This window comes from Manis javanica, chromosome X (assembly GCF_040802235.1).
Source record: "Manis javanica isolate MJ-LG chromosome X, MJ_LKY, whole genome shotgun sequence".
Lineage (NCBI taxonomy): Eukaryota > Metazoa > Chordata > Mammalia > Pholidota > Manidae > Manis > Manis javanica.
This window is the reverse complement of record NC_133174.1, coordinates 52,215,083-52,287,171: the sequence shown is the minus strand read 5'-3', so window position 1 is coordinate 52,287,171 and position 72,089 is coordinate 52,215,083. Positions and strand designations below refer to the sequence as shown.

The 72,089-nt window shown below is 40.6% G+C and overlaps 1 protein-coding gene across 2 annotated transcripts; it reads left to right on the top strand.

The window, feature by feature from the left end:
• Positions 1 to 26,216: 26,216 nt before the first annotated feature.
• Positions 26,217 to 61,037, top strand: ZC4H2 (zinc finger C4H2-type containing). Of its 2 annotated transcripts, XM_017655179.3 has the most exons (5): positions 26,217 to 26,373; positions 55,661 to 55,832; positions 57,353 to 57,525; positions 58,311 to 58,473; positions 59,608 to 61,037. In XM_017655179.3, the coding sequence occupies exons 1-5, from the start codon at positions 26,321 to 26,323 to the stop codon at positions 59,719 to 59,721; spliced, it is 675 nt and encodes a 224-aa protein (XP_017510668.1). In that variant the 5' UTR covers positions 26,217 to 26,320; the 3' UTR covers positions 59,722 to 61,037. The 2 variants fall into 2 exon arrangements, with proteins under 2 accessions (XP_017510668.1, XP_017510669.1); XM_017655180.3 differs by lacking the exon at positions 58,311 to 58,473.
• Positions 61,038 to 72,089: the final 11,052 nt, after the last annotated feature.

The following is a 72,089-nucleotide window of genomic DNA, read 5'->3' as shown; positions in this document are numbered from 1 at the left end:
ACTACCATCATTGCTTATAAGATACTGTTTGTCTCTGGCTACCTCCTTAATTTTCTACTGCTCCCCTCAATCAGCCATAACTTTGCCTGCATTCTTTCATGGACTAAACATATTCCTGCCTCAACCATTGCATTGGCTATTTATTCCTTCTACCTGGAATACCCTTTATCCAGATCATTGCATGGTTGACTACTTCTCAGGTCTCTATTCCAATGTCATCTCTGAAGAGAATCCTTCCCTGGCCATCCTACCTAAAACATTCTCCCTTCTATTACCACTCTATTCCATTATCTCTTTTAGTTTGTTTATTGGATTTATTCCAACTTAAAATTATCATATTTATTTGTTTTTATTTTACATGATTATTGTCTGGCTTCCCCCACTGGAATATAAACTTCATGAAGATGGGAATCTTAGGGAAGCAATAGAGCATAGTAGTTAAGAGCATGGCTTCCAGAACTAGACTGTCTAAATTCAAATTCCAGTTCTGCCACTTATTAGCTGAGTAATGCTGGGAAAGTTACTTAACTTCCCTATACCTCAGCTTCCTCTTTTGTGAAATGGGGCAATAATGGTAATACTTCATAGAATCATTGTAAGGATTAAACTGACTTAATACATGACTTAATACAAGCAAAACACTATATCCCTAGCACCTGTAAGAATGTCTTGCATGTGGCAGGTGCCCAAGAAATATTTTATGACCAGTTGCATGAATGAATCCTTGATGCTCCCTGCTCCTTTCTTTCTTCTCTGCCTCGTTTCCCCTTAAGAATGCTCCATCAGAAAGCTTTTATCCTGGCCGTTCTCTTGTCAATATTCCAGGACTAATTTGGTAGTCCCTGTTATGCATGCTCACAGAGCCCAGGCTTCGGCTGGATATGGTTATATATTTGTGTATGTGATCTTTGAAATATCTGGTCTCTTCAACTTAACTGCAAGCTTGGTGAAGGCAGGGTCCATACCTATCTTATCTACTATGGGACCTCTGCTGCTTGGCATAGAGCTTTATGTAATAGGTACACAATGAATATTTCTTGGCTAAATGACCCAAATACTTTGGCTCATTTTTCTCTTAAAAATGTTGGTTAATGGGGTGGAGCCAAGATGGCGGCATGAGTAGAGCAGTGGAAATCTCCTCCCAAAACCACATATATTTTTGAAAATACAACAAAGAAAACTCTTCTTAAAAGAGAGACCAGAAGACACAGGACAACAGCCAGACCACATCCACACCTGCAAGAATACAGCGCCTCACAAAGGGGGTAAAATACAAGCCCCGGCCCAGCGGGACCCAAGTGCCCCACACCCCAACCCCCAGTGGGAGGAGAGGAATTGGAGCGGGGAGGGAGAGGGAGCCCAGGACTGCTAAATATCCAACCCAAGCCATCCGCACCAGAGCGCAGACAGTGCATGCGTGATGTGCTGGAAACCAGGGAAAAAGGACAGAAAGACCTGTGAGCAGGTCCCCGCAGATGTTGCACCCAGGAAAAAGAAAAGCGAGTGCTTTTTGGAAGTCTTAAAGGGACAGGGACCCACCACTAGATGGAAGCTACCTGGGACACTTAGTCCAGCAGCAGGGAATCTGGGGATCTCTGGGCACTCTAACCCCCTGGGCAGCAGGGAGCATGGAGGCCCCTCACGGAGATAAATAGCCACCCTCCAACGTGGCACCACCATATCGGAGGAGCCACCTAAGGCACGCCACAACCACAGCAACAGTGGAGATAAACTCCATAGCAGCCAGACAGGAATTAGAAGCCCTTTCTGCACGCAGCTGCCCAGCACAAGCCACTAGAGGTCGCTGTTCACCCAGGAAAGAAAGGCCACAAACCAACAAGAAGGGAAATTCTTCCAGCTGTCACTCGTGCCAGCTCTGCAAACCATCTCTATCACCATAAAAAGACAAAATTACAGGCAGACCAAGATCAGAAAGTCAACACCAAAGAAGGAGACTGACCTAACCAGTCTTCCTGAAAAAGAATTCAAAATAAAAATTATAAACATGCTGACGGAGATGCAGAGAAATATACAAGAGCTAAGGGATGAAGACCGGAGGGAGATTACAGATGCCAGGAAGGCGATTACAGAAGTGAAACAAACTCTGGAAGGATTTATAAGCAGAATGGATAAGATGCAAGAGGCCATTGATGGAATAGAAACCAGAGAACAGGAACGCATAGAAGTTGACACAGAGAGAGACAAAAGGATCTCCAGGAATGTAACAATATTAAGAAAACTGTGTGACCAATCCAAAAGGAACAGTATCCGAATTACAGGGGTACCAGAAGAAGAAGAGAGAGAAAAAGGGATTGAAAGTGTCTTTGAAGAAATAATTGATGAACACTTCCCCGAAATGGGGGAGGAAATAATCGAACAGACCATGGAAATACACAGAACTCCCAAGAGAAAGGACCCAAGGAGGACAACACCAAGACACATAATAATTAAAATGGCAAAGATCAAGGACAAGGACAGAGTATTAAAGGCAGTTACAGAGAAAAAGGTCACCTATAATGGAAAACCCATCAGGCTATCATCAGACTTCTCAACAGAAATCTTACAGGCCAGAAGAGAATGGTATGATATATTTAATGCAATGAAACAGAAGGGTCTTGAACAAGGATACTGTATACAGCACAATTATCATTTAAATATGAAGGTGGGATTAAACAATTCCCAGACAAGCAAAAGTTGAGGGAATTTGCTTCCCACAAGCCACCTCTACAGGGTATTTTAGAGGGACTGTTATAGATGGGACCACTCCTAAGATTAAACAGCTGTCACCAGAGAAAATAAAATCACAGAAAAGAAAGCAGAGCAACCAAATACTAACTAAAGGCAAAAAATAAAATCAACTAACCACTAAAAGCAGTTAAAGGAAACACAAAAGAGCACAGAATAAAACAACCAACATATAAAGAATGGAGGATGAGGAATAAGCAGGGAGAGAAGAAAAGAATCTCCAGACAGTGTATATAACAGCTCAATAAAGAAGCTAAGTTAGGCAGTAAGATACCAAAGAAGCCACACTTGAACCTTTGGTCACCACGAATCAAAAGCCTGCGATGGCAATAAGTATATATCTTTCAATAGTCACCCTAAATGTAAATGGACTGAATGCACCAATCAAAAGACACAGAGAAACAGAATGGATAAAAAAGCAACACCTATGTATATGCTGTTTACAAGAAACTAATCTCAAACCCACAGACAGGCACAGACTAAAAGTCAAGGGATGGAAAAACATATTTCAGGCAAACAACAGAGTGAAGAAAGCATGGGTTGCAGTACTAATATCAGAAAAAATAGACTTCAGAACAAAGAAAGTAACAAGAGATAAAGAAGGACATTACATAATGATAAAGGGCTCAGTCCAACAAGAGGATATAACCATTCTCAATATATATGCACCCAGCATAGGAGCAACAGCATATGTGAAACAAATACTAACAGAACTAAAAGAGGAAATAGAATGCAATGCATTCATTTTAGGAGACTTCAACATGGCACTCACCCCAAAGGATAGATCCACTGGGCAAAAAATAAGTAAGGACATGGAGGGACTGAACAACACACTAGAACAGATGGACCTAATAGACATCTATAGAACTCTACATTCAAAAGCAACAGGATACACATTCTTCTCAAGTGCACATGGAACATTCTCCAGAATAGACCACATACTAGCCCACAAAAAGAGCCTCAGTAAATTCTAAAAGATTGAAATTCTACCAACCAACTTTTCAGACCACAAAGGTATAAAACTAGAAATAAATTCTACAAAGAAAACAAAAAGGCTCACAAACACATGGAGGCTTAACAACATGCTCCTAAATAATCAATGTATCAATGAACAAATGAAAATAGAGATCAAGGAATATATGGAAACAAATGACAACAACAACACAAAGCACCAACTTCTGTGGGACGCAGCGAAAGCAGTCTTAAGAGGAAAGTATATAGTGATCCAGGAACACTTAAAGAAGGAAGAACAATCCCAAATGAAGAGTCTAACATCACAATTATCTAAACTGGAAAAAGAAGAACAAATGAGGCCTAAAGTCAGCAGAAGGAGGGACATAATAAAGATCAGAGAAGAAATAAACAAAATTGAGAATAAAACAACAGAAAAACTCAATGAAACCAAGAGGTGATTCTTTGATAAAATAAACAAAATAGATAAGCCTCTAGCCAAACTTATTAAGAGAAAAAGAGAATCAACACACATCAACAGAATCAGAAATGAGAATGGAAAAATCACGACACACTCTACAGAAATACAAAGAATTATTAAAGACTACTATGAAAACCTGTATGCTAACAAGCTGAAAAACCTAGAAGAAATGAACAACTTCCTAGAAAAATACAACCTTCCAAGACTGACCAAGGAAGAAACACAAAAGTTAACAAACCAATTACGAGCAAAGAAATTGAAATGGTAATCAAAAAACTACCCAAGAACAAAACCCCTGGGCCAGACGGATTTACCTCGGAATTTTATCAGAGATACAGAAAAGACATAATACCTATTCTCCTTAAAGTTTTCCAAAAAACAGAAGAGGAGGGAATACTCCCAAACCCCCTCTATGAAGCCAACATGACCCTACTACCAAAACCAGGCAAAGACCCCACCAAAAAAGAAAACTACAGACCAATATCGCTGATGAATGTAGATGCTAAAATACTCAATAAAATATTAGCAAACTGAATTCAAAAATATATCAAAAGGATCATACACCATGACCAAGTGGGATTCATACCAGGGATGCAAGGATATTTCAACAATCGAAAATCCATCAACATCATCCACCACATCAACAAAAAGAAGGATGAAAATCACATGATCATCTCCATAGATGCTGAAAACACATTTGACAAAATTCAACATCCATTCATAAAACTCTCAGCAACATGGGTATAGAGAGCACGTACCTTAACATAATAAGGGCTATATACAATAAACCCACAGCCAACATCACACTGAACGGTGAGAAGATGAAAGCTTTTCCTCTGAGATGAGGAACAAGACAGGGATACCCACCCTCCCCACTATTATTTAACATAGTACTTGAGGTCCTAGCCATGGCAATCAGACAAAATAAAGAAATACAAGGAATCCAGATCGGTAAAGAAGAAGTTAAAGTGTCACTATTTGCAGATGTCATGATATTGTACAAAAAATACCCTAAAGACTTCACTCCAAAACTACTAGAACTGATATCAGAATACAGCAAAGTTGCAGGATACAAAATTAACACACATGAATCTGTGGCTTTCCTATACACTAACAATGAACCAATAGAAAGAGAAATCAGGAAAACAACTTCATACAAAATTGCATCAAAAAGAATAAAATACCTAGGAATAAACCTAACCAAAGAAGTGAAAGACTTATACCCTGAAAACTACAAGTCACTCTTAAGAGAAAATAAAGGGGACAGTCACAAATTGAAATTCATCCCATGCTTCTGGCTAGGAAGAATTAGTATCATCAAAATGGCCATCCTGCCCAAAGCAATATACAGATTTGATGCAATCCCTATCAAATTACCAGCAACATTCTTCAATGAACTGGAACAAATAGTTCAAAAATTCATATGGAAACACCAAAGACACTGAATAGCGAAAGCAATCCTGAGAAGGAAGAATAAAGTGGGGGGGATCTCACTCCCCAACTTCAAGCTCTACTACAAAGACACAGTAATCAAGAAAATTTGGTACTGGCACAAGAACAGAGCCACAGACCAGTGGAACAGAGTAGAGACTTCAGATATTAACCCAAACATATATGGTCAATTAATACTTGATAAAGGAGCCATGGACATACAATGGGGGAATGACAGTCTATTCAACAGATGCTGTTACAAAACTGGACAGCTCATGTAAGAGAAAGAAGTTGGCTCACTGTCGAAACCCATACACAAATGTAAATTCGAAATGGATCAAAGACCTGAATATAAGTCACGAAACCATAAAACTCTTAGAAAAAAACATAGGCAAAAATCTCTTAGACATAAACATGAGTGACCTTTTCTTGAGTATATCTCCCTGGGCAAGGAAAACAAAATCAAAAATGAACAAGTGGGACTATATTAAGCTGAAAAGCTTCTGTACAGCAAAAGACATGATCAATAAAACAAAAAAGTGCCCTACAGTATGGGAGAATATATTTGTAAATGACAGATCTGATAATGGCTTGACATCCAAAATATATAAAGAGCTCATGCACCTCAACAAACAAAAACCAAATAATCTAATTAAAAAATGGGCAAAGGAACTGAACAGACAGTTCTCCAAAAAAGAAATTCAGATGGCCAACAGGCGCATGAAAAGATGCTCCACATCGCTAATTATCGGAGAAATGCAAATTAAAACCACAATGAGGTATCACCTTACCCAAGCAACAATGGCTACCATGCAAAAGACAAACAACAACAAATTTTGGCGAGGTTATGGAGAAACAGGAACCCTCCTATACTGCTGGTGGGAATGTAAATTAGTTCAACCATTGTGGAAAGCAGTATGGAGGTCCCTCAAAATGCTCAAAAGAGACTTACCATTTGACCCAGGAATTCCACTCCTAGCAATTTAAACTAAGTATGCAGCACTCCAGTTGAAAAAGACATATGCACCCCTATGTTTATTGCAACACTATTTATAATAGCCAAGAATTGGAAGCAACCTAAGTGTCCATCAGTAGAAGAATGGCTAAAAAATATGTGGTATATATACACAATGGAACATTACTCAGCCATAAGAAGAAAACAAATCCTACCATTTGTAACAACATGGATGGAGCTAAAGGGTATTATGCTCAGTGAATAAACCAAGCAGAGAAAGAGAAATACCAAATGATTTCAATCATCTGTGGAGTATAAGAACAAAGGAAAAAATGAAGGAACAAAACAGCAGCAGAATCACAGAACCCAAGAATGGACTAACAAGTACCAAAGGGAAAGGGACTGGGGAGGATGGGTGGGTAGGGAGGGATAAGGGGGGAAGAAGAATGGGGATATTATGATTAGCATGCAGAATGTGGGGAGTGGGAGAAAGGGGAGGGTTGGGCAACACAGAGAAGACAAGTAGTGATTCTACAACATTTTGCTATGCTGATTGACAGTGACTGTAATGGGGTTTCTGGGGGGGGACTTGGTATAGGGGAGAGCCTAGTAAACATAATATTCTTCATGTAATTATAAATTAATGATAACAAAAAATAAATAAAAGAGAAAGGAAAGGGGATTACACCCTGATAGGATAAAGCTAACTGTAAATCAATGATTAATGCATGCTTTACATATCCTTAATTTTGATCTTTCAAGGGGTGTCAGATGATCAGCTATGGAAGTACATTTTTCTGATAAGATTTCTTTCTCTTAAAAAAAAGCAGTTCCTGTGTGGTGATCTCCAATAAGTTCTTCACAATGGTATAAATGTCATATCAAAGTATGGGCAAAGGGTTTGTTTGTGTTTATACAGAGGATGAAAGCCTAATTTGGCTACACAGAAAATGAATTAAGATACGATATGAAAAAGAACTTCCAACATCAACATCCTCTGGAAGAGTCATTCCAGAAGATGAACATCAAAAAACTTCAACAAAGATCCTGGCGCTGCTGCAGTTGTAGCTGCAGTCACCCCACCGGTCCTGGACTTGCCATTGATATGAAGAAGGAGATATCTAAGCTGACCTGTGCATACAGTAAAGCAACAAATTTGGCTGGATCTCTACTGTCAGAACTCAACCAAGAATTAGGAGAAGTGCAAGTTGCTGTGCTCCAAAATCGTGCGACTATAGACTGTCTACTGTTAAAAGAACACATGGGATGTGAACAGTTCCCAGGAATGTGTTGTTTCAATTTGTCTGATTTTTCTCAAACTATTCAAATTCAGTTAGACAATATCCATCATATCATTGATAAGTTTTCACAAATGCCTAGGGTGCCTAACTGGTTTTCTTGGTTTCACTGGAAATGACTGGTAATTGTAGGTCTGCTTTTGTTATGTAGCTGTATTCCTATTATGATAGTGTATATGTGTAATTTAATTAGTAGTTTAAAACCTATACATGCTTATGTTACTCTACAAGAAGATATGTCAAAGAAATAATCAATCTTCCCATGTTTTCTTCCATCTGCTAATTCTACAGCTTTTCTTCTTCCTTCCTAATTACAACACTTTAGTAGAATTCGTGCCTCATATCGAAAATTACCGAGTATCGTAATTCTTCCAAATGGTAAAGATACCTCAAGACAAATGCTGGGCATAGAAGCCACAGGGCATAAATCTGCAAAGAAGTAAAAAGCTAACCTTTTCAAAGAATATTTCTTCTCTCTCACTTACCAACTTTACATTTCCCTGTATGGCCCTGCAAGATGACTGGTTAGCCAGAGACGGGTAAGATTCCTCAAGGGAGGAACAACCTAAGACAGGCACAGTCGCAGGGGGGCCATCAGGAGAGAAATTGGGGACCAACAGAGGGGAGGCTTAGAACCTTATCCCCCCTGTTTTGAGAGAAATCTTCTCCATCCATGGACGTTTTGTTGCCCTTGTCTAGCTTGGATTAATACTTAGTCTATAGACACAGACCTGATTATCTACATTTGCCCTCTTACAGCACTAAATTATTGTATATTGTATACAGCACAATATTGTATATTAACTACCACTTCAGCATTTTATTTAAAAATAATAATAATAACAATAAGGGAGAAATGTGGGATTCACATATAAATCATGTATAAAAATCAAATGCATAATCATATCTGACTTGATTTTTTATAGTTCATGATGTGTGATCAAAACCGAAAGTTTCTGTGATATGACTGTCCTTGCACTGTTCACCATGTAAGAGCTTATTCACTATGTAAGACCTTGTTCACCATGTAAGAACTTGTTTGTTATGCTTCAGAAGATTGTAGACTATTGAGATATAGGCTTGGGGTTTATTAATGACTGTGCATTGAGTCCCCTATACAGAAATTTATTGTTGTTAACAACAATTTGATCTATAAATATGAGAGATGCCCTCTCAGAAAAAATGTTGGTTAAGAAATATGACTTGATAAATTTAGTAAGAATTTTGCAGCACTGGTTTGAAAGGCAATTCATATTGAAAGCTGTTGTAGCCTCCTCTCTTCTTTCAGTTTATTATTAGAGCATACAGAAAGGTATATGAATCCAAACATTCTGGCTTCCCCTTTTTATATCTTGATCTACTACCTGAAAGTATCATGTTAACAAGAGACATTGAGAAGTGACTGGTGGTTACCATGAGGAGTGTGAGAAGGATAAGAGTTACAAAAATCTCAATCATAACTTAAGTTCGTCACAGGGATGAAATTGCAGCATGGAGAATATAGTCAATGGTTCTGCAATATTTTTCTAAGTTGACAGATAGTAACTGTGTTGGTTGGGGTGAGGATTTAATAATGAGTATAAATGTTGAACCACTGTGTTGTATACTTGAAGCCAATATTGTATATTAACTATACTTCAATAAAAAAGAAACTAGCAGCTTTCCCCTTTGCTAATTCCTTACATTTTAATGGTATTTACTCCAATATACCCTGCCCTCCTTACCTGTTTCTTAGTAAAACTGACAATGTTGTTACAGATAGGACTAAGATATTTATTCCCACCACTTCAAGTCAATCCATTTTTTCTCATAAAATAATGCTTTAGAATTCACTGCTAGTACAAGTCCTAAATATTCTCCATTCATTACAGACTTCTAAAATATTGAGAGTTATTGAACATTTACCTAGGCTCCCAGCTTGGCTTCAAAGATATTATTTTAAGTACTGATTCAGGAGAAGGGACAGAAGGCTATGGTTTATTTCTGTGCCTCTCCGTCTGTAACATTTTCCTACCTGTAATTGCTAGCCTGGTTTCTTACAACTCAGCAAGGAACAAGTGATACCCTTTTTATTACAGAGGTCAAAAAGCGAAGACAAACATACGAAAGGGAAGAGGCTTATGAAACATTTCTTTAATTGGACACCTTAATTGTTACAAATAGCACAAACCTTTCTCTAAACTCCAGGTGCTCCTAAGGCCCATTCACCATCTCCATCAATGTCCGTGCATTGGGATCATGAGACGTACTTGACCCTCTGCAGACTCCTTGGAGTATACCATCTGGCTGAAGTAACATAGGCTTTTATATTCCACGGGGGCAGCAGCTGCTTGATACAGGCTATGTGCAACTATGGGAAGAGCACACAGGCTGGGTAACCTTGGATAAGTCCTTCGCCTCTCTTAACCTATTTCCTCATCTGTGAAATAGAGTTTTGGTGAGGCTTGAAAGACAAGTTATTTGCCAAATTACTTTGAAAATCAAGCATGAAGCTATTAAAACAAATTTAAACAGATACAAAGCCACAAAGTGAGAGGTAAATATTATAAGAGGAAGTAGATGGAAGGAGAGACATTAGAGTTCAAACCTCAAAGGCTAAATTGCTTCCCACACATCCCCATACATACCCTCCATTTCTCCTCAAACCAGTTACTAATATTGTAAAGTAACTTAAGTTTGACATAAATTTATACATCTAATACCCCATTTTGCTTTTGGTCTCCATGTTTTTCATACATATTTCTTTCCTTAATCTGCAAGTACCTTTGCCCAACCAGAGCCCAAGTTCTCACATTGTAACTTACTGTGTGGCCTTAGCCAAGCTGCTTTCCCTATCTGAGTCAGTTTTTTAAAAAGAGATGAATCTATTTACTCCCTTCACAGTGGTTGTGAGGGTGAAATGAAGGAATGCGCATGCAGCTCTCAGCACAGTAGTTGATACATGCCAGTCACTTACACAGACTTGTCCCCACCCCCTCCTTCATCACACAAAGGACAGGTCTGAGGTCAGTTCTTATCTCTGGACTCTATGGTAGCGTAACTCAGACTCACAGTCTTTGTGACCAACCAACCTAATACTCTTCAAATTGCTGGTGGCACTATAAGATAGGGATTTTTAAGACCATCAGGAAATTGTTAGGTGTGGGGGCCCGGCCTACGGCCGAGGCTGAGCCCCACTCTAGCTGGACAATGCCCTAAAGATGGCGCCTGCTTCCTAGACACCACCCTTCCTGGCCCTACAGCTCAGCGCATAAGGAAGTCTCCATGATTGGCTTGTCCCCATTTCGTGCTCGTGCTCATAGCATGCTTTTCACATGTTTCCAATAAGACTGAACCTGGCGCATGATCAGTCAGCTGATTGGTTGGGATATGCTATATAAGCTGCTGCCCTGGAGGAAGTGGTGTGGTTGTTGTTTTTTGCTTTTGCCTTTTGCTAGATGGATGCTCGGACGCCCATAATAAAGATTCCTACCGAACCAGGCCTTCGGTGATCATTCTCCTGCCATCGCCCTAGGTGGCGGACACGATAGCTGGTGCCGAAACCCGGGACGAAAACCTGGCATCTGAGGACGGAGTGGAACTTCTCACTCTGCGGTGATCTGAGTGGACACCCTTTGGAAGAGTTACACAAGTGACTGACATTTTGGAGAGTGGTGAGTATGGTCAGGGACAAAGTGAAAGCAACATCAGGTCGTGCGAATGCAAGCAATTGTGGTGTGTGTGTTTAGCCTTTGTGTTCCTTGTCTTGTTCTGTCTTAGTCTATATATGTTTCTGCGTTTTCTCACGAAAGAATAAGAGCGCTGTGGAAAGTTCACAGGTAAAGCGACGTAGACTAAAGTTCACGGGAAGTGACGAAAACCAGTTACTGAGGACTCTCAGGCTGTAAGGAGACTCAATTCAGGGGTACGAGCATGGGCGCACGTAACCTCAACTTAGAATAGAGTCAACCTCCTTTCCTCCGCACTATGGGTTCAGAGGTGTCTAGGATGAGGGCGGAGGAACCACTCCGGGCACTCCTAAGGGCTAATGGAACTCCATTAAAGGCTAAAACTGCGAGGGCTTTCTTACATACTGTTGAGAAGCATGCGCAGTGGTTTTTGGATGAGGGAAGGATCACTGCCCCCTTGTGAGAAAGACTAGGGAACGATCTGTGCAAAGCAGATCAAGCAGAACCGCTCCCGGTAGGGATGATTCCTATATGGAGTCTAGTCAGGGGGTGCCTTAAGGAGGATAAGCCAAGCTGCAGAGAGGCTATAAGAGAGGGGGAGGAAGTCCTGGAAGATGTCCAGGAGGAAAGATCCTCTCTAGGACCTCAGAGAGGGGGTCCGAGCGAGGAGAATCTACAGATGAGGAAGGGGAGCTATCGGGGGAGGAATGAGAAAAGCATATAAGGAGACTTAGAATCGCCTAGAGGAAGGAATGCCCTATCCCCCGCAGTTATCTCTCCCTAACGCAGCTGAGGCAACAGAAAGAGGAAGAGGAGTCGGAGGACACCCCCCTCTCAACAACCCTGAAACCGTCCTTGAAAATGGTGCCGTCAGCCCCCACTCTTCCTCCGGCTTCATTTGCAGAACCGCCCCCATATCATGTACAGCCCTGTCATCGTACGTGTGATTGCAATCAAGGACTAGAAAGAGGTGGGTCTAGGGAGTGGCTGAGAGAACAAGGAAGTGCCACTTTCCCTGTATTTGAAGACCCTAATACACAACAGAGGTATCATCAAGCCCTAGATTTCAAGGTCATTAAAGTCTGAAGGAAGCATCCACAGCGTATGGCCCCCAGGCAGCTTTCACTGTTTCTTTAGTGGAGTCAGTAGCTTCTTTTAACCTGACGCCGGATGATTGGGCCAATGTAAGAAGAGCAGCCCTCTCTGGAGGTCAGTACCTGACATTTAAGACAGCCTGGCAAGAATTTTCACAGGACACGGCTCAGCGTAATGCCGCAGCAGGTAATCATCAATGGAACTTAGACATGTTGATGGGCATGGGTCCATATTTGGGTCAACAGAATCAGGTAGGATTCCCCCCAGAGGTATATATGCAAATAGCCATGGCAGCAGTGAGGGCCTGGAAGACGCTGCAAGGCACAGGTGACCTACAGGGTCAGCTGTCAAAGGTGTTGCAAGGATCTAATGAGCCATATGCAGACTTTCTAGCCAGACTGATGCAAACAGCCGGTCGCATATTTGGTGATGTTGATACTGCTATGCCCCCTGTGAAGCAGCTGGCCTATGAGCAGACCAACAAATGGTGTAGGGAGGCCATAAGACCCTGGAAGAACAGAGATCTGAGTACTTATATTAAGGTTTGTAGGGACATTAATGACAGCGTGGTGCAAGGACAGGTTATGGCCGCAGCCATAACTAGGGATTGAGAGATGCTCATGGCAGGTCAACCCCACCTGGGGCCTGTTTCTACTGCAAACAAATGGGTCATTTGAAAAGAGATTGTCCCAAGTTGAAGGAAGCCAACGAACCTGCTAGCAGGCCCAAACCAAGATTATGCCCGAGATGTAGAAAAGGAAATCACTGGGCCAGTGAGTGTAGGTCACTGGTGGATGTGGAAGGCCGACCGCTGCCCCCTCAAGTGCCAAAAAACAGGAGGAGGGGCCCTCCACCTCAGGGCCCACAAATGTATGGGGTGGTTCAACAGATACCCAGAACTCACCACCCTTTGACAGATCAGGGAGTTCACCCAGCACCGAAGGATCACAGAGAGCAACAGCAGGAAGCGCAGGAGAGGACATCTGTGCTGCCACCAGACTCGTATTGACCCCCGAGATGGGAGTTCAAGTTGTAGAGTCAGATTTTAAGTGACCTTTGGCAAAAGGAGTAGTGGGTCTCTTATTGGGCTGGAGCTCCACTACTAAAGCAGGGTTAATAGTACACCCAGAAGTTATAGATCCAGACTATGAAGGAATAGTTAAAATTATGGTCTCCTCCCCACGAGGAATCATGGCTATTAGCCCAGGAGATCGCATTGCTCAAATTCTTATGCTTCCTAGCAAACATGATTTGTATGCTCATAAAAATGCTGTTCGAGGACAGCAAGGGTTTGGGTCTTCTGGGGCTCCGCTGGCTTGTCTTACATTGGATTTGGGAACCAGGCCCATGCACACCTTAGAGATCAGAGGTAGGCATTTCTCAGGATTGCTGGACACAGGAGCAGACTGTAGTATCATAAAGGAAGATGAATGGCCGAAGGAATGTCCTTTAAATCGAGCTGCACAAATCTTAAGAGGACTCGGGATAGCCCAAGCGCCCCTATGTAGTGCTGCTTCACTGTCTTGGATGGACCAAGAAGGGCACGAGGGGATAATTCAACCCTTCATGCTAAACATACCCGTGTCCCTCTGGGGAAGAGATGTACTAACCCAAATGAATCTCAAATTGACCACGGAAACTTTCTACAGCGAACAGTCTAACTGCATTATGAAAAGACAGGGCTACCCCAGGACAGGTGGACTTGGGAAGAACTTGTCGGGTTGAGAAAAGCCCATTCCTTTGTCTATCATTATGCCCAGTCGATTTGGAGGGCCCGGGCTGGGTTTTTCCTCGGGGCCACTGAAGGAGAACAGCAAATAAAGATTCAGTGGTGATCTGAGAATCCCGTGTGGGTTCCTCAGTGGCCCTTTACTAAAGAGAAGAAGGAAGCAGCCCACACTTTAGTACAGGAGCAGCTTGCTGCCAAGCATATTCAGGCCTCTACCTCCCCCTGGAACACACCTTTTTGTGATAAGAAAGAAAACAGGGAAGTGGAGGCTTTTACATGACCTTAGAGTTGTAAATAAGCAGATGGTGCTTATGGGCTCAATACAACTGGGTTTGCCACTGCCCATGGCCCTGCCTAAGGATTGGGAAATGATAGTTGTGGATATCAAAGACTGTTTCTTTTCTATCCCCCTTCACCCTGAAGATTGTGCCAAATTTGCCTTTACCATACCTGCCATTAACCATGACCGCCCAGATGAGCGCTATGAATGGAGAGTATTACCGCAGGGAATGGCCAATAGCCCCACTATGTGTCAACTATATGTGAGTAAGGCTTTGTGAGTTGTCAGAGGAAAGTTTCCTAACATGATCATCTATCATTATATGGATGACATCCTTTTGTGTCATGAGAGCAGCAGGGAGCTAGAGCAAGGTCTCTGTTTCTTGCAGTCGCACTTCCAAAAATGGGGCCTGGCTATAGCCCCAGAAAAAATCCAGAAGACTAGCGCCAAGAGTTATTTAAGAATGATATTAGAAAGCACCCTGGCCAGACCCTTGAAAATAGTTATAAGGACAGATCACCTAAAAAATCTTAATGATTTCCAGAAACTGCTTGGTGATATAAATTGGGTGCGACCCTACCTAAAGCTTACTGATGAAGAGCTCCGACCTCTCTATGCTATACTGAGAGGTGACGCAGATCTAACATCACCCCACTCACTCACTGATCAGGCAAGAAGGGCATTGGAACTCGTCCAATCCCGTTTAGAACTTGCTCAAGTGGATAGAATAAATTATCAGAAACCTCTTTCCTTTATTACGCTTCCCAGCAATTATAGCCCCACAGGCGTGCTCTGGCAAGAGGGACCCCTTCTGTGGGTGTATTTAGCTCATTCACCAGGAAAGACATTGATTTGGTACCCACAGTCTATAGCGGACTTAATCCTCAAGGGAATCAAGGTGGCAATCAAAACCTTTGGAATAGCGCCCTCTATTATCATAACTCCATACTCAGTGACACAGTTAGAGTGCCTTGCCTCTTGTTGTGACACATGGGCCATTGTACACACCGTCTCTCAAGCCTCCTTTGACAATCATTACCCAAAGCATCCGTGGCTACAATTTTGCTTGTCTAACCCAGTTGTTTTCCCGAGAAACACCAGACATAAACCCATACCTAAAGTAAGAGTACTGTTCACTGATGGTTCTAAAACTGACATTGGGGTCATAGTCACTGATGATGGCTCGTGGACCTTCAAGTTTGCGACTACCTCAGCCCAACAGACAGAACTATTGGCAGTGATGCGAGCATTTGAGCTCTTTCCAAAGGAACCCTTTAACCTTCTATCAGACAGCCAGTATGTAGTGAATGCCGTCTCTGCAATAGAGTGCGCAGGTCACATTAACCCCTCCTCATCTGTCTTAAATATTCTTAGATGCCTGCAGCAGATAATTTGGGACTGTTCAGACCCCTTTTTCATTGGACATATAAGAGCTCATACCTCCCTTCCGGGGCCCCTCGCCGAGGGAAACCATCGCGCAGATTCCCTGACTAGGGAACCTACTATGTTTGTGGTAACAGACCCTGCAGAACAGGCCAATCTATTTCACAAGAAATTTCATGCTAATGCCAACACCCTCCACCTGAAGTTCCAGATCACTAGAGAACAGGCGAGAGCCATAGTGGTCAGCTGCAAGTGGTGTGTATCGCTTCTTCCCCCTACCCCCACAGGGGTTAACCCAAAAGGATTGCTTCCCAACCACATTTGGCAAATGGATGTCACTCACATCCCCGAATTTGGCAGGATAAAATATGTTCATGTGTCTGTGGACACCTGCTCAGGTGTTATCTTTGCATCCTGCCACACGGGGGAGAAATCTCGGGATGTCATTTCCCATTGTTTGCAAGCATTTTCGGCCTGGGGAAAGCCCAAGCATCCGAAAACGGACAATGGGCTAGCATATTCATCCAAACCATTCCTTACCTTTGTCAAAACTCTAGACATCAAACATACTACCGGCATTCCCTACAACCCTCAGGGTCAGAGTATGGTGGAACGCACCCACCTCACCCTCAAGAATGCCTTATATAAACAAAAAGGGGGAATAGGAGAAGACTTTAGATCCCCCAGAGACAAATTAAACATCATATTATTCATTTTAAACTTTTTAACACTGGACAAAAATGGCCGCAGTGCAGCAGAGCGGCACGGCCAACAATCCAATCCAAAACACATGCCTAAAGTTTTGTGGAAGGATGTGTTGGAAGGAACATGGAAAGGCCTGGACCCAGTGATAATCTGGACCCGAGGCTCGGTTTGTGTTTTTCCACAGGACCAGCAGAACCCCGTTTGGGTGCCTGAACATCTGATACGCAGAGTGGAAAACCCCGGAGTGGAGGTACAAGATGATCGCACTGCTTCTGCTCCTGCTGTGGATCCTACAGCAGGCGACGGCAGAGCCGAGAATGCTGTGGGGAGTGGTGAAGGCGTGGCCTCTGCCACTCCCGGTACAAGAGAGACTTCGGCATCTCTGCAGCCATTGCCTTGGCCGTTGCCACCTCAGTGGCCGCTGCAGCTGCAGCCACCGCCGCGCTATCACCATTCCTATGGCAGAGACGCTGAATGGTCTGTCCCAGGCCACTGCCTCGGCAATGACAACGCAGAAGATCATTAACGGCCATTTTAAGAATGGGATGGCCTTGGTCAACCAACACATGAACCTTCTTCAAGAACAATTGGACCTCTTGGGGGAGGTTTTGTCTGTGGGCTGCGTCCATTCTTATATGGGGGTGTATTACTGGTATTCCTTTTCATAATTATTCTAAAGCTGCCAACTTGTCCAGACAGTTAGGCAAGATGTTAACCACAAATTGGTCTAGTGAGCTTGACGAGCTCACCACTCAGCTACGGTTAGAAATTTTGAATGTTAGCTCCAAGAAGGTAGAGATGCTCTCCGTAGCTTAAATAGCTGAAGCTGTGTTAAATGCCACCAAAGCCTGGTCAGGTGTAGGTGTCATAGGAATATTGCTAATTGTGGGCCTCCTCCTGCTTGGGAGGAAAGTCTGTTCCATACAAAAACAGCAATGGGGAGAACGGAAGGTCATGTTGCAGGCCATGGCAGCACTAGAGGAAGGCATCTCCCCTAGAGTATGGCTTAATATGCTGGATCAGTAGTCAAGGACGGGTAAGATCGGGAGCTGCACATATCAACCTAAGACAGGGTGCAGACCTAAGTTGTCTGTTGCCTGAGGATGGGTAAGAATGCTGCAGACTCCAGACGACCTAAGACAGGCATGATCCCGACAGCCCTTTGGTTATAAAACAATAAAGGGGGAGATGTGGGGGCCCGGCCTACGGCCGAGGCTGAGCCCCACTCTAGCTGGACAATGCCCTAAAGATGGCACCTACTTCCTAGACACCACCCTTCCTGGCCCTACAGCTCAGCGCATAAGGAAGTCTCCATGATTGGCTTGTCCCCATTTCTGTGCTCGTGCTCATAGCATGCTTTTCACATGTTTCCAATAAGACTGAACCTGGCGCATGATCAGTCAGCTGATTGGTTGGGATATGCTATATAAGCTGCTGCCCTGGAGGAAGTGGTGTGGTTGTTGTTTTTTGCTTTTGCCTTTTGCTAGATGGATGCTTGGATGCCCATAATAAAGATTCCTAACGAACCAGGCCTTCGGTGATCGTTCTCCTGCCGTCGCCCTAGGTGTAGGGACGCGATAGTTAGGCTAGACATCAAGGTGAATTTCCTTCTTGTGAAAGTTACTGTGTCTTGGATCCAAGGAAGAGAATGGCTTTAATTCCTTCCTTACTGAGCTCTTAAAATCATACAAAATATCCTGAGATTCATGTTCCACTAAGTTTTCTCCAGCTCCTAAAAAATATCAAGGCCTGTATTCAGCACCATCTGGGGATGATTTCACTGAGTGTTCACAACAAACCTTGAGGTGGGGCTAAGTAGGTTCATTTTACAGATGAGGAAACTGAGGCCCACAAAAAGAAAAGACAGGTTCAGTCAGAGAGAGCTCAAATTCACCTTTCAGCAGAAATGAGGCAGTCCTTCTTTTCCAAAGCTCAGCTCTCTGAGCCTGTTGGTGCTCTCTGATCAACTACCTCTTACTTGCTCTTTTATCCTCTAAATCATTCTCCACTTTGCCTCTATAATCACCTCCGAAAGACATATCTCCAACCTTTATCACTCCTTTATCACTGTGCTTTTCATGCTGGGGTTCTTGTTTGTGGAGCCAAAGACTGAGCTTCACACTCAAGGTAGGAGAGCAAGGTACAGGCTTTTATTTAGAAATAAAGTGAGAGGAAAGAGCTTCTGGCTCACCCCAGGAGGGGACAAGAGAGCCCAGCGTGGTGTGTTGTCTAGGGGATTTATAGGCAGTAGAAGATTTGGGGGAATTGAGGGCTCAGGGTGTGGACTTGTACCATCTGCCCTGCCCTTAAGGTGGGCTGAGTTGTATTCTGTTTGCTAGAGCTGCTTACAGTGAAGTCATGGGTTACACTGTGATACCCTTGCAGAACTCTCAAACATTCCAGGCTAAGTTGCTCCTGGCCTTTTGACCTTTAACTGATCTCACTGAAGATGTCTATATTCCTAGTCTAATATCTTTACCCTAGAGAATTAGTGTGACCTAATGCTGAACACAGAGTTTCAATAGGAACTTTACATTCTTTCATTGCTTTGACTGTAAATATCCTGCCTTGCTTTTTTCTGGAGGCCCTCACCCTACTCTGACTATACCCACAGTCCCTGTCTCACTTTGAAACTGTTAAAAAGAAAGACACAGGCCCAACATGGTGTCACTTCTGCTAAGCCAAGTTCAACAAACCAGGGCTTAATATGTAACCTGATTGTAGTTTCAACCTTTGCTACAAGTGTAGTTAGGAATTTTCTGGCCAGCTTTGATAAGATAATATCACATATGCCCTTTCCCCAAAGGAAGATGAGGTAATCTACCTAATGACACCCTCATCCTTGTAAGAATATACTAATTTATCCTCCATTTGTCCCATGGTCCCAAGCACATAAACGGGTGAGAAATATGCCTGGGCTTGCCTGGGGCTTGACTGGGCCTACCCCGCCTTATCTCTAAACATCCCAACCCTCCCCCAAGGCAACAGGCCTAGCAGATCTGCCACAATAAAATGCACCACGCTGCTCCCCTCTCTCTTTGTCTCTGTCTCTCTGTCCTCCTGCTCTCCCTGCTCTCTCTCTCTCCCTCTCTCTCTCTCCCAAACCCCCTCTGGGGTAGTCCCTCTCTCCTTCAGATAATAAAATCTCTTGCGTGGGCCTGTGTCTCCTGAGTCATTCTGGGTAAGGAGGGTCGCGGCGAGATACCCTTTCATTGGTGCTGTGACTTCGGATGAGGCTCTCCCATTGCCTTTGCTCTTCCTCCAGGAACCTGAGCTGCTTTGGGAACCCTCACTGCCCTATCCTCCTCCACGGGCTCACCGTCCATTTACCCAGTCGCTCATCTTCTCGCCCAACACCAGCCTTCGATTTGGTGAGTCTCCCCTTCATGGTCGACTTAAATGTCCCTTTGGAACCTGGGAAGTGACTGCTGAGTGTCCGGTACCCCCAAGGGCTCCTCTGGGACAGGGGCACCCCCAAACACGACTTTCAGAGTCACAGTTGATCCCCATAGTTGACCCTTCTCTGCCTCCCCATGGTGAGAATCCTCATCCACTGAGTCCCGGTCTCCATTTATCTACATATCTACTCTACTCGTAAACTCCTGGTATCAGGTACCGAGCCTCCTCAGCGTTTTCACCTCAACCCCGCAATTAGAGGGTTAGAGGTGGTGACGACCCCCTAACTGTGCCTGGTGTTCTCTGTGACCTTCTCAATTGCTCAGGGATGCCTCAGCGACTTCTGAACAGTCTCATTCTCACCATGGGATCTGACCCTTCCATTCCAGCAGATTCACGGCTAGGGTGCTTACTCAATAATCTAAAGCCCCTCCACCTCACTCCAGACCTCAAACCTTTTCTGCTTGCTTGTTACTGTAATGAGATCTGGCCACAATATCCCTTGGACAAGCAGGCTAAATAACCCCCCAATGGCTCTTTAGATACTAAAATTCTCTGCGACTTATACAACTTCTGTGAGCATATGGGCAAATGGAAAGAGATCCCATATATCCAGGCTTTCTCTTACCTCCAAACCAAGCTCTCTCTCTGTCTCCCCTGCAATCCTAAACACCTACTTGCCTTAAAGTTCACACCCCTAAGCTTTTTCACATTCCCAAATATCCTCAACTGCCTATAAAACCCCTAGACAATGCACCACCACGGGCTCTCTTGTCCCCTCCTGGCTCATGCCAGGAGCTCTGTCCTCTCCCTGTATCATTACATCTCAAATCTGTAGGTTTCTGTCTAAGTGTGTAAATGAAAAATATTTTTCTATCTCAGGATGGTATTAATAAAAATTGATTTAAAGACAAGCGCTTGTAAAAATTGGGCATTCTAAAACTTCCAGAAAATTCTAATAGAAGATATTAAGCATTAATGTTAATTTAAGTTGAACTGAATAGACATGTCCTTATGGTTATCAGCTAAGCTTACCTAAAGTAATTTAAGTTGATAGTATCTGTTAAATCCTTCAAAGAAAAATGCTTAAAGTGAAGTGTAGCTTTGTCTAATGTGAGTAACTATTTAAGCAAGTGCCTTAAAACTTTTAACAACTTCCCAAAATTAAATGCAAAAAGGTGCTTTTACCTCTAGTTCACTTTGATATTTTCCAGAGGGCCCCTGGAACATGTCAGAGGAATTTTTTCTCATTGGAGAAAGTATTTGGCTAATTTGGCTTATTTATCTGATATATAATTACCTGCTTAATTACCTGGAAGGCACTATCACAGAGAATGATGCTAAACTTTGTTACTGAATGTTTTGTTACAAAAATATCCAAATTTCCTTAAGACAACTGTCTTACAGTAAGCTCTCATCAGATCTTTAACCATTGTCATTTGTAAGTCTTTTGTCATCTATACTCACTGTTTTATTACTCCTAAACTAGTAAAAAACTAGATTTCAGCAGAACAGGTATTAGTTAAATAGGATTAAGTAAACTAAGGAAGATGATTTTGTGGCTTTTTGTTTCAAATGTGGTTGATGAAGTGTTTTAAGCTTTTTCTCTTAAGTTGACAACAGTTCAGTAAATGACTGCCTTTATAAGCAGAATTGAAACTTTATCTTTCTTTCTACCTGATCCCTCCAGAATTTAAAAACTTTCAGTGACTATTTTTATATTTCATGGCAGTATGTTTATTTGCACAAGTTCAATAAGAATCTGCTTTCCTTGTATTAAAAACACTGGTTATATTACCAAGGCTTTGACTGGAACGTCATACCTGAGAGACACGTGTGTAAACTCAGATATGAACAGACAGCTTTAAGGAACTAAGATTGACTTTATAACACCAACAAAGCCCCTTAGAAGAAGTGGCCTAGTACCTTGCTTACAGAGTTCCCAGCAGCCTTACCAGGTGAGTAAGGAAGGTCACTTCCAGGCAAGTGCAGGAACCTCAGGAATGTCTTGGGAACCTCAAGAAGAGAGGAATTCACCCAAATCTACAGGTACTGTAGGCACAACCTGATGGCAAGTCTGGCTTAGCTTTCTGGCCTCAAGAAGCCCTTAAAAGTTCAATCTGAAATTCCTTACAAAAAGTTCCAGCAAAGCACATTTAAAAGATCCCATGTAATCAGTTACTCTTCTTGCTGCACTTATGCAAATAATCAAGCCAACTGTTAATTATTTTCTTAATCTGGCTACTTCTAATAAAAATGAGGGTGATTTTAGAGAAAAGTGTTGTTTCAATAATGCAGTCTTATCTATACTAAATCCTAATACTAGTCATTGAGATGTAAGCTCGATCCAGAATTCTAGTTTCCCCATGATACCTGGCTATGATTCTCAATTAGACTCTTCACATTTCTAGTTCTCATATTCAGCCATGCATTCTTAATCTCATCAAGTTTGTCCTTCCAGAATGGAAAATCCAACTCCAGATGTTGCTACTTAACCTAATAACACAATTTGTTCTATCTTGCCTAGAAGCCACAAAACTGCAAATAGTAATAGAAATGAAACCCAGAATAGAAGTGTCAACCTTCTGAGGCCCTCTCAACTGACCAGTGTTGGAGACCTAGGTGCACCCTTTACTGTGCCCCCTCTCAGCATGAAGCAGCCAGAGCGGTTGTCGCCCCTTTTCCCTAGCAGGAGCTAGAGTCTCTATCTGTAGAGGGGAGAATGAGACAGGGACCATAGGCTTAGACAGAATAAGGTGAGAGCCTCTGGAGAAAGCAAGGCAGGATATTTGCAGTCAGAGCAATGTTAAAACAACATGTTAGGAAACTCCCCCCTACTAAAACTATGTTGAACATTAATCTCTAGAATCATTCTTCAGTGAGATCAGTTAATGTTCACCAGATAAAGAAGAGTAGCACATGTTTTATTATGCTAATCATTTGTAATCATGTATAAGATTCACTTTAGCATACTGAAAGGCCCCAGGCCTATGTGCTGTCTTTCCTCCTTCAGATCTGATGAGGTAATTTTGTAAACTTAGCAACTAACTGCAGAGCCAGCTGTAGACAGCATAGTAAAAGACAAGATTCTTTAGCAAATAGATAATACCTCAGCCCACCCTGGGAGCTGAGCAGGCAGCCTTTTGATATACTCCCAGACCAAAACGCCAGTATCCCAGAGAAAAATCGAGGCAGGTGATTCCTTATGTTAAGTTAATTTTTAATATTCAGAGAACACTTAATAAATCCTTCCCCAAGGCTTTAGAGATAGTCTCCACCTTTTTGGACAGTCTCTAGCACTAGACCCCAAATCCCTTACTCTCTCGAGCTCCACCTTCCTTCAATATGTAGATGATCTCCTGTGTAGTCCCTCCCTACAAATCTCTCAACAGGATACTGTTCTCCTTTTAAACTTTCTCTCACACAGCTATCGGGTTTCGTCCTCCAAAGTTCAGCTGTCTGCCACTCAGGTCACGTACCTGGGAGTTCAGCTCTCCCCGTGCTACAAGGCCATTACCATAGACAGGAAAAAACTTATTCAAACCATGCCCATTCCAAACACCAAGCAATACCATCCCTAACTCCCAAATGGCAAAGACCATACACAGTAATCCTTTCCATGCCAACTGCAGTTAAACTCCAGAGTCTTCCCCATTAGATACACAACTCCCACCTTAAGCCATTTATCTATCTCAGCTTATTCCCCTCCTACCAAATCTCCCACAGGTTCCTACTACTCCACCCTGACGGGGGACCTCTTACTCTCCGCATTTCGCGCTGCTCATCTCCGCTTCCACTCAGCACTGAAGTTTCTGCCAGCACGAAGTCCTAAGACCTCCCTTACAACAGCCATGCATCATGCTTCAGGATTATTAACCCTGGTCTCAACTCTTACTCTCTCACCAGACCTGTCTTCCCAATGCCAGCCCTTTCTTCTCTTTCAGACTGTCCAAAAGATTGCACCATCAAGGATTCCCTTTGCCCTACAGGTTGCTTTTCTGCCTACACATAGGTCCCCATCAATGCTATAATTCAGCCACCCTATGTAAACATAGCAATCAGCCCAAATGCAAAAAATTTCTAACCAAATCTTTAACCAGCTTATATTACAGGATTACCAACCCCTCTCCAAAGATGATGATCCTTATTGACCCTGGAACACGCCATAGCCACTGCAGACCAAGGGCTCATCTAGGACCGCCCCCCATCAATAGAAAAATGAACTTCATTGCCCCTAATCAGCAGGAAGCAGTTACTGAAGACTAACCTTCAGCCCTTCCCAAATCCTCTACCACTTATAAAACAGAAAAGGGAGGAATGTGAGAATATAGTAATTTATCCTCCATTTGCCCCATGGTTCCAAGCACAGAAGCCGGTGAGAATTATGCCTGGGGTTGACTGAGCTTACCCCGCCTTATCTCTAAACATCCCGACCCTCCCCCAAGGCAACAGGCCTAGCGGATCCACCACAATAAAAGGTACCACGCTGCTGCCCTCTCTCTCTTTTTGTCTCTGTCTGTCCCCCTACTCTCTCTCCCTCCCTCCCTCTCTCTCTCTCTCTCTCTCTCTTCTCTGTCCCGCTGCTCTCTCTGCTGCTCCCTCTCTCTCTCTGCTGCTCTCCCCCCCCCTCTCCTCTCACTGTCCTGCTGCTGTCTCTGCTGCTCCCTCTCTCTCTCTCTCCCTCCCCCCACCCTTCCTCTGGGGCAGCCACTCTCTATTTCAGATAATAAAGTGTTTTGCGTGGGCCCGTGTCTCCTGAGTCGTTCTGGGTAAGGAGGGTAGCGGTGAGATACCCTTTCAATCCTTGCCTCCTCCCACACACATAGATAGCATCAGAATGTCTATAGCATGATCTCTTAGGAAACATAACTAGATGAAGCCACACCACAATCCTTGATAAAGTGATAAATATATTGATAATGCAAATTCCTTTCTACATGTATCCCCTGCCACAGAGAAAGTATTTAAGATGTCTCCAAAGGAACGGGTTTTAGAGCAGTTTATCAGAACACACTGATGGGCTGCTCTGGGGCCATGGTCCTCAGTGAGACTATGAATAAATTTTTTCTTAAATGTATTTTAGTCAACAAAGCATAAAATAACTTGGAATTCTTCGGCACACATTAAGCACTTAGTAAATGTGTATTGGATGAATGTGTGCCTATACAAGTCCAAATTCTTTAGTGTGACAACCAAAGTCTTTCTTAATCTGGCTCCAATTTACTTTTATAGATACATTTTCCACTTCACGTTCCCAGTTTCACACCCCATACATGAACCTTATGTTCCAGACACCTTGGCCCACTTGTCCTTTCCTTTGTGTATGTGTTGTGCCCTCTCCTGGAAAGTCTATCCTTCCCAGTGGTCTGGCAAATTCTCAGTCACCTTTTGAAATCTGTTTGCATCTTCTCTGCTCAGGTTACACCTTATCCATTCTACATTATGGCAACACACTGCCTTGTGATTAATGGATTACCTTTCAGTCTCTCTTGCTTTTACCTTTGCCTCACCCAGTGTCCCCTTCATTGACTGGCAAAGTCTGAGCTCAGTAACTATTTGTAGAATGGATGGAGGGCTGGGAGGAATGAAGCCACCCCTCATCCCCCAGCTTTAGCAGTTGCTCCGTCCTTTCTCCCATCTCTTCTCCCCAGCCCCCATTTCCATCTGAATGACAAAGCCACTAGTTCCCAAGCAGCAGCCAGAACATTCAACGTAGCAAAAAAGAATTCCCCTGCAGATTTCTCTCTAGCCTTAAAGTGTCTGCCAACTAGCGACTCCAAATAACCTTTTTGGGGGTGAGTAGTCGTGAAAGCCCCCGGAAGGGTGCTGATGAATATGTCTCTCATCTCCCTTTTGCCCTCTGGGGTAATTTATCCCATTTTTCCGCGCATGGGCCAGACGAATATTACAGTTCTCTTGTACTCCTTATAACCTTTGACATAATCTATGATAAATTGACAAAGTGCGTCTGCGGGAAGAAACAGCTATGTCTCGCTTGGCCTTCTGGGAGTTGTAGTTCCACACGTATGTGGGCTGCCTGGATGGCCTTAGAGCTGAGGACTACAGCTCCCAGGCCTTCTCCGAGTCTTTACTGCACAGGCTCAGAACCCCATGCCCCCAGGAGGTGGTTACTTTGTGTCTATTGTATCCCTGGGCTGGTGTGTTTGTATATTTCTTGGGACCTGATACTGAGAGTGAAAAGAATGGCAGATGAGCAAGAAATCATGTGCAAATTGGAAAGCATTAAAGAGATTAGGTAAGTGTAACGTTGCAGCGCCCCTAAGATCCCCTTGAAGCCCCTAAAATCTCTCGCTGCGGGAGAGGGCTGAGGTACCTACCTAAGGAAAGTGTCTATTGTTGGGCTACTTTCGGAGGGGGAGGGGAAAGGAGCCCATTTCACCTAGATATTCCAGGATGGGAGGGAGGCTGAAGAATGTCAGAACTGAGATTAGTGGAGAGAGAAAAATAGAGACTAAGGAGACACACAGCTGTAGAAGCAGGGGGATTGTTGGTCCTAAGACAGTTTTATTCTTCTTGGAGAAGGAGTTGGGGGACAGCATTATTGGACCCATTATGTCCTTAGCTCCAGGGTGTATTTGGATCGTACTCTTTTTATGAGTGGAGGTTTTCTTTCAGTCTCGCGTTAAACTTCAAGACTTGAAGCTCGGGTGATCCTTTTTTAAAAGCCGAGTCTATCCTGTCTGGGCTGGTGGCAGCTGCCAAGAACTCTGGTGCCTGGGGTGAGGAGGAATCCCGGCAGGCGGGCGCTATGCTTGTGTATGTTTTCCTTTCACTAACCTCTTTTTTGCTCTCCTACCCGGTGCTCGGTAAAGGGGATGGGAGCAATGGAGCCTGGGGGAGCGGTCGCGGCTCCGGATTGTGGGATCACAACAGCTGTTCTTGGGGCCTCAGAGGTGAAGGGCGGGTCGGCAAAGTGGGAATTGCTTGTGTCCTCAACCCCCTTAACTCCTTGAGTGGCTTGGCGATGCTGTTGTCATTGCTCCGAACACTATATTGCCAGGCAAGTGGGCTTCTGGGTCCTGCACCAGATCTTACTTCAACTGCCCTCCACTGCCAGACCCCCATCTCCAAGCCCCTGCCCTCCTTCTACCCTCGTTCTGAGGGTAGTCTGGGTCGGTCTCTTTCCCTTTAGTGTTCTCCAGGAACCTGGAGAAAACGCGGGAAAATCCCCCTTTTCAAGTGCATCCCTTTAAGAAATTAACTTTTTTTGAAGTGTTCCTTTAAGAAATAAGATTTTGACAACTTGAGTGAATACCTTGGGTGACACTCACATATGGTAATGGTGGGGAAGCACCTTAGCACTTTTGTCCTTTAGAGGACTTGCATTTCTCCTTCTGCAAGGGAGTAAAAAGGACACTTCTATTTATTGAATGCATGGTATAAGTGCTTTGACCAATCACCCATTTCAGCAAGAGTCTTGAGAGCTTCCTACACTTCCTTTACAACTGAGAAAATGAAGGCTCAGAAATTTAAGTAACTGTTCCAGAGCCAAAACAGCTTGAAAATGCCACATTTTGACAGAAACCCAGTCAATCTGTGTACAGATGCTATAGTTTTCCCGTTCTATCTCATCCACGGTCTGGGAAAGGGTGGAAGAGAGTGGGTATGTTGCAGATTTTTATCTCCAAAAGTATCAAGAGATAGGGAGTGAGATACATCAATTCAGCAAACGGCCAGCTGTCATAATGACAGTGCAGCTAATAAGATGCTTAGGATTTCAGGTGGAGAGCCTAGACATTTCTCTTACCAGACATTAAGGGAACCACTGCCAATCCCAAGACAAGGAACAGTTAGGAGCAAGGAAAAGTGACCTTTCCCAGTGGAGAACACATGGGAGCCATGACTTTTAACCTTACTAGTTATAAAGCAGTCTACCAGTCCTAGCTGGGGTGGGATCATGAGAGGATTACAGACAGGACCAAACTCCCAGCCACAACCAGCAGTAACAACGAGCCCCTCCCCAACTTGGATGTCAACCAGAGACCAGTGAAGAACCTGGACTTCTGCTGCCCCCTTCCTTGCAAAAGGAGCATCTCAGATCTGCAAAAAAAAAAAAAAGATTTAAAAGAGATCCAGAATGTCTAAAATTGATTTTAAAAAACCCACTACCCATACCAAGATTGTCCTTAAATGACCAGAAAAAGTAAACAGATGCCAACATTCAGATGACACAGATATCAGAATTATCTGACAAGGAGTTTAAAGTAGCCAACATAAAAATATTTAAATGAGCAAGGCAAAACACTTGAAACAATGATAAAATAGAAAATCTCAGAATATATATAGGCAGTTTCACAAAGAAATATAAAACATAATGAAGAACCAAATGGAAATTAAGATGTGAAAAAAAATACAATAGCCAAAAAACTAAAAATTCAATGGAGGTGTTCAACAGTAAGTTGGAGAATACAGAGGAAAGAATCAGGCAACTTAAACACAAAACAATAGAAAACACGCAGTCTGAATAACAGGGAAATTAGATTTAAAAAAAAGAAAAAAGGAATAATTGAATAGAACCTCCTGACCTGTGGGGCTATAACAAAAGACCTAACATTCGTGTCAACAGAGTCCCAGAAAGAGAGAAGAAAGAGGGCAGGACCAGAAATATATTTGAAAAAATAGTGGCTAAAAAACTTACTGAATTGAGCAAAGAATATAAACCTCTAGATTCAAGAATCTAAGCAAGCACCATTAGGGTAAACCCAAAGAAATTCACACCAAGACACACATAGTCAACCTTCTGAAAACAAAAGACAAATATTTAGAAAGCAGCCAAAGAGAAACAACACTTTACTTATACTTGCAGGGGAAAAAAATGTAGAATGACAGCAGGTTTCTCATCAGAAATTGACAAGGCCCTAGCATGAGGTGACACAACATTTTCCAAGTGCTGAAGGAAAGGAATTATCAACCTTTCTTTGACCTGTGATAATACCCTTCAGTAATAAAGGGATAATCAAAACATTCTTAGATGAAAGGAAATAGAATTTATCAATAGGAAGTCTACCTTATAAGAATGGCCGAAATAGTTCTCAAAACAGAAAAGAAACCATAAAAGAAGGAACTTTAAAAGAACACAGTAACCAAAAGCATGGGTAAATACAATTGAATTTCTTTTCCTTTTGAGTTGTCTGAATTACGTTTGATGATTAGACCAAAATTTACCACATTGTCTCATTTGATTCTCAGTGTATGCAGAGGAAGTATTTAAAACATTTGTATTATAAACAGAGGAGTATGAAGGGATGTAAAATGAAGCTAAGGTTTCTTCATTTCACTTGAACTGTTAAAATGATGACATCAGAAGACTGATAAATTATGTATATAAGATACAATACTGAGAGCAAACACTAAAAAGCCATACCAAGAGATGCACTTGAAAACAGATAAATCAAAATGGAATTTGAAAAAATGTACAAATCACCCATAGAAAGACAGGGTAAAGAAACACTAAAAACAGAGAGAACAAACAAGTGACAAAAATAAACGAGCAGACTTGGCCTTAACATATCAATAATTTTGTAAATATAAATGGTCTAAATACACTAAAAGACAAAATGGATTTAAAAAGCATGACTCAAGTATATGATGTCTACACTTCACAAATATAATGATGTAGGTAGGTTGAGAGTAAAAGGATGGAAAAAGATACCATACCAAACATTAAACAAAAGAAAGTAGGGCTGTAGGCCTGAACATCCCTGCACATTCTTACTTGGTGTGCCAAGAATGGAAGGATCTGACCACTCCTTCCCAGGCCTGTCCCAGGGTTGTGCTTGCAGGAAGGAACTTTGCAGAGTAAGTAGTGTCTCCCTCTTCCAGGATTAAGAAAAGACCTTTTTAGTGCTTTTCTATAAAAACAGTGTACTCCCCAAGCTCAGTGTTCTTAAGCTGTAATGCAAATGAACTACATTCAACTATATGGAACATATGACATTGCTCCCTTTGAAATGGGGCATAGGACAACCAAAGTGATTGTGCTGATGCTCATGTTACATTCTGTGCCATGAGTTATTAAATCCCTTATCTTTCTGGAAAAAAAGACAAAGCAGGAACAGCTATATTAATATCAGATAAAGCGGATATCAGAGCAAAGAAAATTCCCAGGGACAGAGCATGACATTACATAGTAAAACATGGTCGATCTACCAAGAAGACATAATGATTCTAAGATGTGTATGCACCAAAAGTGATTTAAATTAGTCTGCTTTTGACAGTTTTACAGTAGTACGTAAAGGTTACATAACCTTGTTTAAGAATTTAAAATGGGGAATTAACTATAATAACACACTTGATTTTCATATTGGACAAGTAAACATGTATAGGAGGTGGAGAGAAGGAAAGAGAAAAGGACAAATAGAAGGAAGTGGAGAAAGGAACTAACATTTGTTCCACACCTACTAATTTCAAAGCTCTTGGCTCATTTAATATTTAATTCCTAATGGAAATCTGTGATAGGAGTTATTATCCCCATTTTACAGGTAAGGATACTGAGGTTCAGAGAGATTATGTAACCTATCTATGGTCATGCAGCTAGGAAAGGACGGGAGAATACATCCTCCTATTCACATGGCAAATGCATTTCAACAAATGCTGATAATTTGATTAATTATTATTTACAGTTCTTCAGCTGTTCTAATCCTCAATCCCTTAAAGGTATAAGCATAGAGCCTCTTTTATTTTTTTAAGCTACTTCTGGGCTGAAGTAGCAGTGATGATGGCAGTATCACCTAAAGACCCAATTAAGTCAAGCTGAGATCCAGACACACCCACGGGCACAGGCCCAGAAACAAATAAACACTTTCATACCCAGTGCTCATGAACACCAATGGCATAATTTGAAGTGGGAAATGTCTCAGGAATGGATTCTTCTGCCACAAACCATTATCCACTCCTGGCTCTGATGACATGCCCAGCCCTGTCTTTCCTCCCAATCCCAACCACATTCCATCACTATGCTCCAGACCTCAACCCCTAAATTTCACACTAGTTTATTTTGCCCATTCATCCCTTGGGTTTTCAAGTGGTGATGAAGGGGTGTGTGAATATGCCAAAAGGGAAAGAGAAGAATAGAACCAAAGAAGAGATGGAAAACAGGGAAGGAAAGGAGAAGAAGCCATGAGGCAGAGAAAATGAGTGAAGCCACAACTATGTGTACCAGAGCTCTTCACCAGCTCCCTAAACACACACTAATTGTCCTTAATATGCACATGTCATCCCCCCCCACACATTATGGACACCCATGCCCCCAAGCATACATATCCATACACAACAATATTTCCTCATTTAAGAAAGAAAAAACTCATTTTGGAAGTAAATACTGTGGTGTTACATAGATCCTCTTAAGTGTGAGTTTCTGCCCTGTGTCCTCTCTTTTTCTTTCTCTCCTCCCAGGTAACCTCTAGTACTCCCATGGCTTCAAATATTATCCCCAAATCCCCAATCTCTATCTACAACCTTCCTTTTAAGCTTCAGCCAAATACATCCCACAGCCTACTAGGCTTGTCCACCTGGTTGTTCCACAGACACAGCTCAAGTTGTTCAACTCCTAAGACTTTGTTTCTCCCTGCCCCAATCCAGCTCATCCCCTAAACCTCTGATTTAATGCCATCATTCTCTGCAGTTAGCTCAGATTGAAACCTGAATGTCAATGTTGATTATTCCTTTTTTTTTTATAACTCACCTGTGATTACTTAGCAAGTCCTCCTGTTTCTACCCTTGACATCTAGTTCAAATTCCTGCCCCACTCTTCCCCTCCACACTCACTGCCTCATATTAGATTTTCATCATTACCGGTCTGCATATTTTTGATGTTGCATCTATTTCCACCTATAGAATTACATTCCTGTCTTCATACTTCCTCCTATCTTCAATTACTTTCACACTGCTATGAGAACTACCTCCCTAAAGTACTGGTGTTATGCTATTCCTCAAACACATTCACTATTTTCCCATTACCTATAGCACTGTTTTTCAAAACATATGTCATGAACCATTAGTAGATTATGAAACAAATTGTCAATTGCCAGTAGCATTTGTAAAAAAAAATTAAGAGGAAAGTTAGAAAATATTAGCATACATTTCATAAGAAATGATAGGTATTCTTTGCAGAAACTTGTTTCAGTTTTATTTTTGTGTATGTGTGTAGAGTGTCATGTGAAATCCATTCCTCACTGTAGGTCATTTCTTACTGTATGTCTATTGAACAGACATTTGCCTATAGTTGCTGCTATTGCATTCATTCCCCTGTCCCCCACAAGTCTGGCCCAGACCTGCTTTTCCAATCTTACCTGCTACTGCCCCTTTTCATTCACCCTATCTTTTATCCACACCAAAGTTCGTCACTATTTTCCATTCCTCTAGGCATTTGTCAATGCTGATCCTTCATTCTAGAGAGCCCTTTCCTCATTCTACCCCTGTAAATCCCACTCATTCTTCAAGGAAGACCCATAACAAATAGTACCCCTTGTCCAAAACCTCAAATTTCCCAGTTCAAATGAATCACTACACCTTTAGATTCCCACAGGGAGATTTATTATAGTACTCAAGTTACTCTGTCTTAATAAAGTTTTGAATTGACATGTGTCTCCCTTCTGTCCTTTATTCCTTCCTTCTTTCCTTCCTTCCATCCATCCATCCATCCATCAGTCATTGTTGTGGCAGCTTCAGCAGGCTCCTCTGTCATCTGGATTGATAATTTACACAGTCCTAGTGCTCACTCAACTGCAAGTCACAGGACAGCTGGGACCCCTGGGACTTACGATGGGCAAGTTGAGCCAAGAAATGCTGATCAGAGAAGAGAGAATAGAAAGGAGCTGACATTTGATAGTGAGCTATAAAAAAGTCTTCAAGGTGAACTGTTCTAAGAAAACTGCTTTTCTGATAGTAGTTATTTTCCCAGATGAGTAAATAAATATTAATGGAAGAATACTCAGTATTTTAGGCAATGCTCTTACCAGACTAGAGTAGGTGGGAAAAGCTGGTTTCTTTTTCTTCATTCAGTGACATTTACCAAATACCTGTTCTGGGTCATATGCAGGGCTAGGATATTATGTGGATACCACTAAGATGAATTAGACCTGTTCTCAAGGTTCTTAGAATCAAGGCAAAAATCTCCGATCTCTCCCCTCAGTTCCAGGCTCACATGTTCAACTTCCCACTTAACTGACCCAACTAGATGTTTCACTGACATCTCAAACAGGTCCCAAGAGAACTCTCAATTCTATGCCCTCCAACATTCTCCTTTCCTGGTCTTCCCCATCAATAGTAAATGATCTCCCATCCCCATGTCCAGAATCATATTTCATTCCTCCCTCTCTCTGTATATGTAGAGGACCCAGAGAACCATAGCTGATTGCTCTTGGGTTAATTCTTTACCTCTTTAGGAATTTGTGTCTTCATTTCTGAAATGAAGAAGATGGATGTAATTGGTGACTTTGAAATAATGTTCTCAGGAGCCCTAGGAGTTCTAGTGAGGTGTATCAAGGGCCACTCTTATAGAGTCAGATGGGGTTGGATTTGAAGAGGTGGGACTCTGGGCATCTCACTTCCCCTTCAACCACAACAGTTAAGATTTGATCTATTTTCTATATTGGGCCACAATCAGTTATTTAATTTGAAGGAAGGGGTCTTCTTATTAATCACCCACAGGATCCAGCATGTTATTGCATAAATGGTACTTAATAACATTTTTTGTCTGTTTGACTGATGGAAAATATGAAGAGAAGGAAGCGTGTGTGTGTGTGTACCTTTAGGCAATGGCTGGTACGATGCCCACTCTAGAGATTTGAGAAAGGAAGAACCTTTTACATAAATGTAATCTTAATCCAAACTCCAAACTGCCCAGTTATTGAACAGAACACAGAAGGCTGGGCATTAGACATTAAACCTGAAGAGCATAGTAGAGGCAATCAACCACAAGGGTAGCATGTCCTCGTTTTGTTTTGTTTTTTTCATCATTAACCTCCTTCCCATTTCTCCTTGGTACCTCATTCAACCAGCTTCATTAAAATTTTATTTCCTCTACAGAAACTTTGACAATTTATTAGTTTTCCTGGGAAAACAGGAGCAGAGGAATAGAAACAGTTTAGAATATGGGTTCAGATGGTGTTGTGGGTGCAGTAAGAAGACTTAATTCTGGGTGCAGTAAGAAGCCATTGGAGGACATATTTTTAACAGCTTTATTGTTATAATTTACATACAGTAGAAACCCTCCACTTTAATACAATTCAATGACTTCTAGCAAATTTACAGAATTGTGCATATATCAACCACAATATATATCTTAGAACATTTCCATCATCCCAAAAAGAGCCCTTATGCCCTTTTTAGTCAAACTCTGTTCCCACCCACAATCCCAGGCAACCAATAATACACTTTCTATCTCTATAGTTTGCCTTTTCAGGACATCATATAACTTAGATATTGTTTTTGAAATTCACACATGTTGTGGCATATATCAGCATTGCATTCCTTTTTATTGACAAATAGTCCTCCATTGCATAGGTATACAATATTTTGTTTATTCACTCACCAGCCGATGAATATTTAGTTTGTTTCCACCTTTCAGCTCTTACGAGTAATGATGCCCTGAATATTTGCAAAGAAGTCTTTGTGTGGAAATATGTTTTCATTTCTCCTGGTTAGATTTCTAGGAGTGAAATTTCTGGGTCATATAATTAGAAGGCATATAACTTTTTAAGATACTGCAAAATTGTTTTTTCAAAGTGGTAGTGTCGATTTCCATTCCCAAAAGCAGTATATGAAGGTTCCAGTTTCTCTACATCCTCAACACTTGTTATTGTGTCTAAAAAAGGACATTATAGCCATCCTAGTAGTGTGAAGTGGTAGTTCTTTGTAGTTCACTTTAATTTTAACTTGCATTTCCCTAATGATTAAGCATTTTGAGCATTTTCTTCATGGGTCTATTTTCCACCTATCTTCTTTGGTGAAGTGTCTAATTCAAACCTTTTGCCCTTTTTTCAGGTGGGTTATTTGTTTACTTACTGTGAATTTTGAGTGTTCTTTATGTACTCAGGATACAATTCCTTCATCAGATATATGCTTTGCAAAGATCTTGTCCCAGTCTGTGACTTGTGTTTTCATTCTCTTAACAGTGTGTTTTGAACTGCAGAAGTTTTTCATGTGGATGAAGTCCCAATTCATCAGTGTTTTCTTTTATGGATTGTGATTTTTGTATCAAAAAAATAAATATTGGCCTCAACTTAAGTCACAAAGATGTTCTCCTATATTTTCTTCCAGATATTTTACTTTTAGGTTTTAGGTTTTATTTTTTCACATCCCATTTTCACTTAATATTTGTATATGATGCAAAATATAGGTTTAAGTTTATTGTGTTCATGTGGATATACAGTTGTTTCAAGACCATTTGGTGAAAAGGTGATCCTTTCTCTACAGCACTTCCTTTGCACCTTTGTCAAAAATCAGCTGTCTATATATTTGTAGGTTTACTTTTGGACTCTGTTCTGTTCCATAGGTTTATCTGTGTATCTGTACTTTACTGTTTTGATTACTGCAGCTTTATACTAATTCTTGAAATCAGGCAGTATAAGTTCTCTGACTTTGTTCTTTTGCAGAGTTGTTTTGGCTACTCTAGGCTCTTTGCATTTCTATGTGAATTTTAGATTCTGCTTATCAATTTCTACACAAAAGCCTGCTGAGATTTTGATAGCATTACATTGGTCATATAGATTAATTTGTTGGATTTCACCAGTGTTTCAAATAATGTCCTTTCTCTGTTTTAAGATATAATCCAAGATGAATAGAGTTAGCATGGTGTATCTTCCATCTTTTTACTTGTTTCTCTGTCTTTAAAGTGGGATTTATACAGGCAGCCCATAATTTGGTCTTATTTTTTTTGTTTTGCTTTTAAAAAAATCCACTCTCACAATCTGTTATTTAACTGGGCATGTTTAGAGCATATATATTTAATGTGTTTGTTGATATGGTTAGGTTTAAATCTGCCACCTTGTTGTTTTCCAATTATCCCATTTGTTTTCTGTTCCTTTCCCCTCCCTTCCTGCTTTTTTTTTGGATTAAGTATATTTTGTGGTCTCATTTGATCTTTTCCTGTTTTGTTCTGTTAGTGGTTGCTTTAGGGTCTATAAGATACATCTTTAACTTGTCACAGTTTATCTTCAATTGATTTTATACTACTGCAGATACAGGGTAAGAAATTTAGAGTACTTTCATCTCTCTCTTTCTGGCCTTAGTGGTATTATATTGATGTACTTTTTGGTTTAAAGTATTGGTTATCTTTTTAAGGAATTTAAATAGTGAATAAAAGAGCCATATTCTCCATGTTCAGTGCTCTATATTCCTCTACAATCATTTTCCTTCTGCTTGGAGGTCATCCTTTAAAATTTATTGTAGAGAAGGTTTGCTGGTGATGTGATACTCAAGCTTTTCTATGTCTGAAAAAGTCTTTATTTTGCATTTGTTTTTGAAAGTTATTTTCACTTTGTAAAGAATTCTATTATTGAAGGGTTTCTTTTTTACCTTCAGTACTTCAAAAATGATGTGCCACTCTCATCTTCCTTCCATTGCCCTTTGTTCCTCTGTAGGTAATGTGCCTTTTTTCCCCTCTGGCTGCTGTTAAGATATTCTCTTTATTACTGGTTTTGAGCAACTTGTGATGTAACTTGGTGCAGTTTTCTTCATGCTTTCTGTGCTTGAGGTTTGTTGAACTTTTTGGATTGGTCCATGTGTAGTTTTCATAAAATTTGAAACATTTTTGGCTATATATTCTTTGGCTATTTTCCTTTCTATCACCTTCTTGATCTCCAGTTACCTGTATTTTTAGCCACTTGAAGCTGTCCCACAGTTTGCTGATGCTGTTTTTTTTTTTTTTACTCTTTTTACTCTAATATTCATTTGGGAAAATATCTGTGGTTATGTCTTCATGCTCATTCATTGATCTTTCCTCCTTTATTGTATAAACTGACTAATGTAGTTTTCATCTTAGATGCTGTGGTTTTTATCTTTAGATATTTTATTTGGGTCTTTTTCATCTCTCCTAAATTTCTACTTAATTTGAACAGTATTTCCTCAAACTCTGTGAACATATGAAATGCATTCATAATAACCATTAGTGTCCTTGGCCACTAATTCTATCAACCATGTCATTTCTTGATCAGTTTTGGTTTACCATTCTCCACATTATGGGTTGTATTTTTCCTGCTTAATCGCACACCTGGCAAAGTTTGATTGGATGCCAGACTGTGAATTTTACCTTGTTGGTTCTGCATCTTTTTGCATTCCTATAGATGTTCTTGAGCCTTGTTCTGGCATGTCATTAAGACACTTGGAATCAGTTCTCTTCTTCTGGGCCTTGGTTTTCAGCTTCACTAAGTGGAACTATTGCAGCATTTAGTGTAGAGTTCATTTTCCCCACTTGTGATGCAGAACTTTTCTATGTACTTTAATGCTTTATGAGTTGTGAAGTTTTCCATTTTGGCTCTTTGGTGTAGTCACTACTCTAGCCTTCTGTGGACTACAATAATTGTTCCCTCTAGCCCTTTTGGGTGGCTTTTTCCCTGGCCTCAGGTAGTTTCCTTACACATGTGTGCTGACCAATACTTAACTGAATACTTGAGAGGGATCCTCTGAAGATATGTAAGCATTCTCTCTCTACACAGGTTTCCCCTTTTCAGAACTCTTTCCTGCAAACTCCAGATGTCTTGGTTTCCCCAGACTCAGAGCTCCATGTCCTCAATTGAGGAAGACTGCCAGGCTCTGTCTGAGTTCTCTATCCCTGCTCTGCAGCCTGGAATATTTCTCTAGGCAGTAAGGTGGGGTGATCTTTGGGCTCAACTAAGCTTTTCCATCTCTCAGAGATGACTCATGTTACTTACCTAATGTCCAATGACTTGAGCACTGTTTTTTTTTCATATATTATGTCTGTTGTTTTTGTTTTGTTTTGTTTTAATTATTTGGCATGGGAGGATAAATCTGGTCCCTGTTACTATATCTTGACCAGAAGTAGAAGTCAAGATTATTCCCCAAATTTGGTTTTAAAATATAAGATTTTACCACTTAAGACATAAGGATTTTATATTTTCAAATCTAAAGTTAGGTAATGTCTTAAATATGATGCTACCTTATAATTACTGCTGGTCATGAGGTAATTGTGTTGTTGCCAATACTCAAGCATGTGTGAACTTGGCCATCGCTGTTCATATTACCATCCCTTCAGTGGACTTATGTGTATGATTACCACTGTATGTGTTGAGTTTAATGGTCATTTAAAATATTTTCAAAAAGATTTCATCAAGCTTCTGCCTTGAATTGGAAAGCTATTGTGTATGAATAATGATTCATACTAGATAATCAGATAAAAATAGAGTCTTAAGCTCTTTCAATGAGTATGAAATAGACATTTAAACTATAAGAAAATATTTTGTTATAGTACAATTGGTAGCATTTTTTCTAAGTAGTACATAATATAATGTGTACCATATGTTCAGTAGCATCTTAGATTAAATGAAATACAACAACTAATTAGCCAGGATATTGGTAAAGCTAATCCAATTTGGTTATAAAAATATCCCTAGGTGAAATAGGGCAGAAGTTCATTTCTCTCACACATTGTCAGTCTGAGAACAAGCCCTACCCATGGTTTTGTGTGGTTACTCAGTATCGGGGACTCAGTCTCTTTTTATCTAGTTGCTTTACCATGTACAGGGTATTATCCTCATCTGTATGGTTCAAGATGGCTCCATGTTGTATAACATTTTAGGCAGAGGGAAGAGGGCAAAGGGGAAGTGAGTGGCGTGCTTCTTCCCTTTAGAGTCAAAACCCACTACATATTATGTGTGTATTCATCCCATTGGCCAGAAAATTGTCACATGTCCACTAACACCTGCAAATATAGTCCTTATTCCAAGCATCACATATCCAGATGAAAGTCAGAAGGTTTTTTTTTTACTATGGAAGGAGGGAAGAATGAATACTGGGGGACAAGGAGCATTTGTGTTCTGTGTGACCCTAGGGTTTTCAAGTTGTTGGAGATGCCAAAAGATGGAAAGGATTGTTTAAAAAAGTAGGAAGGCCCCATGACTAAATTGTTCAAAGACATAATTGAATACTTGGCAATGATGTTAAGAAGGCACTTACGTGATGGTTGAGAAAAAGCCAATAGATGCCTTTGAAGGTCCTTCCCAGCCTTGGGATTCCCATGTGCTCAGGTCCTACCCACATTGGTATGGGAGTCCCTGGAACCACTTTCTGTATGTAAGTCACTTTGCCACTGTCATTGCCAGCATTGTTCTCTGCTTGACTTCACTATAAATACAGAGAACTTCAGATAAAATTCTCACTTGACTCCCAGAGATCAGAGATGGCAGGAGCAGAGGTGTGGACAGAGCAGCAATAATTGATTAAAGCAAAACTCTTATAATCATATCTTGGTGGTGATGGGGTAGAGCTGGTAAGTGAATCAGGAAAAGGTTTTTTAAAAGGCAAATGAGACCCACTCAGGGTGCATTATGTTACAGGTTTCCAGTTGGGTGGTTGCCCCAAGCTTCTCCATTGCTCCTGATTTCTTAGTACAAACTCAGATACATGAGTCCTCATATCTACTGGTAGGACTGTGAAATGGTGTAGCCATCCTGCAGAGAAAATTGCCTCTGCTTTGATAAAATAAGAATAAGCATTACCTGTGCCCCAGAATCTCCACTCCTGGGATATATCCCCCTAAATTTACTCAGACAGGTACCAGGATACATTGAAATGTTTGTGGAGGAGGGAGATGGAAGTAAAGTGAGAGTATTCTTGGAAGAGTGGACAGATAAAATGTAGTGGATGGTCACACATAGGATCAAGGAATCCTGCATCTTAACATCAAAGTGATTACTGAGATCTATATCATATCATTACACACACACACATACACATACACATATATATATATAAAATTGGAAGACATTTATTTTTTCAGAATTATGGAGGTTAGAAGTCCATGATAATAGTATCAGTAATTTTGTTTTCTGGTAAGGACTTTCTTTCTGTATTTTAGATGGCTGCCTTTTCCTTGTAGCCTCACATGGCCTTTCTTCTCTTCTTGTGTAGAGACAGAAAGAGCTCACATGTTCTTTCCTCTCTGTATAAGGGCACCAGTACTATCAGATTAGGGTTCCACTGTGATGACCTCATTTAACCTTGTACCTCCCTAAAAGTCCTCTCTCCAAATATAGTCACTTTGGTGGTTAGAGCTTGAGCATATATATTTTAGCTGGACACAATACATTCTTATCATTCTATGCTATGTTCCTTGTCAATGCCTGTCCTTCCCCCATGCAAAATTCATTCATACCCTTCCAACAACCCCAAATGTCTTAACCCATTCCAGCATCAATGCCCAGTCAAAAGGCTCACCTAAATATCATCTAAATAAGGTTTGGGTGGGACTTGAAGTATGATTCATCTGTCATCAGAAATCCTCTGGCCAGCTGAAAAACCAGACAAGTTACCTACTTCCCAAGTATAATGGTAGAACAGGCATAGGATAGACATTCCCTTTTTAAAAAGGAGAAATGAGAAAGATAGGGATGACAGACCCAAAACAAGTACAAAACCTAGCAAGGCAAGTTCCATTAGACTTTTTAAGACTCAAGAGTAACCTTCTTTGGCTGGATGCTTTGGGCAGCATTACCTTTATGACTTTCTGTGACAGTCCCATCCCTGCAGCTCTTTGCAGTCATCTTTCTTGGAAGTACATGTCAGAAGTATTGTGGACCTCTGAAACTGAGGAGAGGAACCCGCCCTCTGAAATTGAGGTGAAAACAACCTTGTACCCTGTGCTTGTTAGATCTGGGCCTATGATGAGAGTGGCAACCCTGATTAACACTGAATAGGCTTTGGCACCATTCTTTCCTTTATGTGAAAGATAAAGCATGTTTGAGACTAAAAGTTTTATTGTTCTGTCCTATAAAATCACATAATTCAAAAAACTTATTTATTTCATCTTATCTCTGCTCTTTGCCACTTTATGACAAGTATCTCCTTTCCTCCAGTTTCCAATAGTATGTTCCTTCTCTCTCTGAGACCTCACTAGAAGCACTTTTAATGTCCATAGTTCTACCAACAGTCCTTTCAATGCAATACAGGCTTTTTACAGCATGCACCTCAAAACTCTTCCAGCCTCTTCTCATCATCTTGCTCAAAATCCACTTCCACATTCTTAGGTTTTTATTAAAGTAACTCCCAAGTTCACAGTATCAAAAGCTGCATTAATCTTCTGTCTTCTACAACAGAATACTACAGACAGGGTGGCTTAAACAATAGACATTTATTTTCTTACAGTTTTGAACACTAGAAGTGTATGGTCAAAGTGCCATCAAATTCACTTTCTGGTGAGGACTTATTGGCTTTCCTGCTATGTCCTCACATTACCTTTCCTCTGTGCATGCAGAGAAAGATAAATCTCTGGTGTCTCTTCCTCTTCTTATAAGAGCACCAGTCCAATTGGATTAGCATCCCACATTTATGACCTCATTTAACCTTAATTATCTCTCCAAATACATTCATATTGGGGGTTAGAGCTTCAACATATGCATTTTGGACGGACACAATTTAGTCTATAACATTCCCCCATTCTCTCTCTCTCTCTCCCTAATATTAACTAGTTAATGTTAGTTAATAATATATAAGTTTATATTAATATAGACTCATAATTGCATATGAAACAGTATACACTTAAGAATACATGTGACACAAAGAAAAGACATTAAATACTTTTGAATGATTGCCTATGGTGAGGGGGTAAAAGGTGTAGGGAATGGGGATAAAAAAGTAATGAAGGAAGAAAAGGAAAGGGGAATTAGACCACAGAGAGACCTTATCTGCAGAATAAAAAGAAGGTAGGACTGAAAAAGTTCTTGAAATAATGGCTGAAAGTTCCCCAAATTTGTCAAGAGATATATACTCACTGATTCAAGTACCTTCATGAATCTCAAACAGGATAGACTCATAGAAATCCACACCAAGATACCTCATCATTAATATATGAAAACTAGAGTAAAGGAATTCCTTAACCTAACCACAGAAATGTCACCTTACCTATAGGTGTAAACAATTTGAATGACAGCACATTTCTTATCAGAAAAACATAGAAGCCAGAAAGAATTAGCACAGGATTTTTCAACTCCTGAAAAAAAAGGAACTATCAACTCAGAAATCTATATACAGCAAAAATAATCCATCAAGAATAAGGAAGAAATTAAGATATTCTTAGATAAAGGAAAACTAAGAGAATTTGTCTCCAGCATACCTACCCTGAAATTATAGCTAAAGAAATTTCTGTTAAAAGAAAGGAAACTATACAAGAAAAGAATATGGAATATCAGGAGGGAAGAAAAAACAACAAAAAAGTAAAAACATGATTAAAATATAATTTTTCTAATGCTTAGTTTTCTAACTCATTTTTGATGGTAGAAATAATAATGTAGTATTATCTAATGTGGCTTTCAGTGTATGTAGAAGAAATATTTCAGATAATAATAGAAATGGTGGAGGGTAAAGAGGCATAAAGGGAGGTAACATTTCTGCCTTTCATGCACATTAATAAAATGATGACACAGTAGACTGATAAATTATGAAATATAATACCTAGAGCAACCACTAAAAACTGTAGAATAAGATATACATAAAAACACTATAGAGGGAGGAGCCAAGTTGGCAGCACGAGTAGAGCAGCAGAAATCTCCTCCCAAAACCATATATATTTTTGAAAATACAACAAATACAACTATCCCTAAAAGAGAGACCAGAAGATACAGTACAACAGTCAGTCTACATTCACACCTGTGAGAAACCAGCACCTCGTGAAGGGGGTAAGATACAAGTCCCAGCCCGGCAGGACCTGAGCGCCCCTCACCGTAGCTCCTGGCGGGAGGAGAGGAGTCAGAGCAGGGAGGGAGAGGGAGCCCAGGACTGCTAAACACCCAGCCCTAGCCATCCGCACCAGAGCACAGACAGACAGTGAGTGGCGTGCTGGATACTAGGGAAACAGGACAGTAAGACCTGTGAGCGGGTCCCTGCAGCTGGCAAACCTGGGACAAAGAAAAGCGAGTGCTTTTTGAAAGTCTTAAAGGGACAGGGATCCCACAGCTGTGCAGAAGCATCCCGGAACACTTAGTCCAGAAGCTGGGAATCACAGGGAACTCTGGGCACCCTAACCCCCTAGGTGGCAGCACAGCTCAGAGGCCCCTCACAGTGATAAGCAGCCTCCTGCCTGTTTCCCCTCTGATGCTGTTACGCCAGAGCAGCAGCCTGAGGCTGGCCACACCCACAGCAGCAGGGCAGAGCTTCCTTCACAGCAGCTGAGCAAGAATTAGAAACCCCATCTGCACACAGCTGCCCAGCACATGCCACTAGGGGTCGCCATTCTCCCAGGAGAGGAAGGCCACAAACCAGCAAGAAGGGACATTCTCCCAGCAGACACATGCGCCAGCTCCCCACAACTACCTCAATCACCATGAAAAGGCAGAAGAATTTGATACAGACCAGACTAACCCAGACATCCTCCCCTGAGAAGGAATCTGGGGAGATAGACCTAACCAACCTCCCTGAAAAAGAATACAAAATAAAGGTCATAATCATGCTGACAGATCTTCAGAGAAATATGCAAGAGCTAAGGGATGAAGTCCAGAGGGAGATTACAGAAATAAAACAATCTCTGGAAGGACTTACGAGCAGACTGGATGAGGTGCAAGAGGCCATTAATGAAATAGAAATCAGAGAACAGGAATGCAGAGAAACTGAATGCACAGAGAGATAAAAGAATCTCCAGGAATGAAAGAATATAAAGAGAACTGTGTGACCAATCCAAATGAAACAATATTTGCATTATAGGGGTACCAGAAGAAGAAGAGAGAGAAAAAGGGATACAAAATGTCTTTGAAGAAATAATTGCTGAACACTTCACCAAACTGGGGGGGGGTGGGGGGGAATAGTTGCTCAGACCACAGAAGCACATAGAACTCCCAACAGAAGGGACCCAAAGAGGACTATACCAAGACACATAATAATTAAAATGGCAAAGATCAAGGACAAGGACAGACTTTCAAAGGCAGCTAGAGAGAGGAAAAAGGTCACCTACAAAGGAAAACCCATCAGGCTATCATCAGACTTCTCAACAGAAACCTTACAGGCCAGAAGAGAATGTCATGATATATTTAATGCAATGAAACAGAAGGGCCTTGAATGAAGAATACTGTATCCAGCACGATTATCATTTATATATGAAGAAGGAATTAAACAATTCCCAGACAAGCAAAACTTGAGGGAATTTACCTCCCAAAAACCACCTCTACAGGGTATTTTAGAGGGACTGCTCTAGATGGGAGCACTCCTAAGGCTAAACAGATGTCACCAGAGAAAATAAAATCACAGCAAAGAGAGCAGACCAACAAAATACTAACTAAAGGCAAAAGATAAAATCAACTACCCACAAAAGCAGTTAAAGGAAACACAAAAGAATAAAGACTAAAACACCCAACATATAAAGAATGGAGGAGGAGGAATAAGAAAGGAGGGAAATAAAGAATCACCAGACAGTGTATGTAATAGCTCAATAAGTGAGTTAAGTTAGCCAGTAAGATAGTAAAGAAGCTAACCTTGAGCATTTGCTAACCACGAATCTAAAGCCTGCAATGGCAATAAGTGCGTATCTTTCAATAATCACCCTAAATGTAAATGGACTGAATGCACTAGTCAAAAGACACAGAGTAATAGAATGAATAACAAAGCAAGACCCATCTATATGCTGCACCCACCTTAAACCCAAAGACATGCACAGACTAAAAGTCAAGGAATGGAAAAAGTTATTCCATGCAAACAACAGAGAGAAAAAAGCAGATGTTGCAGTACTAGTATCAGAGAAAATAGACTTCAAAACAAAGAAAGTAAAAAGAGATAAAAAAGAACATTGCATAATGATAAAGGGTCAGTCCAACAAGAGGATATAACCATTATAAATATGTATGCACCCAACACAGGAGCACCAGCATATATGAAACAAATACTAACAGAACTAAAGGAGGAAATAGAATGCAATGCATTCATTTTAGGAGACTTCAACACACCACGTACTCCAAAGGATGGATCCACCAAACAAAATGAGTAAGGACACAGAGGCACTGAACAACACACTAGAACAGATGAACCTAATAGACATCTACAAAACTCTACATCCTAAAGCAACAGGATACACATTCTTCTCAAGTGCACATGAAACATTCTCCAGAATAGACCTCATACTAGGCCACAAAAAGAGCCTTAGTAAATTCAAAAAGATAGAAATTCTACCAACCAACTTTTCAGGCCACAAAGGCATAAAACTAGAACTAAATTGTACAAAGAAAGCAAAAAGGCCCACAAACACATGGAGGCTTAACAACATGCTCCTAAATAATCAATTGATCAACAACCAAATTAAAATAGAGATTAAGCAATATATGGAAACAAATGACAACAACACAAAGCCCCAACTTCTGTGGGACACAGCAAAAGCAGTCTTAAGAGGAAAGTATATAGCAATCCAGGCATATTTAAAGAAGGAAGAACAATCCCAACTGAATAGTCTAATGTCACAATCATTGATATTGGAAAAAGAACAAATGAGACCTAAAGTCAGCAGAACGAGGGACATAATAAAGATCAGAGAAAAAATAAATAAAATTGAGAAGAATAAAACAATAGAAAAAATCAATGAAGCCAAGAGCTTGTTCTTTGAGAAAATAAACATAATACATAAGCCTCTAGTGAGACTTATTAAGAGAAAAAGGGAATCAACACACATCAACAGAATCAAAAAGGAGAAAGGAAAAATTATGATGGACCCCAGAGAAATACAAAGAATTATTAGAGAATACTATGAAAACCTATATGCTAACAAGCTGGAAAACCTAGAAGAAATGGACAACTTCTTAGAAAAGTATGAAATTCCAAGACTGACCAAGGAAGAAACACAAAATCTAAACAAACCAATTACCAGCAAAGAAATTGAATCAGTAATCAAAAACTACCCAGGAATAAAACCCCCAAGCCAGATGTATTTACCTCAGAATTTTATCAGACATACAGAGAAGACAGTATACCCATTCTCCTTAAAGTTTTCAAAAAAATAGAAGAGGAGGGAATACTTGCAAATGCATTCTATGAAGCCAACATCACCCTAATACAAAAACCAGGCAAATACCACACCAAAAAAGAAAATTACAGACCAATATCCCTGATGAATGTAGATCGAAAGATACTCAACAAAATATTAGCAAACCGAATTCAAAAATACATCAAAACGATCATACACCATGACCAAGTGGGATTCATCCCAGGGATGCAAGGATGGTACAACATTAGAAAATCCATTAATATCATCCACCACATAAACAAAAAGAAAGACAAAAATCACATGATCATCTCCATAGATGCTGAAAAATCATTCGACAAAATTCAACATCCATTCATGATAAAAACTCGCAGGCAAGTACCTCAACATAATAAAGCCCATATATGATAAGCCCACAGCCAACATCATACTGAACTGCGAGAAGCTGAAAGCTTTTCCTCTGAGATCGGGAACAAGACAGGGATGCCCACTCTCCCCACTATTATTCAACATAGTACTGGAGGTCCTTACCATAGCAATTAGACAAAACAAAGAAATATAAGGAATCCAAACTGGTAAAGAAGAAGTCAAACTGTCACTATTTGCAGATGACATGATATTGTACATAAAAAACCCTAAAGACTCCACTCCAAAACTACTAGAACTAATATCAGAATACAGCAAAGTCGCAGGATACAAAATTAACACACAGAAATCTGTGGCTTTCCTATACACTAACAATGAACTAATAGAAAGAGAAATCAGGAAAACAATTCCACTTACAATTGCATCAAAAAGAATAAAATACGTAGGAATAAACCTAACCAAGGAAGTGAAAGACCTATACCCTGAAAACTATAAGACACACTTAAGAGAAATTAAAGAGGACGCTAGCAAATGGAAACTCATCCCATGCTCTTGGCTACGAAGAATTAATATTGTCAAAAGGGCCATCCTGCCCAAAGCAGTATACAGATTTGATGGAATCCCTATCAAATTACGAACAGCATTCTTCAACGTACTGGAACAAATAGTTCAAAAATTTATATGGAAACACCAAAGACCCCAAATAGCCAAAGCAACCCTGAGAAGGAATAATAAAATTGGCGGGATCTCGCTCCCCAACTTCAAACTCTACTACAAAGCCACAGTAATCAAGACAGTTTGGTACTGGCAGAGAAACAGAGCCACAGACCAGTGGCACAGAACAGAGACTCCAGACATTAACGCAAACATATGTGGTCAATTAATAAACAATAAAGGAGCCATGGACATACACTGGGGAAATGACAGTCTCTTCAACAGATGGTGCTGACAAAACTGGATATGCACATGTAAGAGAATGAAACTGGATCACTGTCTAACCCCATACACAAAAGTAAATTATAAATGTATCAAAGACCTGAACGTAAGTCATGAAACCATAAAACTCTTAGAAAAAAACATAGGCAAAAATCTCTTGGACATAAACATGAGCAACTTCTTCATGAATATATCTCCCTGGGCAAGGGAAACAAAAGCAAAAATGAACAAGTGGGACTATATCAAGCTGAAAACCTTCTGTACAGAAAAGGAAAACCATCAATAGAATAAAAAGGTGCCCTACAGTATGGGAGAATATATTCATAAATGACAGATCCAATAAAAGTTTGACATCCAAAATATATAAAGAGCTCATGCACCTCAACAAACAAAAAGCAAATAATCCAATTAAAAAATGGGCAGAGGAGCTCAACAGACAGTTCTCCAAAGAAGAAATTCAGATGGCCAACAGACACATGAAAAGATGCTCCACATCGCTAATTATCAGAGAAATGCAAATTAAAACCACAATGAGTTATCACCTCACACCAGTAAGGATCACCACCATCCAAAAAACAAACAACAAGAAATGTTGGCAAGGATGTGGAGAAAGGGGAATCCTACTACACTGCTGGTGGGAATGTAAATTAGTTCAACCATTGTGGAAAGCAGTATGGAGGTTCCTCCAAAAGCTCAAAATAGACATACCATTTGACCCAGAAATTCCACTTCCAGGAATTTACCCTAAGAACACAGCAATCAAGTTTGAGAAAGACAGATGCACCCCTATGTTTATCACAGCACTATTTACAGTAGCCAAGAAATGGAAGCAACCTAAATGTCCATCAGTAGATGAATGGATAAAGAAGATGTGGTACATATACACAATGGAATATTTTTCAGCCATAAGAAGAAAACAAATCCTACCATTTGCAGCAACATCGATGAAGCCAGAGGGTATTATGCTCAGTGAAACAGACCAGGCAGAGAAAGACAAGTATCAAATGATTTCACTCATATGTGGAGTATAAGAAGAAAGAAAAACTTAAGGAAGAAAACAGCAGCAGAATCACAGAACCCTAGAACAGACCAACAGTTACCAAAGGGAAAGGGACTAGGAAGGATGGGTGGGAAAGGAGGGATAAGGGTGGGAAAATAGAAAGGGGGCATTACAATTAGCATGTATAATGTAGGGGGTGGCATGGGGGGGCTGTGCAACACAGTGAAGACAAGTATTGATTCTACAGCATCTTTCTACGGTGATGGACAGTGACTATAATGGGGTGGGGGTGGGGACTCGGTGAAGGGGGGAGCCTAGTAAACATTATGTTCTTCATGTAATTGTAGATTAATGATAACAAAAAAAACACTATAGATAAAGTATTATTCTAAAATATGTTCAATTAACTGCAGAAAGGCTGCAGAAAGAAAGCGGAGAATCAAATGATAGAGTAAACAAAAATGAAATAGTATTCGTAAGACATGGTTTATCAAATTGCAGTAAATATAAATGGCCTAAATACTGCAATTTAAATATGATTAGCTGTAAGAAGATTGAAATACCCATTCATATGCTGTCAACAAGAAACTCACTTCACATGTAAAGATATAGGTATGTTGAAAGTACAAGAATGGAAGAAGATATACCATGGAAACATTAATTAATGGAAAGCAATAATGGTTATATTAATATCAGATAAATGGGCTTCAGAGCAAAGAAAATTACTAGGCAAAGTGGTACATTACATAAAGACACAAGTGTTAATCCACTAAGAGGACATAGTAATCCTAAATAGGTATATACCAAACAGAACTGAAAAACACATGAAGTGAATCAGATAGAACCAAAAGAAGATAGAGACAAATCCAAAATTATAGTTGGAGACTTTAAAATGCCTCTATCATTTGATAGAATTAAGTAGAAAATGAGCAAGCGTACAGAACCCAATGACACCATCAATGACAGGACCTGATTAACATTTATGGAACATTCCACCCAACAAAAGGATAATCATGCTTTTCAAGTGATCATGGAACATATACCTAGATAGATAGAACATATTCTTGGATACAGAATAACCATCAACAAATTTAAAATAATGGAAATACAGAGTCTATTCTCCGACATTAATAAAATCAAACTAGAAATCAAGAAATGAGAAAAAATGACAGGAAATATCTACAAACATTTGGATAGTAAACAGCATATGTCTAAAATAATGCATGTTTAAAAAATGAAGTCTCGTGGGAAATAAAAATACATTGAACTGAGTGAAAATTAAAATACAGCATATCAACTTTTGTGGGATGCTACAAACGCAGTGATATAAGGGAAATTTAAAGCACTAATTGCTTATATTAGAGGAAATACCTCAAATTAGTAATGCAGTCTCCCACCTCAAGAAACTAGACAAAGAAGAGCAAAATAAGCCATGGCAATTAGAAAACAAGAAATAATGCAGATAAGAGCAGAAATCAATGAAATTAAAAACAGAAAAACAATAATGAAACTAAAAGCTGACTATTTGAAAAATATAAATAATTGTAAAACCTCTCACAACACTAACAGAGGGAAAAGAGAGAAGACACAAATTACTACATAAGGAATGAAACAGGATATCATTATAGACCCCACAGACTTGGAAATGATAGCAAAGGGATACTGTGAACAACTCTATCATGTAAATTGAACAAGTAACACAAAATAGACTGATTCTCAAAACAAAAAAAATGCCACAGCTCACCCAGTATGAAACGGATAATTTTAATAAGCATGTAAATACTTGGAAAATTGTATTTGTAATTTAACAACTCCCTAAACCAGACTCTCCACAAACATATGGTTTCACAGGAGAAGTCTATCAAATGGTTAAAAAAGAATTAAATCCAATTCTTAACAACCTCTCCTGAAAGTAGAAGTGGAAAAACAGTTCCCAGTTTATTATTTGAAGCCCCTAATACTCTGATACCAATTCCAGGCAAAAACAGTACAAGAAAAATACAATCTAATATCTATTGTGAATATAGATGTAGGAATCTTGATCAAAATATTAGCAAATAGAATTCAGCAATATAGAAAAAATAATTATACATCATTACCAATAGGAGTTTATTCCAGAGGTGCAAAACTGGTTTGCTATTCAAAAATCATATTAACAGGCTAAAGAGGAAAAATTACACAATCATGTCAACAGATAAAACATTTGATAAAATTCAACATATCTTTATGATAAAATCTAAGGAAACCAGGAACAGGGGGGAACTTTCTCAACTTGATAAAGTGCATCTACAAACACCCTCGAGCTAACTAACTTTACACTTAATTGTGAAACAATGAATGATTTCCTCCTGTGTTCCGGAGCAAGGCAGGGATGTCCACTTGCAGCACTGCTAGTCAGTATAGCACTAGAAGTTCTAGGCAGGACAATTAGGCAATGAAGTAAATAAAAGGCATACAGATAGAAAGGAAGAAATAAAACTGTCCTTGTTTTTAGATAACATGATTGTCTTTGTAGGAAATTCCAATAAATAAAAAACCAAAAACCAAAAAACTGCTATATGTAATAAGTGAGTCAGCAAAGTTGTAGGATAGGTCAATGTGGAAAACAGCAACAAGCATGTGGAAACTACAACTAAAAATACAAAACCACTTATAATCACTCAAAAACATAAAATACCTCCTAAGTGTAACAAAATCTAACAAAGTATGTACAGGACTTTTATGCTGAAAACTACAAAATGCTAATAAAATAAACCAAAGGAGATCTAAATAAATAGTGACATACTGTATTCATGGTTTGGAAGACTCAGTGTAATAAAGATATCAGTCCTCCCACATTGATATACAAGTTTAATGAAATTTCCATTAAAATCCCAGAAAGATTTTTGGTAGATATAAACAAGATTATTCTAAAATTTATATGGCAAAGTAAAAGAGCTAGAAGAGTGGAAACAATTTTGAAATATAAAAATAAAATGGGAAGAATCATACTTTCTGATTTCAAAACTTATTATATAGCTACAGTAATCAAGACTGTATGGTATTGGCAAAGGGACAGACACAGATAAGTGGGACCAAATTGATAACCCATAAATTGACCTACATAAGTATAGTCAACTGGTTTTTGACTGAGTTGCAAAAGTAATCTTACAACAAATGATGCTCGGGTATTTGGATATCCATAAGAGGGAGGGAGGGAGGGAAGGAAGGAGGAAGGAGGGAAGAGAATCTCAGAGAACTTCACACTTTATGCAAAAATTAACTCAGAAAGGATTATGGATGTAAATGTAATTATAAAATTTTTGGAAGATAACAAAGGAGAAAATCTGTGGAACCTAGTGCTTGAAGAGTTAGATATAACACCAAAGCATTATCCATAAAAGAAAAATTGATAAATTGTGCTTCATCAAAAAAATTATAATGTTCTGCTAAAGATCTGGTTAAAAGGATGAAAAGATTGGGAGAAAATATTTGCACATCACATATCAGACAAAGGACTCATATCTACCATATATAAAGAACTCTTAAAATTCAACTGTGAGAATACAAACAATCCAGTTAGAAAATGGACCAAAGGCATCCACAGATATTTTGTGGAAAAGGATATACAGAGGGTAAATAAGTACATGAAAAGATGTTCAACATCAGTAGCATTTGGGAAATGCAAATTAAGATGACTTTGAGGTATTATCATGTACTTATTAAAAAAATTTAAGTGAAACGGCTGGCCAAGGGGAGGAACTGGATCACTCATACATTGTTTGTGGGAATATGAAATGATATAGCCACTCTGGAAAGTAGATTGGCAGTTTCTTGAAAAACTAAATATACAATTACAATACAACCTAGCAATCCCATTACTGGTCATTTATCCTAGAGAAATGAAAACTTATGGTAACATTAAAATGTGTACATGGATATCCATAGCAGCTTTATTCGTAATTGCCAAAAACTGGAATCAGCCCAGATGTCCGTCAGTAGACAACGTTTAGGACTGTCAGTGCGTGGTGGTAATAAAAAGCAGGCCAACTTTAGTTGGTTCTATTATTATTTTTTAATCTACAATGCATGCCATTATTGTCTGCACCCAGGTTGGACTGCTCCTACTGGATCCACCACTGCTGAGAGGTAACAGTAGTACTATCAAAGCCTGAAGTGGCACTGTTGGTGCTCCATTAAAGCATGGGTCTCCTCCCAGAAACTGACTTTAAAAATAGCAGCTAATGCAGACTCTATGAAATCTGTCTTCAGAACTGTTTCCCTTCCCTATCTAGGAGACTTATCCCTTCTGCCCATTAGACAGGATCTCCAACTCTTGCTTTTTCTTGTCTCGGTGGACAATTGAAAATACTCCAGAACACCTTGGATTGGGGCAGACATTGTGGCTATACTGGGCCTCATTCCCAAAGGATATTTCTCTGATGACAGACCTCCTCTCCAGGGAGAGGAAATACTACTGGTGCTTTGAGGAAGGCTTTATGCCTCTCCAATTCCAGGCAACACTGACTGTGACCCTACCAGGTGAAAAGGCTTTGGTTTAGTTTGATTTAACCTGGGATTAAAGTGTCTCCTGCCTGCCAACATGGGGATCTGTAAGCAAAACTAGACATGGAGGTGGGGGAAGGATTAGATAAAAGACATTCACGATATCTATGAAGTGTCAGTGGGAGAGAACTATCATCCTTAATTTCATTTAGTTGTAGTTGCTGATGTCTTAATGGAATTGGTTACACATTAGGAATGCTAGCCCATCCCTATAAAATGCCATTATTTATATTGACATTGAGAGGTGGCTTATGCTAATGATTATCATTATCATCTTAGTAACTGGTAATATACCTTGCTGCTCATACTAGTACCTATACACACATTCACACAAACACACACCCTACTCACTGTGGGCTCTTTATGACAAAGGTCAAACTACTGTGATAAAGGAGATAATCATAAAAGATAAATTGGGCAGATTGAGGAGGGAGGAGTACTATCATTTGTTGACTGCCTACCATGTGCCACATACTGTGTTTGGGGACTTTACATGTCTTAGCTCATTTAACCCTCTACATAATCTGTAAAGTAGGTGCTATTATTATTCCTGTGATACAGATGAAGCCAAGGTTGAAAGAAGCAAAATAAGATAATCAGACTCTGTAATTCTCCTACTGCTTAAAATTCTACAATTATTCCCCCTTCCCCTAGGGATAAAAGTCCTAATTCTTCATCCCAATCTCCTGGCTGTGTTCTGGCAACCTCCTAAATTTCATCTTAGGCCCTCTCCCTCTTGCAGTAGGTGCTGCAGCCACACAGACCTTTGTTCAGTTCCTCTAACATATGATATTCTTTTCTGCTCCCGGGTCCATTCATGGCTCATGTTACTCTCTCTGCCAGGACTGCTCTCCTTTGCAGCTACCTATACTCACCAGATACCTCTTTTACTCATTCTCCAGGTTTTGGCTTAGATGTCACATCCTCAGATTCTCAGGGAAGCTTCCCCTGACTGTCCCCTTGACTTTACAATGCCCCTAAGATTATATTAAATCTCTTTATTGTGTCCTTCCAGTACATTCTGCATCTCATCCCTACTGCTTATGACATATTTTACATGTAGCAGTGTATTGTGTTCATGGTCTATTTTCCTCTTTAGATGAAGTTTCCTGTCCAAAGACTGTCCTGTTCTCTGCTATTCCCTAGCATATTGTACAGTGCCTGGCACATGATAGATGTTCCTTAAATATTTGTTGAATGAATGTCTATTTAAACCCTCTATAATTTATACATAATAGGTGCTCAAAAATATAATTAAATGGTAAATATAGTTATTAATATTGTCCAAGAGCAAATAGTCAGGACAGAACCTGGATTTATAATCAGGTCTGAATCTAAATTAGCCCATATTCCTTTCACAATACAGTTCTGCTGTGTCAGAGAAAAAAGCCAGTTACTGAGGCAGAAGAAAAGACACTCCAAATCTGAGTAATGGATTATGGCTAGGCAAGATCTGAGAAGCAGAGAATAGAGAGTCAGTGGAATGACAACAATGTGCCCTAGAGGAACCTTCTTCCAAAATTTTGTGACTCTTTTACTTACGCAGGCTTCAAATAGTCTTAAAGATCCTTGAAAGTGTACCCCTGCCAGTTCCATTTCTTGTTTAGTCACATGCATGTATACTTTGAAATTGCAGTCTTAGTGAATATACTTTTTCATTTAGTGTCACATCTTCAACATTTTCCATGTCACAAGTCTTCACGATTTCTTTAAGTGGCTGCTAAATATTCCAATTTTGCCTATAGCCCAGAAAGCACATTCCTATATAATACCTTTTTGCTTCCTTGAATTATTTCCTTAGAGTAAATTTCAAGATACGGGATTACTGAGCAAAAGATATGCAATTGGAATTTAACAACCAGGAAGAGAAATGAGCTACAGTTCTTCCCTTTCCCTTCCCCTTCCTCTTCTGGAATTGATGAATGGACCCTATAGAGCTGCGCTGTCTAGTATGAGAGCCATCAACCATATGGGGCTGTTTAAATGTAAAGTTTTATTAATTAAAATAAAACTTAAAACTCAGTTCCTCAATAGCACTAGCCACATTTCAAGTGCTAAGTAACTACATGAGCCTTGTAGCTACTGTATTGCAAAGCATAGATACAGAACATTCCATCATTATAGAAAATTTATTGTACAGTGCTGCTCCAACATTTCTCAAGAGGTCATAATTGGCATCTTGGGTAGGAGTTATTTTGTAGTGTGGGACTTTTCCTGTGCATTGAGAGAGGCTGTTTAGCATCTCTGTCCCATGTCCACTAAATGCCAGTAGTACTCTCTCTTCAGCTGATCTAACAGCTAAAACCTGCCTCATGTTTGTAAGTGCCCCATAAGAGAATGAAACTCCCCATTATATAAACACTGCACTTCCATTTTAGAAGAAAGGATCTCCTAACTTTGGGGATGGCTTCAGGTTGGCTCTGCCTATAGAGAGGGAAGCTTAGAAAGATGGCTTTGAAAGAAAGCTCTGGCTCAGGGTTTAACTACTCCATTCCCATTTTCTGCCCTTCTCCTGCTGGTCTGTTTTCTGTGTTTTGGTAATCGCAGGAACAAGACCCTGCAGATGGAGAAGATCAAGGCCCGTTTGAAGGCTGAGTTTGAGGCCCTTGAATCAGAGGAGAGGCACCTGAAAGAATACAAGCAGGAGATGGACCTCCTACTACAGGAGAAGATGGCCCATGTAGAGGAACTCCGACTGATCCATGCTGACATCAATGTGGTATGTGGCTGGCTACCTGAAGCCTAACTCCAGACACTTTGAACAATAGGTTGAAGTAAGTGCTGTTGGCATCTCCTTGAGATGTAGATGTGGCCAACTTGCAGGAATAGGCATTAGGCTGTGGTAGAGTAGAAGAATCCAGGAGTTCTGAGATCCAGCCCTGGCTCTGTTACTAATCATGTATGACTGGTAAGTCCTTTCTCTCTGGGCCTCATTTTTCCTCTCTGTACAATGAGAGACTCTAATGTGTCTTTTATCTCGATGTGCTCTCATTCTGAGAATCTAGAAGTTGAGAGCTAGCCTTGGGAAAAAATAGAGCAGACAGGTGCCCCTGGGGTCTAGCTTAAAGTGCTCCAAAGCTTCCAAGTAGGCCAAACAAATCATCTCTGCCAGCCTACCAAAGTGGGGTTTCCTTATTAGAGTCTCTCTTTTGGAGATACTTCGAACATGGGTAATGAACTGCTTGCTAAGGTGATAAGTTCCCCACTTTTTGGAGTTACTCAAGCAGAGTTTGAACGTTAACCTGTCTGGGCTACAGTATTGATGATTCCTTCACCAGGAGGGAAGTTGAAGGTGCTGATTTGTAAGGTACTCTTTCCAACCCTTAGAGCCTATGACAATGAGAAGTATTTTTTTAAGTACATTTGAAGGACTTAAATTTCTATACCTGGAAAATTTGTTTCTGTGGCAAGACTTATTTCTTGATATTGCCCGGCTTAGGATCTTAAAGGAAATATGAATGCAATTTGGGTAGTAGGTACTTGGGATTTTGCATCACAAGAATACAGGATTCCCGGGTCTCACGAGGAGTTGGCAGTTCTGCTACCAGGTAATGAAGGGTACGGAGCCAATGAAATGAACAGGATTATTAGCCACAGAGGAGCTGAGAATCTAGGCCAGTGGATCTCAGATGTGCATCAGAGTCACCTGGAGGGCCTGTCGAAACACAGATTATTGGACTCCACTCCAGAATTTCTGATTACATATATTTTGGGTGCAGCCTGAGAATTTTCCCTCCTAATGTATTCCTAGGTGATGTTGATGCTACTGATCTGATGACTACCTTTTGAAAACCATTGATCTAGGAGAAAGGCCACTAGTCTGGGAGGCAGTAGCCTTGAGTCTTTATCTAGGCTTTACCCCTAATAAATATTTCTCTGAGGAAGTTCCTTCTTCTGAGTCTTAATTCTCTGCTGTGTAAAATGGTGGTTGGGTGGACTAAAAGAGCTCTAAGGGCCATTTAGTGAAGATGCTATATTTGAATTATAACTACCACTTATTGAGTATTTACTCTGTATTAGCCCCTTTACTAAGATCTTTATATGAATTTGTTCACTGAATCATCACAAGATTACATGAAGTAGATACTATTATTATCACCATTATACAGATGAAGAAACTGAGGCTTAACAGGAGCCATATGTCAGATTGAGGACCTGACCATAGATTGGTCTGCCTCTGAAGCCTGTGCTGTTATCCACTCAGCTTGCCATGTTTTCTCTATATCTACCTGTTTCCAGATGGAAAACACCATCAAACAGTCTGAAAATGACTTAAACAAGTTGCTAGAATCTACCCGGCGGCTACATGATGAGTATAAGCCACTGAAGGAACATGTGGATGCCCTACGCATGACTCTGGGCCTGCAGAGGCTCCCTGACCTATGTGAAGAGGAAGAAAAGCTCTCTTTGGAGTAAGCTACCTTCCCCTTTCCTGAAATACACACACACACACACACACACACACACAGAGGCATATATACACACATAAAGCCTGTTCTAAAAGTCACAGTACCTAGTTGTCCCACAGGTCTTTCAGTGGCTGACTCATTGCATGGCCTTGGGCAAGTCTCTGTGCTGGGCTGTTATACCACAAAAAGAACTATTAGACTAGAATTGCTAGGTGGTTTTTGAAATTCTTTGTGTAATTTTAATAATACAAGACTATGTCTATGACGCTTAAGCAGTCACTTCCCAAGTCAAGTTCTAGAAGGGGTGTCCAGAAACCTTTGAAAGCAGAGAAGCCTCAGCTTCTAGTCTGGGACTTCATTTTAAGACCCAGAGCTGAGAACTAGTTTCACCTTAGTCAAAGAAAGCATACTTCCTTAAGGTAGAACAAGCTCCTTGTGGAAATGGTGAGCTTCTTATGCCTAAAGTTTTGTCACCAGATGACTAAGGATACTTAATGGGAATACTGTAAAGGGACATGGGATGGAGGGTAGATGAATGCCCTTTGATGATTTTACTAGCCCTGAAATTTCTTGATTTTCTGGGCCTGTCAGAGCCAAGGGGCAGGAGGATTACCCTTCCTAGTAGACAATGGGCCTGGTACCCAGGGAGAAGAAACTTGTGCTTGGGATGGTGCAGAAAATTTCTGTGGTGAACTGCAACCCTTTGGTTCTATGGCCTGGAATCCTTAAGAGGGTCAAGGTTCTCTTTGCTTTAAGAATGATCCAGCTAATGTCTGTCATCTCTAAAGTTACTTTGAGAAGCAGAAAGCTGAATGGCAGACGGAGCCTCAGGAGCCCCCCATCCCTGAGTCCCTGGCCGCTGCAGCTGCGGCTGCCCAACAACTCCAGGTGGCTAGGAAGCAGGACACTCGGCAAACAGCTACCTTCAGGCAACAACCCCCACCTATGAAGGTGAGTGAGCTGGGCAGGGAATGTGGAGGAAGTGAAATATCCTCAAGCAGTCCCATGGAAGGCTGAGTATGGGAATTTGACCTTACTTATTTGGGACCTTCCTTAGATAACCTATGCTTGGGACATAAAGGAAGGACTGGTATGTATGTATGATGCAGTGGACCTGATGGTTTTGTTGCTTCACATTCCCAGAGGACTTAGAATGTGTCTTAGGATGTGGGAGACTGGCAGACTCTGCTAAAGTATTATTTTCAAAAAGTTAGAAACGTGCCTCATACAAATATATAGTGAGTGTATATTATTAGTGAGGGAGCCAGAAGGATTACAAAGCTGGTTCCAAGAGCATTTAAGGAACAGACAGTTATATAGTCAGGAAAGGAAGGGAATGCTGAAATAAGATGACAAAGTTAAATACAGAACTGGTTAATGTCCTGCAGGGAAACACAACTCTAACCTTTGTGATTATCTTTTCCTCAGAACAGAAGTAATCTGCATCTCTACAAAGCAAAAACCATTCACAGTTTATTAGCATAAATTACAGAGTCTGGGCCCTGATCAATAGTATTAGTCAAACAAAGGGGACATTCTCCGAGAGCAGAGGTCAACAAACTAGAGTACACAGGCCAAGTCTGACCTGCTCCCTGTTTTTGTAAATAAAGTTTTGTTGGTCCACACACATACCCATTTGTTTATGTATTATCTACAGCTTCTTTCATGTACATACAGTTGAGTAGTTGCAACTAAGACCATGTGACCTGAAAAGTCTAAAATATTTACTGTCTTGGCCTTTACAGAAAAAGTTACTGATGTCCATCCTAGGGAATTAAATATTCTTTGAGTGGGACTGTTAGACCATATCTAGTAAAATGCTAAATAGATATGCAATTCTCATTTTGCCTTATTTCCAACATTTGGATATTTTTCCTCAGTACCCCTCTTTGATCCTCCCTCCCTTAAATCCTTTACATCTCTTACATCCAGCACTAATCTCTCTACTTCGGTCTCACTCTCTGATTACTCCTTCCTCCTATTGGAAAATCACAACTGGTTTGTAGGCCCCTGGGGATCAGAAGGCCGAATCATGGCCTAGACTAATCTGATCACAAGCTTTCTTTGTCCTGTGTCCCCCACCAGGCCTGCTTGTCATGTCATCAGCAAATTCACCGGAATGCACCTATATGCCCTCTGTGCAAAGCCAAGAGTCGGTCTCGGAACCCCAAAAAGCCAAAACGGAAGCAGGATGAATGAAAAGATGGAGAACACATGAGCTCTGCTACTCATAACCTGTCCCCCTGGCCAGAGTGCTTGATGTCCTGATGTGAAACAACCCTTCCTCACCTTTACCAAGTCTCCTATTTAATGTGATGGAAGCACAACCCCTCTCTCACTTTGCTCTTCTTTCTGCTCTTGGAGTTTCAGGGTTAGGAAGAGATGTGGTTCAGGTGCTAATGACAGTATGTCTGATAATCCCCTCTCTTTCACCCTTGTTTGAAGCTGAGGGAAGGACAGAAGGCCTAGATGTGATTCTCTGTCTCTTGTGTCTGAGGCCTGGGGCCTAAGATCTAAGGGATAGGAGAGGCCCATATCTGTTTGAGGTGAAAGCTCCAGTATATCCAATCCCTGTACTTTTGCCTTAGGTTCTGAAGGGGCAATAATCTTCTTGCTGGACTTTTCAACAGGCTTGGTGCATATACCCCCACACCCACTTTTATCTCATCCACAAGGCTCAGAGGTAGCTTGGACAACCCTCCTTTTCATAGTCATTCAGGAGGCCTGGCTGTCATGATAGAGTTGACCAACTTCCCCAACCCAGTCTCCTAGATATACTAGAATTCTCAGGTACCAGGCTGTGTGTCTCGGAATCCTGAGATTTGCAGATCTTCTTCCTATAACACCAGTTTTTGCAAATCAGTTAATAGAAGTTCCCTACAGTGAAATCTAGCAGCCAGACCCACTCCACTAGTCCTGCCTAACTCACTGCCTAAGTCATCGAGCTGAGGGCTCAGCCTTATGCTGAGAGGGGCCCAGGCAGACATCTGTTTTGCCTTTTATTCAAAACCATTATTCTGGCTCTTACACAGTGGTATATCTTAAAGGTCAGAGGAATGGGTTGAGATTCAAGTGAGTGCCAGTTACTTTACCCATGCAAGTGAGTGGGACTTACCTCTACTCATCCCTTCCCCTCTTCTGTAAGGTAGGCTCAGCTCAGCTCACTTGCTGGCCACCCTCTTTCCTATAGATTGTGCAGGTGGCCTTGCCTCCCGAAAGAAAAGGCATTGGGCTCCCCAAGTCCTATTCTTCTCCTTTCTACCAATGTCAGATCTCTAGTCAAGTCACTCTTGGACTTAAGGGACTAGGATGGTGGTTGGCTGACTGAAAAAGTTTTAGCTCCAGGTTTCAGTTCCTGGTTGGGGAGGGGTAGATATTTTTTCCTTCTTTTCTTAACTGTAGTTTTAAATTGCCACAGTGTCTGTGTGTTCATAATATAAAAGTTTCCTCTGCTCTTTGAAAGTAAGAGTATTATATATGTATAAATCCTTTTAAATAAACATTTGTTCATTGGAGTGAATGATGACTCAGTGCCTACAGGTACCAGGTAATAGAAAAGGTGTAATATCTTCTTCCTTTTTGGGTAGCTCTTCACCACTCTTACTGTGCTCTACAAGTGAGGAAACCAGGCACACCACTGCACAATAATTTATCCTGTTTTTATAATAATTTCCATTTATTCATTACCTACTCTGTGTCAGCTCTCTATGCAAGATGTAAGATGCTTTATATAAATATTTGATTTTCAAAGCAATCTTCCAAGCTAAGTATTCTTATTGTCATTTTCCAAAAAAGTGAACTGAAACTCAGAGAAGTTAGATAAATTGTCTAGAGTTAAACAAAGAGCTAATTAGAGAAGTTTCAGGATTTGAATCCAAATTTGTCTGGTTCCAGAGCCCATTTTTTTCTACTTTTTCTCTATTATCACTTTTTTTTTCTTTAGGCTTTTTTCCTTTTTGGAATGATAGGAGTAGTTGAAATAACTGAACAACTAGGAATCCAGTGAGTAATGCAGATACATAAAGGCTTGATCCCCTATAGGGATGCAATAGGGAAGAACTCTGAAGGACCATCCAAGTTTCAGCTCTCCATAGGGTGGACTGAGGTTACCATTAAGATTGCATTGCAGTTAAACAGCTCCTTCTGTCCAGTAGTGCCTCCTATTCTGTCCTTCTACAAGTTTTAATTCCAAAGATTCCCTAATTAATATCCTACACATTAAACTGTCCCAATGTTTCCCAGAAACCCAACAGGTGATAAAAACTTCTCTGTGCCTCAGTGTCCTCACCTGGAAAATGGGAAAAATAATAGTATCTACTTCTGGAGCTGTTGTGAGCTATGCCAGACATATAATAAGCACTCAAATTATAATTTCCTTCCCCCATGCCTCTGGTATCCATTAGATTGGATGACCAGTCAGAAGAAATACTATTTGTCTTACCTGACATCACCCCAGATTTTGTTCAGCTACAAGCCTGTTTTTGAGGTGGCCCGGGTTTACTCTGGGCAAAGGGAGGAAACTCAGCTGTGTGACTGGGAGCATATCTTAACCTGTATAGGCCATAGTAAGTCCCTGTAAAGTATAGGCATAGTCATTGCTCTGCATCCTTAGCACACAGGAGGTCATATCTGTCAATTTGGTTGCAGCCAGCACAACTAGCCAGGTCAGGCATTATCAGGGACACTTTTGAACTGGAAGGTAACAATCATGAGCACCTACACCTGCTAGCCACTTGCTGGAGTGCTACAGTCTCATTTAGTTTTTCTGGTTCATTAACTGAAACAAGCCACCTAAAAACTTAGTGGCTTAAAACAACCACCATTTATTTGCTCATAGTTCTGCAATTTGAGCAGTGCCTTCTGGGAATACCACCCCCAACCTTTGCATTATTTTATCCTCCAGTACTCTCTCTATTTGGCCTGTTTCCCTAAGTAGAGTAATCAGACTTTTTTTTACCTGACAGCAGGTTTCCAAGAAGTTGAAAACCAAAGCAACAAGCCCTTTTGTACTATAATACCAGAAGTCATACAGCCATATTGTTATTGTACTCTATTGGTCAAAGCAAGTCACAGAGCCAGCCCAGACTTAAGGAGTGGGGAAAGGAGGGTCTACTTGATCAGAGAATATGCATGTATGTCAAGGATGGGAGGATAAATGTTAGCCATATTTGCAGACAATATATCACATCTTTCAAGAATAACCTTGCAAGGAAAGTGTTATTATGTGTCCATTTTTTTTAAGTGATAAAACTGAGGCTCAGAAAGGGTAAAGTACTTGTCCAACAAATAGGAAGGGTCAAAGCCAGGGGTCAGACCCGGGTCCGTCTGCCTCTAAAATCTATGTTCATTCTGCCTAGGAGTGCTGAAGGTAAGTTCAAGAGTTGGTTAAGGGATAATAAAGAGGGAAGAAGTTGAATAAAAACAGAGTGAAAGAAGAAGACAAGGGAGGATGGAAAAGAAGGAAGGAGGAAGAGAAGAAGGAAGAGAGTATTTGTTCTATTAGTAAAATGTTTCACACTTAAAGCACCTTCAGTATTCTCATTTGATGCTCTCATTAGTAACCCTGTAGTATTAGTAGAGCATGTATTATTATCATCCACATTTTATAGATGAGATCTAGAGAGGGCAACTGACTTACCCAAGGTCACATATCAGTTTAAGAGCAAAGCCATGACAAGAATCCAGACCATACAATCTGGGAATAACCCAATATGGGGTCCTCTTTCCATGTTTGAAACAGTGGGTATGAATTATATGTATGTTTTGGGTCAGATTTTGCTTTTACACTGAGGATAGGAGCTCACTCCACAGGAGAAGGCCAGGCTATATTAGCAGTTGTGCTCTTAAACTCCAGTTCCCCATTACTATTAAGCCCTCAACTTTCCCATAGCAAGTATCAACATCTGCAATGATCAACATCTCCCATGGTGAACTCTAGGAAAGCTGTTAACTCATGTCCAGGTGCCATTAGGTTATTTACTTAACCTCTCTGGGCCTCTGTTTTGTCATGTGAAGCAAGAAAGTAGGAGTCCTCTCCTCATAGCATTGTTGTGAAGATTAAATGAGCTGATAAATGCAAGTGCCTAGAACAACACCTGAGAAGCATTCAGTAAATGGTAGCTATGAGAAGAAAATGATAATGATTATGACTGGCTTTCTGAGAGGCCAAAGATGATGATGAGAAGGAGGAGAAGGAGGAAGAGGGAGGGGATTGCCTTCATGTAGGGCCTTCCACAGAGAGAAAGTCCTGGTTCCTTTCCTGGAGTTTGATGAGACGCTGAGGTTCTGCTGCCACCTACCATTGAGTCTGTTTAATTGTAAAAGACATAGGCTTCTCCTGGGAACTAGGCAGAAGCCTTTATCACACATTCTTTTCTGCCTGTGGCCGTGGAAGAAAGACCATCTCTAAACAAGAATTCACCTTAGGTGGTCTAGGCTCACAGGCACTTCAGTAGTTCCTACACTGCACAACACAGGGAAATGACACTGACCCAGGAGACAGTTACCCCTGGGTTCAAATCCCAAATCCTTTATTTATTAGTAGTGCATTCTTGAGCAAGTTACCAAACTTCTCTGACCTCCACTTTCCCCTTTCCTGGAGATAATGCCTGCTGTGCGGGGTTGCAGTAAAAATTTTTAAATGAATAAGGGGAGGATCACCATTCACTGGATTCCCACAGTGTGTGGTGGGCACTGTGATAAGTACTTTCACATACTTTATCACATATGGGAGGCAGCATAGTGTAGTACCTAAAGCATGGATATGAAAGTCACAGAATCTGGATTCAGTTCTCAGCAATACCATTTGTTAGCTCTGTGACCTTTGGTGAGCTTATTAACTTCTTGAAACTTCATCTATGCAATAGGGATAATAATAGAATTTACCTCATTGAATTGTTATGAGTATTAAATGAGATGACATGTATAAAGTGAGTGTAGAAAACATTATTTGAATGTTTGATAAAGTAAATAAATCAAATCTTCCTAGTGATAGTTGATATCATCAACCTAGAGATGAGAAAATTGAGGCTGGTACTAGTCAAGTGCCTTCAAATTTGGGTCTTACTCCACTAAACCACAAAAATGAGCAGTGTACTGATGTCTGAAGTTTATCTTGAAATGCATCAAAATTTAGGTGGATTGATGGATAGGATATATATGTAATAAATCCAGGAAAATACTAATTGTAGGCTCTAGGTGGGGGCATATGGGTGTTAGCTATAAAATTTACTGTGTATTTAAATTTCTTCATAATAAAATATTGGGGAGATAAAAGATCTATTTGGTAAGGTTACTCCTTTGCCTAAAAGCCTTGGTTTGTTGCCCTGCATTCCCACTTTATAATTTGACCTTTCAGGCCTTTTACTGACCCCAGCGGAATTTACAGATCACAGGGGGAATAAATGATAATAGACAGAGTGACAGGTCTGCCCTCGCAGGGTGTCCAAATCGTTCCAGTTTATCCAGGTTCATTATGAATTTAAAAATTGAACGTTTTATATCCTGGGAAACCCTTAGGTCCTAGGCCAACTGAGATTATTATACCTGTACAACAACCTGATGTACCTTTGCACCCAGCTATGCTGTGAGCCTTCTTTTTTTTTCCTGGTAGTTCTAGGGCAGCTGTCACCTATTATTCATGTCATAGCATATTCAGGAGCTCTGAACATTTTGGATCTGGCCCTGACCCACTCACTCTACCATCTGGGCAGATGTTGCTTTATGCTGATAATGGGGTATATCTGTTACAGAACACCCCCCTCCACATTGCTGTGCACATGCAGTGCAGTGACAGTTATTCTTGTTCCTTTCTCCTCCATACATCACCACAGTCCTAGCCTTTTCAGCTTGAAACGCTATAACCCAGAAATCTCCAAAGGCACTAAGACACTGCACTTGATCTCTGGATCCTACTTTCAACAATGATTCTTCCACATCCTGGCCAAGTAACCACAGTGCCTACCAGGAAGTGTTTGGGCTCTACTCAGGAGGCAGAAGGGATGCCGCCACAGCAGGCAGGTGGTTATATTAATCCAAAATGAGCAAGGAAAAGATGCCTATACATGGCAGCACCTGGAAAAAGTGAAGGGCCAGCCTAGGGGTCCCCAAAGAAACAAATGGCTGCTTGTCTGTTCCCAAGAAAGAAGCCTACAAAGAAGTGCACTTTTTCTTTCTAATGCTGTTCTGGCAAGACACCACATCCCTTAAAGAACTATGGATTGCCAGGAATTTTAATGACTCTGAAATTTACCCTGATACCTTCTAATGTATTTCCTTCTGTGACACATGAACTAGGGTGAAAACAGACACCAAAAAAGACAAAGTAAAGAGACAAAGTACAATAGCTTCCCTTTACTGAGCATTTACTATGGCACTGAACTATGTACTTTGTGTAATATTCACATTCAACCTTCATAGCAGCCCAAAAAGATATGTTATTATTAACCCCATTTTGCAAATGTGTTTCTTGCCCAAAGTCATACAGTAAGTTGCAAAGCTGACTCGAACCAAAGAAAACAGACACCAAAGCTCAAGTGCAGAACTAGTCTCCCAAAGACATCCACACCTGATTTCCCATGAAAGTGCTCCTGGACACTATCACCATGAACTTCATAACAGACTTAAGTGTCCTCCTAAAGTCATAGCAGGATTGGACATCGATAATATAATGGAGAGAATTGTCCAGTACCCTCTCCATCTCTATCTTCCTAGCTTATCCAACCACAACCTAGGAATAGTCAAAGCCTAGAAAAAGAGTACTTCAACTCTTACTGGTGTGGCAAGAAGTATAGTATACCTACCTCACCTTTGCTGAATCTGTAAGTATAACTGTCCATTGTTCTTCATTCTGTCCCACTGGTGGCATTAATTCCTGCTATGACCACACCTCACAGCACACCACTAGCAGCCTACCAGTACTGGCATGAGTAGTATAGCCTCAAAAATTCCAATAGGACCCAGTGGAGTTTACAGAGGAATAGCCTAAAACAAACACTCATCCCTGATGACCAAAGAGGATAATCTCCCTACAGAGACCATATTTATCAACCTCAGCCTTGCAAAAAAAACCTGGAAAACAATTATGAAGGAAAAAACCCTTTGGCATTCTGTTTTCAGCTGCCAATATCTATAAATATTCACTTATCTGATATAGCCACTTGTCCACCTGACCTGCCTCGAGCACATCCCCCATCTTCTAGCCTTGTATCTACCCCCAGATAATTGAGATGAAAAACTGGAGAAAACAATGGTAAAAGTCTGAACTTCCACTAGTACCATAGTCAGCCCCAATTTCTAGTGCAGTAAAGGGTTAGAGGCCAGTTCAGAGCTTGTGAAGAGATATTTTCAATTTCAAGAGCACCCTAAAATCTATTAGATTCCTTCAAATAAATCTGGGAAAGTCCAAGGTCAGCCCTTACCAGGGAATAGTATGTATATATTCAAGATAGGGAACTCCATATTTGCTTTGGCCATTTGAGTCAACTGGAAAAATGCACAAACCAGACACCCCATGCCTCATAAATACCTCAGAACTATTTATGACAAGCCCCTTTTGCATTTTCATACTTGTTCCTGACCTGTATTTGCTCCAATTTTATCCTTTTATGATGCACAGTCTTGGCTTTTGACATTAATTCTACCTCTCATCCTCCTTGGGTCTTGGGGTTTGGAGTGACTTAGCAATGTTGGGACTTCAGCTTAGTCCGTGGTATGTGACCTTGGTGCTTTGTGCTCTAGTTATGACCTCTCGGAATAAACTTTGGCCTCAATCACAAGACTTTCTAAAATAGCTGGGCCATTCCTGGACCCGTCTTATGAAGGGAATGGTAGATACTTGTTCTTTTCCCCTTCCCTTTCCCTGCCTCCCATCATGTCAAGCATTGCCCCAGCTCAACAGTGTGTAGCTCTGTCTGGAAATGCCTAGTATCTCTCAACCCTTCCCCTCTCTGACTCTCTGTTTGGAAATTAGTGGTAGAAGAATAGAAGCTGGTAGACATCCAGGTTGATTCCAGGTCTTGCCTTGGAGGTATTTTTCCCTTGGACCTAAGCAGGCAACTCTAGAAACTCTAAACTCCCTTTTGAATTTCCAACAAGCATTCTGCAGGATAAGTTTTGGTCAACCACAAGCATGGGAAAGGTGATGAGTGGGGTGGAAGGGCTTAAGGTTATGCTGAAATGCTAGCTGAAGGGTGATTACTGAAAGATTAATGAGGTTTCCTGATACATCTATTTAGTCAGTCTTCCAAGTGTCATTTTTTCCCTTGAAGTTTAGCTTTTTTTAAAATTGAAGTGTAGTTAATATACAATAATATATTAGTTTCAAGTATATGACATAGTGATTTGACAGTAATTAAACGTCAATTTAGATGCACACATGCTTCTCTTGTTGAAGTTCAGGATTGGAGGAGGGAGAGGAAGAGAAAACCCAGTTTTGGTTTTGCCTCAGAGTCATAGAATCTTAGGGCTTTTAGCAGCCTCTATTCTGTTATCCAACCAGCACACTCAACTTCGGTATGAATAAACTCAGCAGCTGTTCCCATCCAACAAGGTATGCAAACCTCAGCACACCATAAGCTTCAAGAATAAGTTCAATAATTATTATAGCTGAGTAATATTTCATTACATATATATATACCACAACTTTTTATCCATTCATCTATTAATAGACACTTTAGTTACTTACGTATCTTGGCTATTGTAAATAATGCTGCAACAAACATAGGGGTGCATATAACTTTTTGAATTAATAATTTCATTTTCTTCAGGTAGATTGCCAGGAGCAGAATTGCTGGGTCTTATGGTATTTCTATTTTTAATTGTTTGAGAAACTTCCATACTGCTTTCCACAGTGGCTGCACCAGTTTACATTCCCACCAGCAGCCCACAAGTGTTCCTTTTTCTCCACATCCTAACCAACACTTGTTATTTCTTGTTGATATTAGCCTTTCAGATTAGTATGAGGTGGTATTTCATTGTACTTTTGATATTCATTTCCCTGATAATTAGTGATGTTAAGCATCTTTTCATGTGTTAGTTGGCCATGTGTACACCTTGTTTGGAAAAAGAAAGAAATCTTGCTATTTTTGACAACATGAATAGACCTAGAGGGTATTATGCTAAGTGAAATGTCAGTCAGGGAAAGATGAATACCATATGGATTCACTTTCATATGGAATCTGAAAAACAAATGAACAAATTAAACAGAAATAGACTCATAAACACAGAAAATTGTCGATTACCATGGAAAAGGGGACAGGTGGAATAGGTGGCGGAGATAAAGAGGTAAAAACTTCAAATTATAAAATAATATAGTCATGAGGATGGAAGTATGGTGCAAGGCATATAGCTCATAATATTGTAGTATCTTTGGTGACAGATGATAACTACACTTAACCATGGTGAGCATTTAATGATGTATGCAATTGATGAATTACTAAGTTGTTTATCAGAAATCAATAATAATTTTGTATATAAACTATATTTCAATAAAAATGACAAGAAAAATAAATTCAATAATTCTTGTGTGATCCCAGTCAAACTCCTCTAATAACTTGCCGGATATTAGATCCCATTCTTTATATAGCTGATCCCTTGTTAGATTTAAGTCTAGGAATTTAGAGCTAGAAAGGTACTTAGAATCATTTATTAGTCCAACTCATACTCATATTAATAGGATCATGAAACCCAGAGAAGGGAAGGAATTGATACAAGGTCACAGAAGCAGAACTAGAACCGAGGATCCTGAGTTCCAGCCTATTCCAGGTTCCTAATGCCACCTTTGTCCTGATTCATCTAAATAGCCAGATATCTTTCTACTGGATCCCTTCTTTTCTGGGGCTTTCCCTAAATGGTCCTGTCTCCAAAGTGACCAAAAGAAGCCTATGGTCATTGTTGCTTCATACCAGTGAGCTGTGATGAGTGATTTGGCATAAGGGATCTCAGCCCTATGAAACTAGCCAACCATGTTTTGGGGAAAATTTAGCCCTACATATCATCTAGAAAGATTGAGTTTGAACTTCTTCCAGAGACCGGATGGTCTTTACTCCCTGAGGCTCATCTTAGGAAAGACAGCATTAGTTTACTCCAGTTATAGATAAAAGCCTGTTGGATTGTTATCTCTACTCCATCTCAACTTCCAATTACCAGGTCTGTCCACATCCAAAAGGACTCCTCCTCTGAAACCTTATGACTTTATGTCCCCTATCTGCCCCTTATACTCCTACCATGTTTCCCAGTCTCCCTCCTATTTTCCTCAGTTTCTCCTGCTCACCTACTCCTGGACCTCAGAGAGGCCTCAGGCCCGGGACACTCTCCTGGCCCATCCACCCGAAAATGCCTTCCTACTCTAGCATGGACCTTTATCCTACTCCAGCCATTGCTTCAGCACTTCAGTTGCCAATGCCTTCAGGTATTGTTGTCCCTATCCTTTCTATACTGTCTGGAAAACATCAAATCAAGGATAATTTCTGCTGTTGTCCTGGGCAGCCAAGTGCTCCTGGGAACACGTTCCAGCCCTGTGTAGCCATATCCTGCTTAGAATTCATAGTCTCTAACCTCAACTGGACATTTATCACTGTTCAGTTAGCCACTGGTCACCTTTCCTTGTTCCCTCAGTGGGAAGGAGTGAAGGCTGTAATATGGAGGCCACATGGCTGCTCATGCATGTTTTAAAGCAGCATAGGCAAGGGAGAAAGGCAGTTTATGGTTAGGATGATCTGAGTTTATATTGCATCTTTCACTTATTGATTGTGCAACCTTGGGTAAGTCAATAATCTCCCTTAAACCTAATTTTCCTCTTCTGTAAAGTGTAGAAAATGGTGTTATGAGGAATCCATCTAAGGATTGTGAAGAATGTTTAGCAGATAGTATGTGATCAATAAACCATGGCAGTTATTCCCTAATGTCTGGGCAGCACTCTGATTGATAATAAATATTAATTCCAAGTCTGATTACATAGTAGGAATAAACTGCTGACTGAGTTGTTACCCTGATGGAGAATGGCTCAGGACCTGTGAAGGGCTTAAAACTACAGGTGAATGTATGAGAGGCTTAGGGAAGACATGGAAGGGGAACCCAAGAATGCAAAAAGTCAAGAGTCAGATCTGAAAATTTTGTGATCTGGAGTAAGCCACTTTACTTTTCTGAGCCTGTTTTCTAATGTGTAAAATGTGGATAATAGTTACTGCCCAGCATGTCTTCTAGGTCTTTGGAAAGGATCAAATGGCACAATAGATGATGGAGTGGGGCCTTTTAAATTGTAATAAAATATTTCAGGATAGTTGTGTGTGTGTGTGTGCATGTGTGTGTGTGTATCTTCTCAAAATAGTTATCTATGTTCTTAAATCCTTACTCATAAGAAGGCAAGAGGCAGCATTGGGATAATCATCCTAGCATGTCATTCCAACTAGAGGTTCCCCAGGAGAGCAAACCATAAGAATAGACAGAGTCCAGTCAACTGGACTTCTTTTATCTACTCTGGAAGCAGTTTAGAGTGAAAGACTTGAAGCCTTTTTCCAAGATTGAAGCTAACATATAAGCTAATGTTGAATCAGCACAAATGCTGATTATGTGAGCTTGGCTACATTAACTTTTGAGAATCTATCTAGTCCCATGATCTGGTGGTATAATGAACTTCAAATCAGGATTAGTTTGATTTCTTCCAATAAATTCCTGTGAGATCTTGTGCGGGCTCCATCTTCTCTCTGGGCTTCAGTATTCCTACCTTTAGAATAATAGTAGTCAGGAGCTACAAAAATAATTAACTTAAATGTAAATGGACTAAATACACCAATCAAAAGACATGGAGTGGGAGGGGTGGAGCCAAGATGGTGGGGTGAGTAGGACAGTGGGAATCTCATCCCAAAAACATATATTTTTGAAAATACAACAAATACAACTATCCCTAAAAGAGAGACTAGAAGACACAGGACAACAGCCAGACTACACCCACACCTACAAGAACCCAGTGCCTGGTGAAAGGGGTAAGATACAAGCCACAGGCCAGCGGGACCTGAGGCCCCTCACCCCAGCTCCTGGTGGAAGGAGAGGAGTCAGAACGGGGAGGGAGAGAGAGCCCAGGATTGCAAAATACCCAGCCCTAGCCATCCGCACCAGAGCGCAGACACACAGTACATGCATGGGGTGCTGGAAACTAGGGAAGCAGGACAGTAAGACCTGTGAGTGGGTCCCGCAGATGGCGCCACTGAGACAAAGAAAAATGAGTGCTTTTGGAAAGTCTTAAAGGGACAGGGACCCCACAACTGGATAGAAGCATCCCGGGTCACAGTCCAGCAGCTAGAAATTCCAGGGAACTCTGGGCACACTAACCTCCTGGACAACAGCTCTGATACCCCTAATGGAGGTAAACAACCAAACAGCCCCCCATCCATTACCCCTCCGGGGCCCCGCCATAGCAGAGCAGCAGCCTGAGGCTGGCCACGCCAACAGCAAGGGAGCTTCCTCCATACCGGCCGGGCAAGATACAGAGACCCAATCTACACGCAATTGCCCAACACAAGCCACTAGGGGACGCAGTTGTCCCAGTAAAGAAAGGCCAGGAGCAAGTG

Coding starts and splice junctions, on each gene's coding strand:
- ZC4H2 (XM_017655179.3), top strand. CDS start 26,321: ATGGCAGATGAGCAAGAAATCATGTGCAAATTGGAAAGCATTAAAGAG. Junction 26,374..55,660: donor GAAAGCATTAAAGAGATTAG/GTAAGTGTAACG, acceptor TGGTAATCGCAG/GAACAAGACCCTGCAGATGG. Junction 55,833..57,352: donor TCCATGCTGACATCAATGTG/GTATGTGGCTGG, acceptor ACCTGTTTCCAG/ATGGAAAACACCATCAAACA.